This window comes from Cupressus sempervirens, chromosome 6 (assembly GCF_028749045.1).
Source record: "Cupressus sempervirens isolate cs-2001-9-10 chromosome 6, ASM2874904v1, whole genome shotgun sequence".
Taxonomy (NCBI): Eukaryota; Viridiplantae; Streptophyta; class Pinopsida; order Cupressales; family Cupressaceae; genus Cupressus; species Cupressus sempervirens.
This window is the reverse complement of record NC_143123.1, coordinates 736,310-808,398: the sequence shown is the minus strand read 5'-3', so window position 1 is coordinate 808,398 and position 72,089 is coordinate 736,310. Positions and strand designations below refer to the sequence as shown.

Sequence of the window (72,089 nt, the reverse complement as noted above, 5' to 3'; positions counted from 1 at the left end):
GGCATATTAGGATCAATTGAGGATGAATATAGAGCATGTATCAAAGACTCAAATATCTCCTCTAAAGAGAACGTGACCTCCTCCAACTGTCGTATCAAAGGATCTACAATCATGTCAACTTCAAAAGATTGATCAAGTAGAGAATGAAGATGAGAGTCAGAGTGTTCCCTCGCAACAAATAAAGAAAGACCATCTTCACAAAAGAGAAGATGAATGTCATCAATAGTGCCTCCCAAATTTGCAATGTAGGAACTCTACAAACAAACTGAAAATGTCTGTCAAGTAGTCATGCCATGAAATATGAGTCTGGAATTGTCAAGTAGTCATGCCTTGGAATATGAGTCTGGAAGAAAATGAATATCCTACTACATTGAATCACTTGAATCCATGGCTATGTGAATACAACTATCATCAGGAACAACCGTAGATGGAATATTAGTAGGAGGAGGAGCAATGGATGGCTCATGAACTTGATCACATGTGAGAACACCCAAGTCCAAGTAGCCAAGGTTCTCCTCAAAATCTGAATCAACAAGAAAAGTGTGATCAAAATCTGCTGAAGAATTTGCTGAAAAATTACTATCATCATCATGACCAAAGTCTGAGAAGTAGTATAGCCGAGATGCATGATCAACCACGCCTGTAGAAATGATCTGTCTAGTCTCCAAGTCTCTGATAAAAACTAAATCAATGTGTGAATTCCACAGACCTTCTATCTCCATGAGTGAGCTGATAGATGGAAAGAAGATTATGATTTAGGTGAGGTATGCACAACACATCTTTGAAGTCTCCCTCCCCTTTATCAATAGTGCCTTTCCCAACAACATTCATATAAGTATGATTTCCCATCAAGATAGGTGGAGTATGACAAGAATAAAATGATGAAAACATAGACTGTGAAGATGTCATATGATGAGAAGCCCCTGAATCTAGAAGCAATCTCCTTGAATCTTGACTTGAAGTAGCTACTAAGGCTTGACCTTTGCCCATGTGATCCTTTCCTTTATCAAAATTTGAATGTGATGAATATGATGAAGTAATCATTCTTGATGGTAGACTAATTTGATTCTTCTTAAGAAGATTCTTGAGTTCATCTATCTCCTTCTTATAACAATGATGTTCTTCATGTTTATTATTCTTGCAACATGCACAAGTAAGAAACTCCTTCTTGGATGATTTTCCCTTATTGTTGTTGTTTTCTTGTGGTGAGGAGGTTGAGTGTTCTTTCTCTTCTTGTGAATTTTTTTGTCATGATTTTTGCTTCTTGTGAGACCCTTTTCCTTGATTCCCTTTACTAGCCACCAAAGCTTTGGACATTGAAGACTTGAGAATCCCCATGCTCATCAAATTTGATTATTCTACCATCAACATCTTTGTGAAGGAATCAAATGAAGGCATGGTGTAGGAAGAACCTAAGGTCAACTTGAGTGGTGAAGCTCAAAACAAATGATGCATACTTTGGAGGAAGTTTTCTCATCAAAATATAGATCAATTTTTCATTCTCTATGGTAATTCCACAATCCTTAACCATTGACCTTAGCTCATGTACCTTGGTGATATAGTCTTGAATTGTGTCAAACTCCTTTGGATCTAATGACATGAGATTTTCATCAAGTGCAAAACCCCTAGCTTTGTCTACTTTTGCATACAAGCTAGAAAATCTATCCCATGCTTCCTTTACTATTTTATAATTATCAATATCGAAGATAAGATCTCCATTTACATACTTCCTCAAAGTACCAATAGCAATCTTATTGTTATGATTCCATTCATCAGGATGAGATGGTACAACCATGCTTCTGCCAACATAATCAATTAAACCTTTTTCCATCATTTTACTCCATGCTCTAATTTTTCATGTAGCATAATTATGTGGAGTTAAAAGTGGAAACCTAGGAGAACCCATGATGCAAAATGAAAGAACACAAGAGAAAGAAAAGCACAAACACAAGACACCCCCCCAAATCACTCAATCAAAAAACCCCCCAAAATGGATGATTTTGGCACTTTATACTTATCAAAATGAACCAAAGTGGATTTCTGATATTGATGGTTACAACAACAAATATGAAGCTATATTAGACTCAACAAGATAAGACACAACACCTCTCAAGGATCTAATTAATTACAAATGCCAAAATAGGCCAAAATAACCAAATTTTGAAGGTACTATGTCTACTCACAAGTACTCCAAACTGATACCAAATCTGGAAAGTAGGCGAAAAATTATGCACTTTCAAAAAAATAGCACCTAAATATGTGTCCATATGAGCCCAAATGAAGCCTTTGAAGTTGCAAAAAATGAGATTTGCGATTTTTCAAAAAATTCAGAAATAGGGATTGCAAACAACCTCTGTACTTATTTTTTTGAATTGCCGTCGCCGAACTTCTGAAAATTAAATGACTCTAGATTTCACCTTAGATGTCCGATTTTGATGAAACAAAATCGATTTAGGGGTTTTTTGACCTTCTGAATGTGATGCCAACATCTAATTGTACAGCAAGCTCCAATGTTGACCTACAAAAAAAACTCTCAAATGGCTATGTAATGAAACTCCTATGAATCTGATGCCATGTAAGAATTTGGTATAGCTCTGATACCATGAAAGAATTTTCCTAAGACAAGAATGAAATGCCAAGATCTAGAAACTCAAGAGATATTACAAGAGAGACAAGACATGATCAAATGAGAATGGATTAATCAGATAATTGGATGAATACATCATAGAAGTGCCTTGTATATAAAGGCAACTAATATCTCTAGGAGTCATACAAGAGATAAGCATAACAACTAAGCACGTGTCCACCAAGAGTGGATTATCCTCCATTGTGCATGAATGTACGTGCAACAATGAGAGGACAAGAATACAAAAGTGTCTCTCATAAAGAGATGTAGTAGACAACATGTGCTCAATTGGAGTGCAAACTACTATGTTGTCATCATGACAACTCGTATGAATATGCAAACTCGTAGGTGTCTACATGACAACTAATATGAATATGCATTAAACTAAGTAAATTTAAGTGTAAATAGTAAATACTTATTTACACCAACAATAATATATTATATTATTATATAATAATATATTATATATATGGTTATTTATGTTACTATTATATTAATCGGTTAACTAGTGATGATTAACCCGTAGAGACATGTCCCTACATGGGAAATGTCTCCTCCTCTCATATTTATAAGCCCTCATTTGCATTTAGAACACAATCAATACAATGGCAATTCTTAGTACATTTGCAACGATCCTAGAAAACAACAAAATCCACATCAGCAAATCCAACTCCATATCAATAGCAACACCCATATCATCAATATGTAAATCATCAACCGTAGCAGCAATATGTGAATGCAAAACCATATTCACATTAGTAGCAATATGGAAATCCAAATCAACCATCTCAACAGTAACTTGTACATCCTCCATTATTTTAGCAGCAATATATGAATTCAGATCTGTTAGGAATAAGGTGTCTCAACCTTGGATAATTCCTATTCTTATTATTTGTTTTGTAAATGTATTTTTTGCATATAATGTAATTAAGTGTGAGTGTACATGTCTAATTGGCATGTTTGATGTGTCACTACACTTGCATGTGTCAACATCTTGAATTGTGTGTAAGGAGATCATGACTGTAATGGTTATGATGGATTCCTATGACGTGTAAGAGCTATCTTTGGAAGATATGATGATGGGTGAAGACGTGAAGACATGTGGCAATTGATCATCGAGTATTGTACACTCAAGTCTCCATTTAGCACGCGGGGTTCGGGGCATCACCCTGAAAATTTTATTTGGGTTCCTACTTTTCCAAGAAATGGTAAAACCCTAATACGGTTTTTCTTTGGAAGTTTCTCTAAAATGAAAAGTGTACGATAGAAGCGACTTTAGGGTTGCAGATAGGTGAGAGTGAAAGTGTATTGTTGGTTGCTATTGGATTAGTCTTCCATATCCTGAAAGCACTTGCATTGCAAGTGTGTTATAACGTTTGTGTTGAAGATAATACATTGTGCAGGTTTTGGAGGGGTGAGGTTGTTTTACCAAAAGGTTTTTTCCCACCGGCATATCTTTGTGTTTGTGATTTCTTTATCTATCTATTTTCTGCATTCATGGTTGACTGCAATATTGTTATTTACATAATATCGAATCTGAAATTGTAAAGATTTAAATAGAATTTGCACAATACTTAAGGGATTAGTGTAGGAAGTTGTTTCCGCACCTGAGTTTCCTTACAAGATCTTCATCAACAACCATATGTGAATCCTCATCCATATGTAAATTCTCATAATCAACAATATCATCATCCACAATAAGATGCTTTGCAATTTCCATGTCAAACACAACCAACTGATCATGAAAACAAATCTCCTTTCCAATTTGTTAGGAACCCTTTCAACAAACTCAAGTATCTCAGCAACGACCACAAGTTGCTCTGTAGGTTTCATATCAGACTCCACAAACTGATCAACATAACTGTTGTTTTTCTGAAGATCGTTGCAAATGTAATAGCATTGTTGTTGTTAGGTATGTATGTTCCAAATGCAACATCCTCATAGATTTATATATAGAGAATAGGCCATGAATAGACATGTCCTATGAAGGGACGTGTCTATTCATTAATCAGATTATTAATATAATAACATATTTAATCATATATATATATATATATATATATATATATATATATATATATATATATATATATATATATATATATAATTTTCTCATATAATAATAACCTTATATCTCAAATAGAAGGAACACGTATATAATAGGTTTATCGGACTAAAGCTATCAAACATTAACACTCCATCTTAGCTTAGGGAGGATAAACACATAAGAATAAATATTATTTCAATGTAATATTACAAATAACAATTTTAGGATATCTCATTTGATATCTCGGAAAATTTTTACCATTTGATATTGCATTCGATATCACGAGTATTGGTCTTCCAGAATATCAGCTCATGATATTCAAGTACTCAAAATAAGGTTTGATATCACATCTAATAAAGAGTATTGGCCTCCCAGAATACTCAATTTGTTTGATCTCATAATACAAGTAACTATAAGATTGTCACCTTACAGTAACTTCTACAAATACAAGTGACATCATTTGGAAGTCATTACTTCCTCATGATGTACACAGGGGGTTGGCCCATTAAAATCAAATAGTAACGAGGTATATTCATGAATCATGGTCCTCTTGACTGCTACAATTTATTGATCAGTGGAGAATCCATCTCAACATGGTCTACTCCCTCTGAGTCAATATGACTAAGATCACCAAAGGTTGACTGAACTATATCCTTTATTTGCTCCCTCTCTTTCAAGATTGCCTCTAATGAAATGTCAAACTCCCACTCCCTCTTCCTGCAAAAACATTCTCAAAGTAACAGATCAAGGCAAATAGCTTTTATTAAAAATAAAAGAATGACAAGAGAGATGATAATTTTACATTGTGCTAAAAGATCATTCCACTGTAATATAGAGAAATATCTAAAATATATACTTTGAACATATATGTATATATTCCATTTTCTATATATAGTTTAATCTTTTATATATATATAAAATCAAATAACTAACCATGATTATGAAATTCTTATTCAAATTTTGAATAAGGAAACATTAGAAACATAGTTATATATAATTGAATAATAAACTATTCACCATAATGATAATAGAACTAAATGATTGTTCATTATCAAAATAATAATGTAGAGGTTTCATTCTATTTCTTTAATAGTTGATATTTATTACAAACAACTATATCTTTACTTCTTATTACATACATACATACATACATACATACATACATACATACATACATACATACATACATACATACATACATACATACATATATATATATATATATATATATATATATATATATACACGAATATAATAAAGTATAACCAAGTACTAATATTACCATTAATACCCACTTGGTTGGAGGTAGGACGTATACTTATCTCATTCAAGAAGTCGATCCCAACATGCACATTCTTCATTTTATAATACCCATTCTTGTCAGACTCTGACATGCTCTTTATTAAGCACGGTGACTTGTCCTCCTTATTCAATCACGTGATTGGTCCTTCATGTATTATGTCTGCTTTGACCTATCCACCTAGTTCTCTTTTAATCTCTTTCTTTCCTGTCTTTGTACTCTATGTCATCTGTGGTGACAAGGTAGGCACTCCTTTGAATATATTTCATATCTCTTTCAATGATATGGTTTTTATATGTTAAATATCTTTTACGAGTTCCAATCTCCAAAGGCCTTCCCATTTACTGCATTTTCTTTCATAGTGGGACCCTCTAACCCTTGTGGTGGTTGTACCCGTAAGAATAACAAATTAGAATTGGCTAAAATTCTCTTCTCAAACCAAATCAAACCAAAAAAAATTGATCGCATCAAATAATGATTTAATTTCTAAAGACATCACATCGATTATCTTCATGTTGTGTTAAACTTGATACATGTTACTATCGCAACAAAGTATTGTTCACATATCTCGTTTTTAACCAAAATCTATTATCGTGATTTAACAGTCCCAAATCCACCTATCGTGATTTTTTGAAGACCTTAAAGAAAGGTTTCAGTGAATACTGAAGTAGCGAATATTAACACACGCGACATTCTATATGAAGATATTACGTAGTCAATATTAAAGACGTTAAGAATATATGATTCCACAAACCTATACTCCCTCGAGTTTTCATGAAATATATATATAGGAAAATTTTAAAATATGTTACATCTCAATTTTTGACCTAATTTGAAATATAGCCGTTGAGGTTCACATAAAGTCAGTTGATAGTTAAATTGATTATAATCCTGTGAAATGGTAAGATGGTTAGTCGTTATAATTTCAAATCAAGATAACAAGCTAGTTGATCATTTATCACAAATTCATGGAGTTGAGAAGATGGTTAACCATTATGATTAATTATGATTAAATAATTTATTATGAAAATATAATTTAACTGCAGAGAATTTCCTTGTAGGAAACACATTGAAGGGGTGAAAGTATTGTCAAAAAAGAATTAGGAAGGAGCATCACCATCACTGGGCAAATGGGTTGAGGACCTAGTGACTTGGAACAAGATACATTTGTGGGACACACATGAGCTATTAAATAAATAATTTAATTAAAATAATATAGTTAAAATATAGAACATCCCTCAAAAGATTTTTTCTTTCATCATATTATTTTAATAAATATTTACATACGTGTTTATAAATATAAAAATTATTTGGCACCATTATAATTTAATAATTTAATAAAGTGATGTTTACATGTACATAAATAAATATAAGATTATAATAATAACATTTGAATTATAATATTCGAATTATAATCTTCCAACTCTATTCTTTCCATTTTAATATTCTTGCTTTTAACCGATTAACACTTGGCATGATAAATCGATTTAATATTTGGCAATTTGAATTGTCTTATAATCTTTCCAACTTCTCTTCCAACCTTTTTTTTTAATTTTCTTTTCCCTCTCTTTTTCCAATCGATTTAATACTTGGAATTTGAATTGGCACATTTTATAACCTGCGGAAGCCAAGAAGGCACGACCTTCCTTTTATTTTACCTGTGAATGAACTCCAACATTTTTGTTTTATATATGTATACATATATATATATATATATATATGTACATATATATATATATGTATATACATATATATATATATATATATATACATATATATATATATATATACATACATACATAGATATATATATATATATATATATATATATATGTATACATACATTTATATATATACATATATATATATATATATGTATATATATATATATATGTATACATATATATATATATATATATACATACATACATTTATATATATATATATATATATATATATATATGATGCTCGATTGCCTTACGAGGAGGCTCATTCTTTGATAGTATTTCTACATATCAAAATTTTCTTCTTTTTGCGTTTCTTTTTCCATATTACCACCTCCAGCACCTGTGTTAAGGCAACCCAGACAAAATCGATAGAAGGTAAGTATGCGATCGTAGATACACAAAGTTGTTCGGCTCCAGCCCTCAGCAACGCAAGTTGTAAAGGAAATCTACGCTAAGATTAAACGCCATGAAGTAGAATCGTTAGAAGATCTTATAGCAGAGAATTGCATGTAAGATGCCCTCGTATTTTCCCAACCTTTCATGGCAGGAAGGTAATTTTCTATCCTTAATATATTAAAATAACTTCAGTCTCATGGGAAGTGAACCTAATGAGCTGGGTTTTGATCATATAGTGGACTTCACGTCTTATGTATGCAATTAGTATTATGAAATTTTACTTTAGGGCTTTGAAGAATTTATTCATGTTGACGTTTCATGAAATATACTATCCAATGATATTTTCCAAATGGCCTCAAGAACATAAATTTTCTGGTCACAGTAGTGGTAAGCATACTAAGCAGCGAATCTTTGCGTAGAGCAGATTTCAGTAAGTTTCAATATTATCATGATGATATTTTGTTTGAATTTATAGATTGAACATCTTTAAATTAGCCTTGTTCATGGTAGATAACCAAGTAACCATAGTATGGATCCTTATGCCAATGGATATTAAAATAAACAATCAATTCTGGAATCTTTAAAGAACATAATCATGTAATCACAGATTGTGAAATGTTAGATGCATGTAATCTTCTTGTATAATTGACGAAGTCGATTATTCTGAGAATTCCAAACACTTGAGACTCACCCGGCTATAAAGCCAAGGAAATAGATGATGAGTTGAGAGAAAGGAATCTGCAATAACATGAAATAGTATCAGTTATGACATATCAATGTTTATCATTTTTAATAAAAATTATTTAATAGCTCATGCAAGATCTTGTTTAATGTATCTCCTACGGTCAAGTCGAGAGGTGTGGTTAGATACTAGGATGCTAAGAGGATGACAAGATAATCCCTGTCTATTCCAGGTAGGGAGGACCTTTCTCGTTAGAGATTGTGTGGGGATAAAGTTATGGTCTGAGGTCGGGTAGGTAAGCCTTTGACAAATTTTCACCTCTCCCCAAGTTGTCGCATGTACAACAGACAAAGATAAGCTATACATTGAATTTTTTGTCGGAAACAGGTATTATCTCTTTTATGATGTATATGCAAGAAGGTAAGATTAAATGAGTTATTTTATCATTACAATTATTTTACACCTAGATGCAAGAGATAGATTTATGGATTGTTTTTCATTTATATGAATATCGAATATGAGCATAGCTTCTAATTTTGAGTTATTGCCACAGTTAAGAAATCGGAATTTAAGGAATAATACAGTGGTATCTGAAGCCTTAATTGGCACAGTGGTATCCGATCCCCTAAATGATTCAATGGTAATTGAAGCCCTAAGTGATACAGTAGTATCTGAAGCCCTAAGTGATACAGTAGTATCTGAAGCCCTAAATGATCCAATGGTAATCAATGCCCTAATTAATACCATGGTATGTGATGTCCTAATTTTTATATAGTGGTATTTAATGATAATCGTCATTTGATTTTGATTTAGTAGTATTGGATGGAAGTTGTTATATGATATTGTTATAGAGGTATTTGTAGAATAATCTGGATGATTATAGAAGCATCCCTACAATCTTTCTTGGTTAAAATTTCATGGTATGTGAATTTTAGTTTCTATGGTAAATTCATTAATGGTATTTTAAGTTCTTAGTTAAGAAATTGTGTCTAACTGATTTTAACAATAAATCTCATTCACATGAACATGACTGTTATAACTGTCTTCCTATGAAATTGAAATAATAACTGTATTTCATTGAGTATGTTGGTTGTTAAATTAGACCCGAAAAATCTGGTTGTTACAAAATATACACTGAAATTTGCAAATATACACGTTATTCATATGAAACTAAGCACAAAGCATGCCATTTAAACATTATAGAACCTTAACATACACCATTTTAATGCCATCTAGGAAATAATAACCGATTTCAGTACTTAATTGTTAATATGCATATCAATATGTGAACAAAAATATTTAAATATAAGTTTAGCAGTGAAAAATATCATAAAAATCTAGAAATCTAAATATGCCCAAAGGCTAGAGGGCTGCCGTAAAGTTTAATCATGTTCAAGTTCAACATAGAAAACAAAATATCGAAAAATGAAGCAAATTGTTGCTCCTATTCTGCCTCTACCACCACGGTAAACTTTGAGAAACCTTCCTTTAAAAAAAGATATAAAATATTGGCGAATCTTTCATTATTTTGAAAAACCAAATTATTTCTATTGGCGATTATTTTGGAATCATAATTATTGTATACAAAATATTGGCGAATCTGATAGCTTTTGTTTCTGTCATGGCCTTGAGTGTTAGGTAAGTATCCAACTTATGAATCCATGCCCTGGCTGAAGTTTTATTGCTGCCATCAAAAGTGGGAAGGGTTAATTTGTTCATAGCATGTTTAAGATCCCTGTTTTGCATCTTGAGCCTCCTAGCTTGTTGAAGTCTCTCAGCTTCACTCTTTTGGTTCATATATTGAACAAAAGTCAAATTTTGTTTGACTGGATTCGGAAATAAATCCCACTCATCATATATTGCCATAACATTATCAGGTAACAAAGCTGGGGCAGCAGGTTGAGCCACTTCTTCTTCAACATTATTTCTCACAAAAACGGGCATCAAAGGGTCTATCTATATTCCGAGTAGGGGCTCTTGCTACACGGGGTGATCCTGCTATGCTACCACCCCCACTATGGTTATAAAGTGAGATGGAGATTACTAGATACATATTGTAGTACATTTGTTGAAGCCTAAACAAGCACTTCACTAAGAAACAAATGACATGGAAATGACCAAATACGTATTATACTATGTCATAGTGCAAAATATTATAGCTTTTACATGCAAGTTGTGAACTCTCATTCACAGTAAACATAAGCTTATACATCATCACTATATTCTTGTAGGGGTTGTCATTTTGTAATCATTAGTTCATCAATAAAGAAGGCGTCATCTCCCAATATCCACTACAAGATGAATGTCAAGTGGCGTGGAATTATTCTCAAATACAAACAAAAAATGACATGAGTAATGGTGCTTTATGGTCTTAGCTGCCAAGGTTCATGTACCATTATCATACCATTGTCCAAGAATCTCTATGTTGTCATGTCTTATAATCCATTCGAGTGAAAAGGTTGGATATGTTACCACGAGGTTTATTATGGATAAAAGTGTTTCATCTTCAATAATTATTGAGTCCATATGAAAATCAATCCATCTATCAAGTCACATGGGTACCCAGTCGTTGTGCTCACCAATTCTCTAGAAATGTTTTTTAGATACATGGTTCATCAATAAAGAAAAATATATTTTAGAGTGTCGGATAATACCAATAATGCACTTCTTACAATAGATTGGTACAATACTCACTTGAGAGATATTTGATTCCACAATCTTCTACTACATGACCACATCTTGACAACAACTTAGCCTTCACATTTAGATAAACACATCCACTTACTGTCAATCCATACACTTGCTTCCCAAATAAGAAATACATCTCATACAATCTTCATTGTGTGATACCAAAAACAAACTTTAACATACCATCTCCCAACTGTTTTCTATACCTAGACACTCAACTCCAATAAAAACCACAGATTTAACAGCTAACATAAAGCCCAAACTACTCAATAAGTTTTTAAGAACTACACAAACAACAGTATCTTGCTTACTATGATATTCAACACTTTTCTAATCTTTCTTCAGCTTGGCAGTAAAAAATACTTGCTCGCACAAAATAACCTGCATAAAAGAAAAATCCCACAAATAAATTCTACCATAGCCTGTGAATCATAGACGCCCTGATACCATGTTAAGAAATGAAACTCAACAAAGTAAATCTATGGCAGAAGCATAAACAAAAAAATATTATATTGATCTGGCTGCTTCAACTAATGCATTACAATGTCTCTACATATATAGAGGATTGATAAGAAGCTTCTACATTAAATTACAACTACCTTGCATCTACGTGGGAAAAGGCAAGTCATTGTGGAAGGAGTCTACCTTGTTGCTTTTGACAGCACTGCAGTTCTATAAAACTGATGGCTGGAGAATAGGGAATGGGAGTCAATTGCTAAACAGAACAGCAGATTTGGTGCAACAAACTAGTGACGTGGAGACCGGGGTCTTAATTATTCCAACACATTCGTCTTGATATTCTCCGATGTGGGTATTCCCATTTATTCTGCATCCCATTCACTGGGCTGCTCTTCCTAGATTCAGTACATAAAAAAGAAACCAGGACAGTTACAAATGCATCATAGTGGAATTTGAAACATATGCAAAGTGGAGAATATGTAATGGATGGAAGTGCAAAGACGTGCACTCCACTCTTAACTGCCTCTTAGTTACCCAACTCTGTCTGGATGAAATTATCCAGAACAAAAAAAATGGTGAATGGGTAGGGTCAATCTTACAATCACTACCTGATGATATGATAGAGATGATATTACCCTTCCTTCTATCACAGATGCACTCAAAGTCACACTTCTCTGTAAGCAGTTGCATTGTTTAATCACTTCCGGTGCCAATCAAATAGCATTCGCCAACGCCTTTGACAAATGCAAAGCTTAGTTATGTTCTTTGGGCAACAACAAAAGATGAGGTTCAGAGATTGATCAGGTGGCCAGAGCAGATGTATCTGTCTATGACAGTTAAGGGTTATTGTCAAAGCTTTGCCGAGAGCCAGCCAATGAGTTCCTCTGACCTGCACAAAATCTCATGGGTGCTCTTAAAAACAAACCTGCTGTCATTATGAACTTCATGAATAGTAACTATGATGGACATATGTATTTTGATTCATATACCAACAGTGTATCCTTTGATGATTCTTACATGCCATGGATATGTAATGCCAAATCCCCTAGCATTGAGTCAGCGTAGTAGCAATTCACCGGCTTTAGTCAGTCTGATTTTGCAATAACTGGTTTCTGTGAGGACATACAACATTGTACACTTGAGGAGAAAACCTTCAAGATGGTGAGTTGAAGTCGGAGATAGAGTTGCTGTAGGATCTTCTGTCTATGGAGCCTTACAATTGGTTATTTCAGTTGCTATTTTGAAGGAAGAATGAACATCTGATCCTTTTTCTCTGCTTTTCGTTCATCTGAAAGTGCTGAGTATATTTCCTTAGAGTTTTAGAAGTACTTCAATTATGCTTAGAGTTAACCATAAGTTTTATACTAACTGAACACACAAATGAGATTCATAGTTCTAAACTGCTTGCCTGTCATTAATTCCATTCTGCATGTCGCCTACTTCGGGTTTCTGCGGCTTAGGATTTAGATCACTTCCCTGACTCTTGTTTAAAATTCTGCTTGGAAGGTGCCATGAGACTGGGAGGCAAGGGCATAGAACCTACCTTGGAAAGGTATAATTTTTTTAAATGATGAATCCGTTCTTGTTGAATTGAGTGTATTCATGCAACACATGCAATTATATTCTGCTGGCTATTATAAAACATACTTCAGCATATGCATATTCATTATTTTCTTTTTGTGGATCAGACATCAGTATACAATTGCATTCAATTGGAAAATAGAATGTTAATAATAAGATAATAAAACAATAAGATCATTGATTAGTAATTAATGTGTGGATATGAAGCAATTACTGCTTTCTTTCAGCAATTGGAGTCTTGAAAGTACAATGCATATGTTATTATCTAAGTCTCCTGTAGATAGAAATACCGCTAATTTTTCCTATAGCTGTTAAAAATTTGTCTACTTTTTTCTACCTGTTTATCTGTGATCCACTTTCTTTCAATTTTTCTCTGTAATCAACCTTGTTTTATACTCTTTAATCAAATACAAAAATAGAAGTGACAAATCACACCCCACAGTTATGAGCATCACTGGGAACAATTTGAATTGAGGCATAAATATACCATTTGTATTTTGAATTGATCGGGATTTTTAGTACGCAAGTCTGATGAATTTATGCAGGATATGACTGATAACACTAAAAATCTAGAACGTGCTCAAAGAGAAAAAGAGAAGCTCTAAAGCAGCTCAGGAAAGTCATAACTTAAATTTAGAATTGGAACTTGACCACTTGTAGTTTCAATAGAGGCAGATGATATCACAGTGAAATGATAGAACAACTGAATTAATTGCCAGAGAGGACATTTCTGTCACAACCCATTTCTTCTCCAACCAAATAAATTGGTATTGCACTGTAGCGTAGATTGGTTGAGCCCATTTATTTTTGCACATAAATAAAATTTGATAAGGAAATATAAATTAATCAAATTAGTGGGGACATCGGTTACAATTCAGAGAGAGGGAGTGAAAGAATATCAGTAAGCGATAAGCAGTTTTGGGGGGCATTGTTTTGTTTGCTGGCCTTCTTATACTTGTGTTCCGGCAGTAGCTGTAGAAGCAGCAGATGCATAAGATGATGGAGGAAAAATATAGCCAGGAGGAAGAAGGGAACTCAGCGGGGTCATCAGTGTGAATAACCCAACCTCATGTTGATGTTTCGTTACTGGTTTTAGAGCTCCTGACAGTTTGGTCATCATGATATGAACATCTTGATATACTGATAACTGATTTACAGTCTCTTTGGCATATTAGTGTCAGCCAACTGGATGGTTCCGGCGGTGTTTCTATAGTTGACGGAATGATTGTCATCGGTGTTTTGTAGCTGATGAGTAATAGTTTGTAGCGGATGTAATGTTTGTGGCCGATGGACTCCTTCGGGAAGGTTCAGCGGATAGAATTTATATCCCGTCTAGGATCATTGTAATATAATAATCATCTACTATTGCGAATATTATGAAGCCTAATGTATGTTCTGGCATATGCGAATATAATTTTGCTATTCTGTTCCATTGTCTGTATGCGTTGATTTCTTTACTAGTACAGTAAACAATTAGGTTCATAAATCTTGATAAATTGCTTGTTTTCTTTCTTCATACTTGTGGGTGTGTGTGTATATATATATATATATTTATTTATTTATTTATTTTTTTAGAAATATATAAAATATTTCTTTTAAATTTATTAGAAATTATAATTATTGAGTGGTTAATGACCTTGACTCTTGTAGACTTTCTGCATTTTATGGATATTGCTGATGTGACACTTGTTTTGTTGGTGCAATCCTTACAATTTCTCTTTCACATTTACTTGTAGACGATTTCACAATATTTCAAACATTTATATCAAGATATCTCATAAACTCTCAAATACTGGATGCCTACTAAGAAAACATTGCAAACTATGTTACAAAAACATGACTTGGATACCACTTCAATGTTTTAGTGGCCAAAGCAGTATTTTGTTTCTAACAAGCACTTTATTTTTAGGATTCCTTTTCGCTTTTTAGTAGTGGGTTGGGGTCCAATAATCATTCACTTTTCGCCATAGTGACTCACCAAGAACCAATAATTCTATAACCTAGTAGACACTTAATTTACCCAAAGGATATTTGTTTGACCCCAATACATGTTCATTCATGAATAAGTAGTTGATCACAAAAAACAAAAAAAATGAACCACTATTAGTCCTCATGTAATAAACATACAATCCTAGTTGCAAAAATAAAATCAATTAATCATTTTTTTTAAACATACATGCTTACAAAAATCACTTTATGCAAGTGGTTTAAAAGTACAAATGCACTCAAATTATAATTACATGTGATCAGTTATTTGTCCCTCAAATGATAATATGAAAAACAAATACAAACTTTAATTTGCTATCATATTCACTTCCTCCCAAACTTTTTTTGCACTTTATAAGCATCAACTCCATTTGCGAAAAATACCTGCATTTTCAATAGCTGGTGTAGGTCTCACCAATAGACACAAAAACAAACAATACAAGTAATTATAAACCCAAATACACTTATATCAGAATTTAATTGGATATGCAAGTACGGAATGACCGATTGTCTGCAAGCAATAAAAATTGCACCTTGCAAATTAAGTATGAAATGACTGAATATTTTTCACCAAGAATCAAATTTGAAATTCAACTACCCCAAACGAATGCATTCATGTTGCACATTCAAATGAATTTATGAAGATAATTTCTAGGTTCGTTTTCATTGCTAACTATTATATCTTTGTTTTGTTTGAATATTCTCTGCATAATTTAGAGCTGAAGAAAGAATTTTTTTGCACATTCCTAATCAAAGAAACCTTGTTTAGGTTGATACATTATTTTGAATGATTTTCATATTATGTTATGATATATTGTTTTCAGTTAAAGTAAGCACATAAATTTTACAATTTTGAATCAAGTTTATGTATTCTTAGGGTCTCAAACATAAATACTCATATACTATTTTTGATATATGAAAAACGTTGTTGTTTGATGGACAATCATTCTCTTGTATACTCTGTTATGTGTGTTTTAAGTCAGTCAAAGTTAGTATTAACACATTACCTCATGAACAAGGAGAAAGTGTCTACTGCTCGTGTTATCAGATGACTTCTTTATGACTTCGTGTGGTGAGTGTTTAGATCTGTTATATCTTATTTATGTTTCATTCATTTTAGATCTGTTATATCTTATTTATGTTTCATTCATTAAGAGTGGTTTAGTGTGATTCATGTCAATTTGTAGTTATCATCATTTTATTGTTATATGAGGGGTTTTAGAATCAAAAGCAACCTATTTTGTGATGAATGTTTGATTTAGATCTTTGCTTGATTTTATGGTTGCGTATGTTTCAATTTTAGGTTTGAGGGAAAAAAATCCTTTGGCTTATAAGTCATCTTATGTCTAATCACTTATTGAGTGTAAGCATATTCCTCGATTCTATTATCCTTCACAATAGTAAATAGGAACATTTGCTCCTAGATTCTGGAACTTTTGTTTACTCTTTATTTACCAGTTTGTAAGAAGAACGTACCGTTCCACTTCTTATCACAATTGTGACAGGAAGCGAAACCACTTTTAAATAAAGAGAGTGAAAATTTTAGAATTAGAAATCAATATACCAAGTATAAATCAATAGGAAATATAATCAGTGTGAACAATCTAAGTTGTGAATTAGTTTAGAACGTGTCTTAAAAATAGGATTTCATTCATTTGTGTTCTTCAATTTGAACCTTAGAATAGAGAGTGTGTTTCAACTCAGTTCTTAGACTAAAGCATGTGTTTTAAGGGGTGTTTCAATTGTTATATACAATCATCACTCATTATCTTCATCCTTTGATTAGATAGCCACTATACCTTTCATTAGTCAATGATCTTGAATTGATAACTTTAGGTACAAATTGAGGGAGTCCACATTAATCCACTTTGAGCTTGGATAAAGAGTTTATCTAAATCATAGTTTTACCAAACATTTTTGGTGTCATTATTGGGGAGAGATAATTGAAGGCGTGAAGCCATAATGAGTTAAGACAGGACCGGTGCACCTCTGAGAAAATATGAGCAATTGTCGACCTTCCTTAGGTAAGTATCTCTAGTTTGTGCTATGATAGTTCATTAAGGTGCACAAATATAGTTTGAGATAGTAAAGTAATATTTATAAAGAAAAAAAATTAAGAAGTATCTCAAATCCACAAAAAGCACAAAAAGAGAAAACTCCATTGATTGTGGAAGTAAAAACTAAGCCAAGCCAATCTAAGTTGGGAAAGGGTAACATCAACATAGATATTATAGCTCCATCCAATACACCGACTATCACTAGTTCTCCAGAATTTGCCAAACAATTTGCTGATTCTTTTGAGTCTTAGTGTAGTTAGCTCCATGAAAAACCATTCTCAGTCTCCTATAGTCCCTGGGCATTAGAAATCATTCGTGAAATAGTATCTGTGGGAGATAATAATGGAGGTAACCATGGTGAAGGAAACCTTAGGGAGGAAACTTAGGGCACAATGGACCTAGGCAAGATAAGCCTTGGTACAACATCGTAACCCTATAACTCACCCTGTAGATCACAACCCCATGAAAAACATACTACACTTTGCTTTATTATTTTTAGAGGTTTGACTATTGAGGATCCTAACATGTTCTTGTTTGAATTTGATGTTCTCAATCACAATTATGACTACCAAAGTGACACATATAAGCTAAAGTTGTTTCCAGTTACCTAAAAAGATGTTGCTATACGACAATTCATGAGTTTACGAGACATTAGATCATGGGAAAAAATGGAGGAAGCATTCTTGACAAAATATCATGAATATTGTAAGATGAAGGAAATCTTGGACAAGATTTTTCATATGACCCAAAAAGAAGATGAATCCATTGAGGATTTCATGGAATGCTTTGCATTCAGCCTCCAAAGATCTCAGTGACTTGATTTAACCCTCAATACTATTTAGATGTTATTTCTTAGGGAATTAGATATAAAACAATGGATGCTTTGAATTTGATTGATAAAGGTGACATCTCTAAATTAAGCTTTGATGAAATTTGTTATATTTGCAGGAACTATTCAAGGTTTTAATGTTCATTAATATGTCCCTCAAGTGAGTTTCTCTCTTTAGGCAGTGTATTAGGTATCACAAACGAGAACTAGGTATGTTGGAAGATTTGAAAATTGATTTATTAAGTCGTGCTGGTAAGAAATTGATACTTTATGTACAAGTAAGCAAGATGAAGCCAAAAAGGCCCTGGCTATAAATTATCCCATTTATAGGAAGCAATAGACTAGTGACGAACGTCTTTAGAGCAAAACCAAGATCTCTTCAATAGAAGAATCTGGTAGAGAAGCTACTCTGAAGCCTTTTCTTGTAGACATGATTGAAGTATGATACACTTATATTTCTGTTTACTCCCTAGCCCCTAGGAAACCATGGTAGCCGGGGGGGGGGGGGGCATCCAGTAGACCATCACATGCCTGCAAACTGAAATCCTTTACCTCAACAATACAATGCTTCCCAAATCAAGCTAGATATTATGGAGGGTGGCAACAACACTTCCATAGTATACTCAATAGTCTCAAGAAAACATACATACACCTCAACAATGGAAAATGTGGTGAGCACCACCACCTCCACCCTATTCACCACAGTATTCCATGTATCAACCATCTTTACCTTTTCCACAACAATATCCACCACCCCCACAATAAGTCTATATCAACCAATACAACAATTACTACCATTTGTTCCCCCATCTTCTAATCAACCATCTAGTTCTTAACCACCTAAGGTGACACCTATGCTAGCTCAGTTGACACCTAATCCTAATAATAAGGTGAATCAACTTGTTTATAATAATGAAGTGGTCGAATACCCCACTTACCCTTTAAATGCTCTAGAAGTCAAGCGATTTCAACTTAGACTTGGGAAAGGTATGGTCCCTAAATGATTCATCAGAAAACCTAATGAGCTAGTAGGTGAAGAGCTTCCCTTTCCAGATAGACTTCAAGAACAACCACAAAAGCCTGCAAAACCCCAATCTGCATGTGATTTATGGAAGAATTAAGAAATTTTAATAACATCCATTATTGCAGACGACCCAAGATGTTCCAGTTTATACTAAATCTATTAAGGAGCTTTATGGTTGGAAACAGAAGAAGAAAGACCCCAAGACAATTTAACTTATTGGACAACTTGTAGACTTGGTGTTAGAAAAAATCTCCAATCCTAAGTATGCGGATCTAGACAGTTCAATGATTAAGGTAAGAATTGACAATTTAATTATTCCAAACAGACTTACTGATCTTGGAGAAGTTATAAATGTAATGACTAATGAAACGAAGGAGAGGTTGACCCTGCAAGGACTTGGACCTACTCCAATTGTCTAGTAAATAGATGATCACTCCCTTGTAAAACCAGAAGGTTTGATTGATGATGTTATTATGCCTATTGAGTCTTTGGAGTATCCAACTTATTTTACGATTTGCAACCAAAAATTAAGTTGGGGGGATACCCTTTAATTCTAGGAAGACCGTGGTTAGATGCTACTAATGCCTACATTAAATGCAGATCTTGAAACATGGTGATTTCAAATGGGGGGCACATAAAAGATTTGACATTGTAACTTGAGCACAACCTTTATCAAACATGGAGATTCCTTTGTGGATTTATACTGATTCTAAGGATTCTTTACCTATTGTGACAATAGAACAAGATAGCGATTTTGACATAAGTTCAATTGATACTATTACTAAGCATTTTTTGCAAAATCCTTATTTGGTTGGTAATATTCTTGAAACAATGATTTTTCCTATTAGCATAAGTGACAATTGTCCATTTGGAAATTTTCTATTAGTTAGCAACTCGTATTCTGTTAACATTTTATTACACTGCATCAATTATTGTAACATGTTTGTATATATAGTCCAATTTTTATATCAAGAAATTGTCAATCGTCTTCATCCAATTCACAAATCCTTGTTCTAGATACTCATATTAGTCCCAAGCCACTAAAATTTTGCCTGGTAAGACACTCAACATTGATCCCAATCAAAAGAATTGATTGACGTGTTGTGCATGTACAAGGAAGGTTTCACTTCGGATTACCAAGATATAGGAGGTATTCATCTTGCTACATGTACACATCACATTTATACAGAAGAGGGGAGTATACCTATGCAATAACCCCAAATAAGATTAAACCCAATGCTACGAGAAATAGCTAAGGATTAGCTTCAATAACTGCTTAAGGATTCATTTATCCTATCTCAGTAGCCAATAGATGTCTCCACGTGGTAGTACCTAAAAAGAATGAGAAATGAGGGATATTTCAGTTATAGGGCACTTGACTACCAAGAAAGACCATTTCCCACTGTACCATCTTAAAATGGATGCACTTGTCTTCTAAGACCATTTAGCACCTATTTCAGAGTGACTTCCTGGACCATGGATGGATCTATGTTTGATGCCCTCTGTCACCTATTTTCTCCCTCCTCTTCCCGAGTCTTTTTGCATTCCTCCTGAGCTTTTTATGGCATGTTTGCTCCCCTCTTTGGGAACAGGTCGACCCAAGTCGATCTCTTCCACAGTGATTGCGGGGCTCAAGGCCCAAAAGGTCTCAGAGTTCCAAATTGTTAACTCTCACTCTCTAGTTGGCTTGTATAGTTTTCCCGCCCAAAAACTAGTATATAAGGGGACTTTGAGGCTTTATTTTTCATATGTCACATACATGCAATCAAGGCATTCAAGCATTCAAGTAGTGATTCACACATAAATCCATCTTATGAGAATAAATGCAACACTTAGCACTCACTGGATCTGGATGATGCTCACAAAGATCAAGCACCGGGACTTCCAGGAGGTCACCCATCCCAATATTGCTCCAACTCGAGTGTGCTTAACTACAAAGTTTCGTCCATGGTTAAACCCACTCTACTAGCAACCCCATTTGCAAAACCTTCACCAAGTGTTGTGCCTTATGAACCATTCACTAGAAAGCCCCTTAAGCTCATCATTAATAAGTAGGAGATATTTCCATAGTAAGTCAAATTGTGATATTGCTATCAGGATTTAACTGTTTAGTTTTTAGTCAGACTCATTGACCCATGTTTCATGAGTAGTGATTCACACACGAATCCATCTCTCATGAGAATAAATAGAACACTTAGCACTCATTGGATATAGGTGATGCTCACAAAGGTGAAGCACCAAGACTTCCTGGGAGGTCACCCATCCCAGTACTACTCCAGCATAATCCATCAATTACATGTGTTATTCTCACCCACTTCTGGGTAGCCAAGTCTCGCACTTTCCTTTGGATTTTATTTGCCACCACCTATAGCCATTGCATTGTCATTAACTAAGCAGGTGTAACCATATAATCTAGCATTAATCAAGTAGGTAAAACTCCACCTATTTTGTGTAGTTAGGAGTTACCAATGCCTTAATTTGCAATATATACAGCACTCACCGCTCATCTCGGCTAGTTCAACAATTCAAGTAGTCCGAGGCCGCATGCTGATTTTATTCATTTTTAGATTTCCCCTCTCGATTTCCTTCGATCATTTTGATTTTGGGTGATTTAAATAGCCATATCTAATGATTCTTCTATGACAGTAGCATTTTGGGAATCAACATGCGGTTGTTTGTCTAGTGCACAAGCTCTTGTTCCACACATTGTTTTCTCTTCTCAAAGACTAACTAGCTTGAGGAGATAGACATATGAAAGCAAATACAAGTTGATTGTCCATGCATGTACATCTCAAGGGCATAGTTTTTTCTAAGCCTGCACACTGTGGGTGGTTACATCCAATTTTTGTTTTGAGACATCTTTCATGACGTGTTGATAAAGCATAATAATTGTCAACTTGTTTATTTGTTGAATGCTGGCATCTACCATTTATTTGTTCAAATCTTGTATTAGCAGTTAAAACAATTGCTTTGGGAGGTGCACGTTCTCAAGATTAACAATAAGTTTTCTCTTGGAAGATGTACCAGAGAAAGATGCCACGTCTTAGTGAATCCACAAATATGCAGCACTTTTTGAGAGCAGAGGAGTTGAAACTAGATATTAACACAGAATTTGAGCATCAACAAACAAGGTGTTGAAAGGGCAGTTTGTGCATACATTGGCTTTAAGGAGAAGCCCCTCAACAGTGGATTGAACTAGCCCATGGTGATTATTGATCGCTAAAGGATTCAAATACAAAGAATCTTACATTTGTACTATAACTACCTAATTTTTTTGAAACATTTTTGAACAATTGTATATATATTGTGACATTTATGATGCTAATTTTTTCAGACATCTTTTTGTGTTTGTTGTTGTGTACTCTACATGTGTGATAAGTAGTAATTTATTTGACTTGTTACCATTACTTTATCAAAAGGGGAGGAAGTATTGGTGTTCTTTGTCTTTTGCATTATCGCTTGATTTTTGTTAGTCATGGCACATTAGATTTAATCATTTAGTGTTGTATTGAACTAGACCAAAATTTCGGATCCTGAAAGCTCTAAATATTGAAATGGGTTAAAAGAAAGGAAGAAATCAAAGTGGGGGCCTTTATATTTCTCTGAAGAACCTAATTGCTTCTAAATGTTTTGAAGATTGTAAACTCTAATTTGGGTAATATGAAAATATATAAAGGGGCAGTTTAAAGCCTATGTATAAAAAGTCAGCCCACTCTCATCTCATAAAAGGTGAGGATGATGTGAAGGTGGTTTTTTAGGTCCTAACCTAGCTAGTATTCTAACTCAGTCTATGATGAAATCCCCTTTAAGGGAAAAATGTGAGCTTGCCACCTTACTTTGAGCAAACCTTGTGCCTCGTGCACAACCACAGCTTCCCTATCTTACTGGAATGAACTTGGAAGATCCTATTGCCTTTCAGAATACAGAGATTAGTCTCAACTTTGCACAGGAGATCCTTATGCCATGCTTCCAACAATGTTGAAGATAATCAAGAGAGAGGATAGAGAAAATGATTTGTAATCTTCTCAGCAACTACGATTTTGTGAGACCAAAAGCCTTCCCTTCAAGAAGATATGAGCTGAAATGGATCAGTAGTGTTCCAAGATAAATGTGAAAACTGACTATAATTCTCAGATACACAAGAGAAACAACCATGGCTAGGTTCCATTAGAGCAAACAAGACATGTCTGATATATAGGGATTCAAAGTCAATGTTTGAATCTTGAAGAAGCATAGATGATCATGAAGAAGACATCAAAAACAAGTCTAGAAATTGTTTGATCAAATTGCTCATAACAGGTATTTTGACAACCCTATGCTTGAACGGCCCTTCCAGGCAGAGTAGCTTGATTTCCAACTGGAACATTCTTGAGAACATTACAAGAAGTTCTCATGGGAAGGGGAACATAGTAGTCAAGGAAGACCAAGCATCCAGCAACTGAAGCAAGTTGCCAACACACACACACACACCCAAAAAAACTTGATGTGCTGAGGTTATATATACTCTTGCAAACCTCTATGCAAGGGCTGTTCTGCAACTTCCAAGAAAGCTTTGAGCGGCTCAGGTTTATGCTTATCAAGGAAAACAGGGACATATTGCAAGAGAGCTGTCCCATTAGACACTGCACTGATCATTTCTAAAGCAAGAATAGAGTTGTCTTTCCTTGTGATGGAATTTTCCAACTTCCGCAGATTTTTCTCCATTTTAATCAGGCCAAGCAAAGAATGGTTTGTTCTTTGTTTATGTTCTTTGAGCTTTCCATTTTCAGTCATTCTAATAAATGGAAGTATGTTCGATTGAGACCCTATCTATTCATTTCCGGTGGACTCAATTTGTTTGCTCCATAAGTTACCATATAACCCATACAATTTGTGGGCCTGACAATTTCTTATGTATAAAGGATGTCTATTTTTATAGTAACAGATTTATAGCCATATGCAATCTCAAAAATGATCCAACTCTAGGTAAACACTTTTGATCCGGAGCTATGAACTAGTGAGGTCACAAATAGGAGACCTAATCCCCAATTAAACATTTGTTGTCGGTAAATTCTATTTTGTAGCCGACGGGTAGAATTGTATCCGAAAGGGTGCGTGACGGTTGAGTCACCACTTTGGGAAGGTATATGTAAATCATCCGAAGGGACTATTGGATCATCATAATTGTCATTGTAAGCATTATACTTGGAGTCTATATTGCGTATATGAATAAAGCATCTGTTTTGTGTTATATCTTACTGTACTACATGCGATAAGTATTTGTTTACCCTATACAGTAAACATTTGGCGTCGTTGCCAGTTGACTCTGGAACAAGGAAGTGTTATGAAGATTAATGTCGAATCTACTTAATAAAGATAGGAATAAGATAAAAGATAAAGATGAGATACACATAGGACGGGAAGTTTTGATTTTAGCACAAAAGGCGGAGCACAGACAAAAGTTTCAACAGTTCATTGATGGACATCAAGGGGGTAAAGGAGCACAGATGGAGAGAGTACATTCACCTAGTAGACTAAGCAATGCCGAGGAATTGCTCAAAGAAACTTGACAACGATTGAATTTGGTGGAAGAGACAAGGGAGGAGTTTCTTAACTTGTATACGCCGAGGGTAGAGAATCCGAACGGAAGGGAAGTAGCACGGCTCAAAGTGCCGAAGGAGCATGAGCGTGGAGTGAACTCTTCGTTTCTGATACACTCAACAAACGGATACAAGCAGAGAATCAAACAACTTCACTTGAAGAAGAACCCTTCACACCAGGTAACGAGATTGTCCACAGTAAGGTGCTTGTCCGCAACAGCACGGTTGTGCAAAACAATGCAGGTACTTAGAACAGCGCGGGTGTGCAGAACGACGTGGGTGCTTAGAACAGCGCAGGTGTGCAAAACAACGTAGGTGCTCAGAACAATGCGGTTGTGCAGAACAACGCAGATGCTTAAAACAATGCGGGTACACAACAAGTACCATAGAATCATAAAAAAGTAACAATGGCAGGACCGAAGGAGAAATTGTTGAAGTTTAATGGTGATGGGACAACAGATCCAATCAGACACTGTAAGACATGTGAAACAATATGGACGGCAAACGGTGTAACAGACCAGAATGATTGGATTTGATAGTTTCCAACGACCCTACGGGATGTAGCAATTGATTAGTTTTTGGATGTCAATCCACAGAAATTAACTACATGGGCAGAAGTCAGGAAGGAGTTCATAGCAGAGTTCCGACTGCTAAGGGACGACAACGAAATTGTAGCAGAGATATACAGTACGAAACAAGGAAAGAATGAAACGATCCGTGTATAAAGGCTGAAAGAGTTGGTAGGGAAGATGGAAAGCCAACCGGTTAACGGATTGAAAAAATGTTGGTTTGTAAAAGGACTAAGACCAGCGCTGAAAAATAAAATGAAAAGCGTACCTCCAACATCGTAGATAGATGCATATAATCGGGCAATGGATCTGGAGAGCAAGCAGAAAACAAGCAAGAAGAAGAAAAACAAATCGTCAGACTCAGAAGATTCGTCTTCCGGAAGTAGTAGCAGCGACGAAGAGTCAAGCAAGAAAGTACGAGCATTGTAGAAGGATATGCTACAAATGATGAAGGAGTTTTAAAAGCCGAAAAGGAATCTGGACTCAATGAAAGGGGAATTGTGGTGTACGAAGTGTAAGAAGGAAGGCCACACGAAGGGCTCCTGCCCGAAGAAGCAATTTTGCGATATCTACCAAATTGAGAGACATTCCACCAAGGAATCTTCGTTCGACATGAAAATGAAGGGACATCGGCAAATATTACTAACACAAGAAATGTCCACCGAAGAAGCAGGAACGAAGACGAACAACGACACAACCTCAGGAGGATATCGTAACAATAACCGGTGCGGACAAGGTGGTAATAATAATAACAACAATAATGGGGGCCGAAGTCGGATACAATACAACACTAGTGGATGGCCAATGATACAATGTCGTGCATGCAACCTCTGCGGGCACTTCGCCAGAGACTACACCATGAAGGAAATGCCACAGTTGTTATGTAGATGGCGTGATCCGAGAGACCACGAGAATTTGAAATGCCCTAAGCAAGGGGTGAACTTACTAAGCATTGAAACGTGTTATGATGAGATGTTAGCCATCACTCGCGAGCAAGCAAAGAAGGCAATATATCCAAATGCAGAGGAAGAAAAGAAGAGGTTGCAGCAAGCATGAACAGAATTGGAAAAACAAATGGAAGCTGAAAAAGTACAAACAAAAGACACTACCGGCACCTCGAAGAGGAACCTGGCAGAACAAAATATTATAAGGCAGGCAATGCAAATGGAAGTTTCGATGAAATTAAATGACCTTCTTACAATGCCTCAATTGAAAACGGTGATACTAAACATGACACCACTCCCGAAAGCAACATAAGTGACAAGAAAGGATGGCAGCAAAGCGACTACAATAGACCAAATGCTACTAGCACTCACTACGGAAGACATCTGGAAGTAGTAGAGATGGGTATTTTGGGAACCATACTCACGGACACAATTGTCAACGAAGGGTCAGGAGTAAACGTACTACTAGAGGATGTATGGAAAAAGTTGGGACAACCTACGTTGTAACCACCTACATTTCAACTACTTACTGTCAATCAACACAGAATCAAGCCCTTAGGGACCTTGATGGCGAAGCCTATAACCATCAGAACGCAGCCATTCTTATTGGATTTCGTTGTCATACTATTAAAAAGAAGGGTACGACGCCATTCTCGAATGAGGCTAGCTTGTATAGGCGAAGGTGAAACATGAATGGAAACGGAATACCCTATCCATGGAAGGCGAAGGCCAAAGATTTATAATCGACCTGCACACACAGATGGTAGGTGAGGAGGCAGCATCATCAGATTCCAAAGGTGAAGGCGGCAGTGACGACAAGGAGAAGAAGAGAATGGAACCTAAAGGAGGAGTATTGAGATTAGAAGGAGGGTTGAATGATGACGACCTAGACTCGGTGAATGGCTTACTCCATTCGCAGATGGAGGACTACAAGCTCTTTTCGAGCTGCAACATGTTAGGAGTCGAAGAGGGAAAAGAAGGGAATGAGTTTTTGAAGGAGTATAGCAAAGTAAAGGAGGGAGAAGTGTAGATGGATGAAACACTTGCGCATGCGTTTAGTGAAGACAAACCCATAAAGTACAAAGAGCCTACTGTAAAGACGATGAACTTAGGAGACGAAGCCAATCTAAAAAATATCTTTGTGGGAGATGACTGGAACCCAGTCCTAAAAGCCGCACCATTCAAAATATTTATGGAGTATAAGGATGTATTCGTGTGGATGTGCATGGATTTAAAAGGAGTATCGTCGTAGTTATGTGTCCATTGGATACCTCTGGTAGAAGGTGCAGTACCTGTACAGAAGCGGTCGTACAAGATGAACAAAAACTATGCTACACGGGTCACAGATGAAATCAATTGAATGTTGGAAGCAGGAATTATTATTCGGGTGCAGATGAGTGAGTGGTTATCTCCGATTGTAATATCTCTGAAGGACACCACTCAGATAAGAATATGTGTAGATTTTTGGTGTCTGAATGCAGTAACAATCAAGGATCCATTCCCAATACTATTCACTAATAGTATTTTGGAGGAGGTCGCGAGGCACGAAATCTATTCATTTATGGCTGGATTCTTTGGATACAACTAGATATCCATCGTCGAAGAAGATAGACTGAAAACAACGTTCATCATGGAAGACGGAGTATATGCCTATAACAGAATGTCGTTCGGATTGTGTAATGCCCCCACCACATTTTAGAGAATTATCTTGCACATATTTGATAAGATGTCAATCGAGAACTTTAAGGCATTTCTCGATGACTCGTCAATATTCAGCTTGGAAGACAAGCATATAATAGCACTCAGGGAATGCATGGAGAGATGCAAATGAGGGAGACTGGCACTAAATTCGAAGAAATGCAAATTCATGGTGCCGCAAGGGAAGCTATTAGGACAAATTGTATGCAAAGCAGTATTAAAAATGGATCCTAACAAAGTCCACGTAATCCTGGATATGCCACCGTCGACCGATTTAACAAAGGTAAATTCATTCCTTGGACATATTGGATACTATTGAAGGTTCATCAAGAACTTTGCAAAAATGTCCTACCTACTAGACAAGCTCACCTGCAAAGGTGAACCTTACAAATGGGAAGCGGAGCAGAATGAAGCTTTCGATGGGCTAAAAACGAGATTAGCTACAACGCCTATCCTGGCTTATCCGGAATCGGATAAGGAGTTTCATGTCCATGTTGATGCGTTAAACTAAGCGATTGGAGCAACATTGGCCCAGACTGGTACCCATAGACTAGATAATCCAATATACTTTGCGCATAGACTGTTATCTAAGGCAGAAAAAAATTACAGTATGACAGAGCGAGAAGCACTCAGAATGGTGTACACAATACAAAAATTTAGACATTATTTACTGGTGACGCCATTTGTATTTTATGTAGACCATCAGGTACTGCTATATCTCGTAAACAAGCCGATCATCCAAGGAAGGAAAAGTAGATGGTTATTATTATTACAGGAATTTACATTCAAGATCATGGTACAGCCAGGAAAGAGTCATGTAAGTGTGGATCACTTGTTGAGGATAAAATCAAGAGAGTCATCGGAGGGGGTTGACGATGATTTTCCTGATGCGCAACTATTCCAAATTGTTGTACTACCATCCTGGTACACACGCATCAAGGAATATCTTTCGACGGGACAGTTCCCTAACGAAATGTCACTGAATGAGAGGAGGAAACCTGTGCTAAGGAGTCGAACATTTCAGTTAATCAACGGGTTACTATATAAGATGAGACCCGATCAAATATTAAGATGATGCGTGCTGGAAGAGGAGATTCCTACGGTGTTGAAGGAAGCACACAAGGAACCAGCAGGACACATGGGGCCAAACACAACTGCGTAGAAGATACTTCCAGCAAGGTTATGGTGACCAACTGTGCACAACAACGCCAGGGAGTGGGTCGTGGCATGCAATACATGTCAAAGAGCTGGGAAACCACTGAAGAGGGACTTCATGCCTCTCGATCCTTCACAAGCACAGGAATTATTTGAGAGATGGGGGTTGGACTTTGTCGGACCCCTTAAGGTAAGTAAAACTAGAAGATGTAGGTACATCGTGGTAGCGACGGAGTACCTTACCAAGTGGGTAGAGGCGCAGGCCCTACCTAACTCTGTCGTATGCACAACAAAATTTATCTATAAACAAATAATCACAAGGTATGGGATTTCGCTACAATTGACAAGCGTTCGTGGTGGACACTTTGTCAATCACGTCATCCAACTCCTCACTACTGAGTTCAAAATTTATCATTCATTGTCGAGCCCATACTACCCAAGAGCCAATGGACAAACATAAGCTACAAACAAGATCCTAGTCAAGGTGATTTATAAATCTTGCACAGTTGAAGGAGAAGATTGGGAAGGAAAACTACCATCAGCATTGTGGGTGTACCGCACTTCGTACAAAGTAACCGCGAGACCCACTCCATTTTAGTTGATGTATGGGTAGGAGGTCGTAGTACCAACAGAATTCATGGTACCAAGTTTAAGAATCGTGATTGAAAATAAGTTAGGAGATAAGGAAAGTTTGAGGGAGAGATTGTATAATTTAAATAAACTAGATGAGCGACGATTGCAGGCACAATAGGCCATGGAAGTTACACAGTACAGGCAGAAGGCATGGCATGATAAGCACTTGAAGTTGAATAAATTTCAACCAAGCCAATTAGTTTTGAAATACAATGGGTGCAACGAGATCACACCAGGAAAATTCAAGGAAAAATGGGCAAGACCATATAATATCTACGAAGTCGACGATAATGGAGCAATCAAATTATTGATGCTCAACGGGAAGGAAGTGCCCGACACAGTGAATGGGTTGAAGTTGAAAATCTATCACGAAAGAAATAGGGAGCCCCTATGGATGAACAACTGAGAGACAACATAAAAATAATAAATATTAATGTATATATGTAAAATAAGTGTAAAATAAAGAATTAAAATTTTTATAGTAAGCTGAAGACTATAAAAGAGATAAATACTATTACGAGGTAATTGGTAAATACTTGCTTGTTATTAACAGAGACCGAGAGGTCAATTTATACAAGAGAATGAGACGATGTTTCCTTAGGAAACGATCGTAAAGAATAGAAACATTCTATTCCAGAGAAAGCAAAAAACGAAAGCAAACTAAAGCTAAAGATATTTACAAGATAACTATTAACTAATAATAGACGTCTTATCTATTATTGTAATACCCTCCCTTAATGGTTAATCTATCTAACACACCAAGCTATCCTCTAAATTTGACAAACTTATCAGGACCAAGAGGCTTGGTGAGAATGTCTGCAGTTTGATCTGTGGTAGGAACATACTGCAGATCTATAGTCCTGTCTTCAACCAGCTGTCATATGTAATGACAATGAACATCCACATGCTTGGTTCGTTCATGGAAGACTGGATTCCGTGCTAACTTGATAATGCCTTCATTATCAACAAACAAAGTAGTCGGTCCTGCTGGTGACATCTGCATATCCCCAAGCATCCGACGAAGCCAGACAGCTTCACATCCTGCCTTAACAATCCCTCTGTATTCAGCCTCTGTAGAAGAGAGAGAAACTGCCTGCTGCTTCTTGCTGGTCCATGTGATTGCACCGGATCCCAAACTGAACACATATCCAGATGTTGACTTTTTATCATCAACAGAGCCTGCCCAATCTGAATCTGTGAACCCACTGAGTTTAGGATTAGAACTCCGAGAATACAGAAGTCCATAATCAGAAGTGCCCTTCACATAATGAAGCACACGCTTTGCTGCCATCCAATGATCAGCCTTAGGAGCTGTCATAAAGCGTGAAATATAGCTAACTACGAAGCTGATATCAGGCCTAGTAGCAGATAGGTAGATGAGGCTGCCTACTAGTTTCCTATACATAGTATCATCAACGGAAGGAGAATCAGACTTGACTGATAACTTGAGACCTTTCTCCATAGGTGTAGATGCAGATTTGCAATCCTGCATTCGGAATTTGTCTAACAAGGCCCTAGCATATTTGGACTGAGAGATGAATATACCAGAAGACTGTTGCCAAACTTCAACACCTAAGCAATAATGCATGAGCCCAAGGTCAGTCATATCAAAAGACTGGCATAAGTGTTGTTTGATTCCCTGAATCAAAGATGCCGAACTGCCAGTGATGATCAGATCATCCACGTAGATAACCAGAAGAATGATGTCACTGTCAGTAGTCTTGATGTATAGATTTGAGTCTGAAGAACTCCTCTTGAAGCCTTGATCACTGAGGTACGTATCAATCTTGATGTACCATGCCCGAGGGGCCTGCTTCAAACCATAGAGAGCTTTTACCAATCTGAGAACCTGATGGTCTTTACCAGCAACCTTGAAAACAGGAGGCTACGTCATGTAGACCTCTTCATGGAGATCACCATTCAGGAAAGCACTCTTTACATCCATCTGATGGACCTTCCAGCCAAACTGTGCTGCCATGGCTAGGACTAATCTGATGGTGCTCATCTTTGCAGTAGGAGCAAAGGTCTCCTCATAATCAATGCCCTGATGCCGAGAAAAGCCCTTTGCCACTAAACGAGCTTTGTACTTATCCAAAGTACCATCTGATTTGTATTTGATTTTGTAGACCCATTTGCAGCTAATGGGTTTCTTCCCTGGGGGAAGATCAGAAAGGACCCAAGTGTTGTTCTTCAGCAGGCTCTCGTGTTCAGATTGCATGGCCTGTTCCCACTCTGGAATTTCTTTAGCCTCGGAATATGTTTGAGGTTCAAACACACTGTGAATGTTGGCCATAAGAGCAAAGTTAACAGAATTTGTAGTTTTGCTCTTTTTCCGAGCAGTTCTCCCATCAATGAGCTCATCATCATGAAGATCAGCAAGTGTCTTAGCCCACCACTTAGGCCAGAGAGGAGAATGACCAACAGTAGTACTAGGAGATGCTTGATCAGCAGGATCCTGATCAGAAGAATCTGGATCAAACTCAGGTGAAGCATCTTCAAAACGAGGTGATCCTGTAGGAGAAGCCGGAGGTGTCTGTACAGGTATCACTGGCAGGACTGGAGCTGGAGGAGCTACTGGAGCCCTCCCATCAGGTGGACCTAATGGAAGCCGAACTCCCAAATCATGAACCTACATAGGCTGGTCTGCTAGATCAGGAACAGGAGAAACAGGCATGAATGGTCCTCACTGCTCATCAAAGACTACATCGCGGCTGTATATGAGACAAGATGTCTCAACATCAATAAGGCGGTAGGCTTTGTGAAGACTGCTATATCCAGCAAGCATCAGTTTCTGACTTTTGGCATCCAACTTGGTGCATGAAGCATCAGGGATCCAAACAAAAGCAAGAGAGCCAAAAACCTTTAGGTGACTGATTCTGGGCTTGCGACCTGACCAGGCCTCTTCCGGAGTTTTACCTTTGACCGCCACTGTGGGTGACCGGTTCAACAGATAAACTGCAGTGTTAACTGCTTCTGCCCAAAAACGCTTCGGAACATGTCTGTGTTCGAGCATGGAACGAGCCATCTCGGTGATTGTCCTATTCCGACGTTCAACTACACTGTTCTGTTGTGGCGTGTGGGGTGTGGTGAACTGGCGTTGGATGCCATGTGTATCCAAGAAGCTGGAGAAAACATTAGAACAAAATTCCCCCCCATTGTCTGATCTAAGAGTAATAATAGATTTCCCATACTCTTTTTCAACTAAGGGTTTAAACTTCTGAAATACAGTAAATGCATCGGATTTCTTTTTAAGGAAATACACCCACATTTTCTACTGAAATCATCTACAAACAATAGAAAATACCTGTACCCAAGAACAGAAGGAGTGGCCATAGGGCCGCAGATATCAGCATGAACAAGCTGAAGGACTTGAGAAGCTCGCCAAGAATCACCACTGGGGAAAGGTGTGCGATGTTGCTTCCCAGCCTGACATGCGTCACAAACTCCAAGGTGTTGGGTTTGAATCTCTGGCAAACCAAGAACAAGCTCATCCCGAGCAAGTTGTGAGAGATAATGCACATTTAAGTGCCCATATCGCTGATGCCAAAGTGTGCTGATGGAAGATCGCCGAGCAGCCATAGCTAAGTCCTGAGAATCACCAAAATCAGTAAGTCTAAAAAGACCATGATCCTCAAGACCAACTGCAACAGTAGACTTAGTCGCCCGATCAGTGATGGTGCCCTAATGTGAACTGAAGGTGACTGCCAAGTGTGGAGAATGTCGTAGCAACTGACTGACCGAGAGTAGATTTAGTTCCATCCCTGGAACGTAGTACACATCAAGGAATATGAGCTTCCTCCCAACAGACTGAATTTGAATGTTGCCTTTACCAACAACCGTGTACTCTTCCCCACCACCAAAGATAACAGAATCTGAATAAGGCTGGTAGTCAGTAAACCAGTCTCTGCGGTGAGTGAAATGTCGAGAGGCACCTGAATCAATGTACCAGGTAGATGACTGCATATGATCTGTGGGTCTTTTAGCCATGAAGGCGTAAAAGGCAGATTCCGCCTGCTCAGTGTGCTCTTCACTGTTCGCTTTGGGTTGCTAACCTATTTGCTTAGATTGGGCAGCTAAGCGTTTCTGACATGCAACCTTCATGTGACCATACTTGTGGCAATAGTTGCATTGAATGTTCTTCTTTTTGGTACCATCGGATGCTGGAGCAGAAGACTTCTGCTGAGATGGTTGCTGAAACTTGCCTTTATCCTTTTGAAAGGATTTCGCAGCAAAGGCTTGCTCAGTGGAGGTGGAACTGGAGCTGCTATCGAACTGTTGTTTCCACCGATCTTGCTGAAGTAGCAAGGTGCAGAGATCAATGAACTTTAGATCAACACCAGTAGATGTGATGTTGAGAGTCTCGATAAAATGCTCATAGGAATTTGGTAAACTCCGAAGAGTGATTACCACAATATCCTCTTCCTCCATCTTGCGACCGATGGCAAATAACTGATCACGGATTTCCTGAATCCAATTCAGGTGTGCCTGGAGCGAGGTGCGCTCATCCATGACAATAGAAAACAGAGTTTTTTTCAGAAAGAAGGCTCTGCTCTTGTCGGAAGTCTCATGAAGACCTTTGAGATGTGTCCAGATTTCGGCCGCTGTCTTGCCGGATGGAATCTGAGAAAGCTGGTCATCAGCTACGGAGAGTTTGAGAAGCATTACTGCCTCTCTATTGTTCAGATCCCATGTATCTTGATCAGGACCCGGAGAAGTCGGACGCTGCTTAACACCCAAAACAAGTTGATCGGTGTTTCGATATTCGAAGATTGCAATGATGCGCTGCTTCCAGGTTCCATAATTGCGACCATTGAATTTGGAATTATGCTCGAGCAGAATATTTGTCAGAGATGCCATGGCACGTTTTTCAATGAAAAACTGTGAAAATCTGTGAAGGCACGTTCTTCGAGGCAAAAATACGAAAGACCCAAAAGAATCAGAGAATGACCCAGAAGAGAGCTCAAAAAACCCAGAAGGAATCTGCTGTCGTTTTTTGAATCCGCTGGCTCGAAAATCGAGGCACAAAAATTGAAGCACCCAAAAAAAACGGACAACCCAGTTGAGCTCTCGAAAAACCCACCAAGAATCTGCAAACAAAATATTTTTCCGACCCCAAAAATTAGGGTTTCGAAAAAAAGGCCCTAGCTGAAAAAAGCTTGAAAAAACTTCAAATTTCTTGATAAAAAATGGTTGAATCTGCTTCCCAGAGCACGATGACAGACTGAGACGACTAAGAGCATGAAGATTTGATACAGAAACATGCAGATTTTCACCCCAAAAACGCGAGTCTGCTAGTCGCGCGGCTGTTAGAAACGATCCCTGCAACTACAACATAAGCCTCCAAATCGCGCGGGTGCAGGCTGAAGACGCGAAAATGGAGTGTAAAAAAAATGCGATGATAGGCAAAAGAAATCGCGATTTTCAAATACCAGCTGAGAATGGTACAAAATGACCACGATTTTCATGCAATTTGTAGACCCGAGTTCAGAATTTCTCTAGACAGAAAAACCTAGGCGGGTTTTTGGAGAAAATAGCTGAAATAATTTTGGAAAAATTTAAACAAATAATTTCAAGAAGAAATTATAAATTTTAACAAAAAAATTAAGCATTTAGCTTTGATACCATATTACAAGGTAATTGGTAAATACTTGCTTGTTATTAACATAGACCGAGAGGTCAATTTATACAAAAGAATGAGACGATGTTTCCTTAGGAAACGATCGTAAAGAATAGAAACATTCTATTCCAGAGAAAGCAAAAAACGAAAGCAAACTAAAGCTAAAGATATTTACAAGATAACCATTAAATAATAATAGACGTCTTATCTATTATTGTAATAAATACTAATATACGTAAAAAGGAAATATTATAGTAGGACAAGCATACTGTACCGTATCAAGAGCAAAGGAAAGCATTCAACACCTAATAACATACAGTATCAAGAGCAGTAGAGGAAAGCATCAAGACAAAATAGCGTACGGTATCAAGAAAACAGAAGGAAGTATGGATTCATAGCGTACGATCTTGAACAGGAAACATGAGAACATTTCAAGTTGAATACCGTACGACTACCAAGAAGCAGAGACCGTACGGCCAGCATCAAAAGAGCATATAAGCTCACCGTGCGGCAACAGAAGGTCATTGCAAGGTACTTGTACGGCTGGGTGAATACCGTACGATAAAGTAAAAAGGACGGAGAAACCATCATACAGTCAAAACATTCGGAGAGAGCTCACTATACAGAAGAACAGTGAAGGAGATTACCGTACAGAACGAGAGCATCAGACATTGACATCATACAACCATCAGAAAGCAGAAGGTCGTTGTACGAAAACACTTGGAAGGGAGATATTATCATACACCATACGGTACACAGGGAGAGTTTGCAAGGAACTATAGATACCGTACAGACAAGAGGAAAGTATCGTATGGTAAAAATGAAGCATAAAAGGAAAGAGGAAAGTACCGTACAGTAACAAAGAAGCATAAAAGGAACAGAAGCATCACCTTACAGTCAAGGGCATAGGTTAAGATATAGTGCACAGAAGTTGAACCGTACGGTCACAAGAAAGAGTTCTTAGTGTCCTTCAACACCATATGGCCAGCTCAGGAAAGAGTTAGGGGAACTCCGCACATGAGACATACCATATGGCCAGCTAGAAGGTGATTGTGATTGAAAGGTGGTCGTACGGCCGTATAGCAAAAAGGGTGGACTAAGAGCAAGAGGCATAAGAAAGCACAAGTACGGTAGTCTATTACACCTAAAAAAATGATTGAGTCGTTCCAAGGGAAAGAGTGAATACTATATGGTCTTGGAGGACACCATACATAGCAAGGAGAAGGCATTGGACGAGCAACCAAAAGATTAGACATGGTTGAAAGGGAATGAAAAGAGATAACCATACGGCATTAAAGACACATAGAGTAAACAAGCTATACCATACGGTGATAGGAAGTAGGAATTAGTGGGAGGTCGTGTTAATGTCTGGTAGCTTCTGTCGAATAACTCTATGGTTATTAACTTATTCATATAATTATATATGAGATATATTATTATTTGAGATATATATATATATATATATATATATATATAAAATTAAGTTTGTATTATTAATTATTTGTTTATTGAATAGACATGTCTATTCATTCACCCATGCTCAGTATAAATGAGAGGATGTTACATATAGAAAACATATACCTCAACAGGCAATGCCATCACATTTGCAGCAGATCCTTCAAACTTAACATGGTATCAAAGCCTAACTGCAAATGTATGAATGAATGATAAAAAGACTGAATATATTAAGGAATAGATGTAAGAGGTTAAATATACATTGCAGTCTATATAGAGAGAGGACAGTCCATATAAAGGAGGATATTGTTGTGCAAATACAATATCGCATAACCCATCAGGTTCACAACAGAGACAGTGATAACGAATTCCAAATCTGTTAATTATGATCCCGTACATATGTTACAACACTCTCATACAAGTGAGTGAAACATTAAGAGACATGATAGAAAGCGAAAACTTCTACAGAGGGAGAATTGTGTTTGGGAATTTGTAAAGTTAATTTGTTTACTCCACCGCCATGATATAACAACGTACGACCCTATTAGGGAATCATAGCAGATTTCATTCCTGAGACCTGTGTAGTGCTTCTTGAAACATTATGGTACAAGATCGCAAGACCGTTAGCTTTGTTGCTACCCTCTCTTGTGGTGATAGGTTTTGTGAGATATGGAAGTACACTTGGTTTTGGATGAAGACACTTCTCTCCATATTTGATTGCTATACTTTGACTATATCTCCTCATTGTATGGATTTCAAAATTTTATTATTCTTGCTAGTTGTAGCCTTGGCGAAATCTACACATTAATTAGATAACAAGAATTTGAAGAAAGCATTATATAAATTGAAGTCTACCTCTATTGGCGACATGGGTAAAATATGAGATGCATAAATGGGCGATAGCTGGTGAGCTCATGTGTAGTGTCAGTAGAAGCATCAATGGCCAAAATTTAAAAAATTATCAAGGTCATCTTTGTTCTTTAGCAGGATATCAGTTGAAACATAAGCGAGTATGGGGGCTATTGAAGTAGACAAAAATATTGGATTGGTCCCTCAAAGTCATGCAAATATAAGACCCTTTAGGATCGAATTGGGACCTATGCAAATGACATAGTCAACGTCGAACACAACATGCGGAACGTCTCACTAAGCGAGCATACAAAACAACTAGTTCGCATTAGACCAACCCAAATTGGCATCACAGCAAAATGACCAGCGCAAATTATGTGGCAAGGCCTCCAACCGATGTCCCCTTGCATAACAGGTTGAATGATGGTTTGCACGATTAGAAGGAAGAGTCAATGTTGCAGAAGGCACCTTTGACCAATCACTGACTCCAAAGCAAGAATTTTGACAACAAAGGAAAATTGATTTAGTTTTATGACTCGGGTCATTGATTCCCTTAAGGTAAGTACATGTGATATGTTTTTTTATTATTATTATAATAAACAATAAATTTATGGTAGGTATTTGAATAATGTTGATTATATGAATATATATTTTCAAAGTATAGATATTTGTCTATATTATATTCATATGATGTATTAACAATTTTTTTATTATTATGAATGGTGAACATTCAAATATCTATGATCTGTGGTTATATTGGAGAGTTATTGAGAATATTAATTAATTATCATTACAATGTCAAATGCAATGAAATAAAAGGACAATGATGTGCAAATGAATATTTATTATTCTTGAGTATGTTATTTATTTAATAAATGTAGTCTCTCTCTTAATTTTATTTACAAGAGCTATTTGCCTTGATCTTTTCCTCCGAGAGTGTTCTTGCAGGAAATAGAGCGAGATTAAGATTTAGAGGGAGAAGACTGAGGATGCTATTTGGTTAACCTTCAGTGAACCTGATCTTATTGATTAAGAGGGAGTAGACCATGCTAAGATGTTTTCTCTAATGTTTAATAAGTTGTCACAGTCAAGAGGACTGTGACCATGTGACATTTATATGGGCCTATCCCCTGTGTATATCATGAGGAAGTGACGACTTCCAAATGATCATCACTTGTATTTGGAGAAGTTTTTGTAAGGTGATGATCTTACAATAAACTTGTATTATGAGATGAAATAAATTGAGTAAATGTGAATGTCTTGTATCTCAACATTCTAAGAGGCCATTACTCTTAGAGTACTTGGTGAATATTATTGATGTTCTGGGGGGCCAATACTCTTGATATCAAATGTGATCTCTAAATGTTTTGAGTAAGTGGTGAATATCATTGATATTTTGGAAGGCCAATACTCTTGATATCAAATGTGATATCTAAACGTTTTAAGTGGTGAATATCATTAATATTCTGGGAGGCCAATACTCTTGATATCAAATGTGATATCAAACTTTTTTTTGAGTACTTGATGAATATCGGATGTCAATATTCTGGTAGATCAAGACTCTTGATATCAAATGTGATATCATACCCTAGTTTGAGTAATTGATGAATATCATATGTTGATATTTTGGAGATCAATACTCTTGATATCGTATGCAATATTGAATTGTATAAAACTTCTGAGATATCCTTAAATTCCTAATATTACCAATGGTGTAATATTTGTCTTGAATTTATCCTCCCTTGCTAAGAGGGAGTGTTAATGTCTGGTAGCTTCTGTCGGATAACTCTATGGTTATTCCTATAATTATATATGAGATATATATATATATATATATATATATATATATATATATATATATATATATATATATATATATATATATATATAACATAATTAAGTTTGTATTATTAATTATCTGTTTATTGAATAGACATGTCTATTCATTCACCCATGCTCAATATAAATGAGAGGATGTTGCATATGGAAAACATATACCTCAACAGGCAATGCATTACATTTGCAGTAGATCCTTCAAACTTAACAAGTCGTACATCCGTACAGCAAGCAGCAACTAATCCGTGTTGGAGACAAAATACAAAACGCAAGCAAGTAAAGAGCAAGGAAGGCCGTACATAGCACGGAAGCAGTAAACTTTGACAGCAAAAGAACCCTCGGGATAAGTGGTAACAAGGGGTGAGCAACTAACCTAACTATTTTTTTTCTTCTTTATACAAACCACAAAAGAGGTGACAATATGCATTTAGCTAGAAAGAGAGCGTGGAAGAAGAAACTGGAAGAGGATTCATCAAGCAACACAATAAACAAGAATGTGCAGTCTTTACCATCAGGTGTACGTATTGCATGTAGAATTTGATGATGAACAAATTCATAGATCCCTAGATATCCTGCATGCAAATAACCTGTTAAAAGGAAGAAAGAAAGGCAAAGAGAGAAGGATTTGCTCGATAAATAAGAGGATTGAATTTACTTGTGCAAAACAAAATGAATGAAATTACAACCGATCAATCCTTATGAAGGAGATCAAATCGCTAAAAAGGAAGCCCTAAGAGGTAAAAGCCATTTAATAATTACTAATTAATTATTAAATGTGAATGCAAAAAAGCATAAAGGAGAAATCTTAAGAAGGGAGAAAAGGTAATTTAATAAATGAAATTAAACTAACATTTTTCTCTAACAACCCCCCTTAAGATGAGCAACAATGCAGCTACAAATAATGCAGAAAGAGCAAGGAAACTACAATGCAATGCGGAAAGAAAACTTGGGTCTGGCAACAAGCCCTGATGGGGTACCCAATCACAATCAAATCTTTATGGAACGAAGAAATAGAAAAAACCCAATGGGAAAAACTCTACTCCAAAAAGAGATAGAAAAAGGATGCACAAATGAAACATCTCAAGAGAATCTCTCAAGACCATAAGTACAATGAAAGACCCCATGATAGAAGCTTGAGACTCCATAGTCCCCCCAAAATGGCAGAACTCGTGTGTCGATGAACATACCAATGTGGCTCCAATCTAAAGGAAACAAAGGCAGTGGACAAGGATGATAAAAGCCATGTATGTAAGGTACAACTAGAAGTCCTAATTGATGCTCAAAGGAGAAAAGCATGAGAATCCTTAAATCGAATCTCCAATGGAGGTGAGATAACAGGTGGGCTAAATTTGTCATCGGAGGGGAGATGTGGGTCCTCTAATATATCCTCAACAATTGTAGTAGGTGGCTTGATGATAGGATTTGCAATAGTAGGCAATGCTGAAGAGCGATCCTCTGCAAGAGATGGAATCTGAATAGAAGGTGGAGATGTAGAAGTCACAACATCCATCTTAGGAACAACATATAAGTTCAAGTGACCTGACTTCACCTCTGTAGACTCTAGTGAAAAAAGAGAGTGAGTCTCTGATCGTGGAGATGGTGGACCAAAATATGAGAAGGAATATAGACGAGACGCATGATCAACAATCCCTATAGCAATAATATTGCCTATCTCACTATCTTTGATATGCACTGAATCCTGTGAAAACTCAACTGTCATCCCTGTCCCATTGTGTGTAATCTGATAAATAGAGAGAAGGTTAGAGGACAAAGATGGAACACAAAGTACATCATGAAACATACCATCATCAATGTCAATAAAACCTTTCCCACATACAGTCATAACAGTGTTGTTCCCCATCAAAATGTGTGGAGTAGGAGAAGCCTCAAAAGAAGAGAACAACTCCTAAGAAGATGTCATATGGTGTGAAGCACCTTAATCCAGTAACCATCTAGAAGAATGGGGAATAGTACTTGCACATAGTGCATGACCCTTTCCTATATCTTTACCATCTGACGAAAATGATGATGATGAAGAAGGTCCGTGGGAAGTAGAAGGAATATCAATGTTGCTCTTCTGAAGGAGAGTTGTCAAATTTGAAACCTGTTTGGCATAGCCATCTAACTTCTCGTAGCAATGTGACTCATCATGATTAGGCTTATTACAATAAGCACATTTTGGTCTTTCTAGCTTTGATTACCCCCTTTAGGAGGAGGCGACCCTGATGAACTGTGAGTGTTGGAATCAATCTGAAACTCTATAGAATGAGACTTTTGAGTCTTCTACTTCGTCCCTAAAGATGGCCGAGCTACCAATGCATGACTCTATGAGCTTGTGAGAGAATCCAACTGAGAGAGCTTAGCTTGCTCTCGAGCCAACCAATCACAAAAAACCTCAAAGGATGGCATGGTAAATCTATTACCCAAAGCATCTTTGGTGGAATAAAAGGTAGAAGAAAAAATCTGAAAGTTTCCATGAAGCTGAGAGAGAATCAGGTAGATACACTCAGTATCAATCTTCATCTTCCCAGAACCCTGCAATAACGATCTCAATTGTTTGAATTTCATCAAGAAGTCCTCAATGGAGGGAAAAGAATTTGGTATAAGAGAGGTAAGCTCTACCTCAATCTAAAGTGCCCTGAACTCATTCACTGTACCAAACAAGCCTTCAAGCTTGGTCCACATAGATAGAGGGGTATTGCACCCATCAAGATGAAACTGTAGACTGTTAGAGACCTGTAAAGCAATCAATACTACTGCCTCATCCATCTTGTTCTTGTGTTGCATGACCTCAAAAGGCCTCTGTAAAACTGGTTGCACTGCATCTAAACAAGACCACAACCCTTCTGACCGGAGAAGCCGTGCCATCAAGGTCTTCCATGTGTGATAATTATGAGAGGTCAGAAGTTCTAGAAAAGAAGAGGTCTCGGCCATTGTTTTAGAGGGTGTTGCATTGTTTTTGAAAAAAGTCATGGTTTACTAATGTAAATAACAAAAATAATAATACAAAACACCCCCCACAATACAAAAACCGAACACTAGCTATAAGAAGAAATGCGTAAACAAGAAGAGAGAAAAAAAACTTTAGTTTAGAATAACATGTACCTTTGAGGAATACTGATGAAAAATAGAAGAGAATCTGAATAGGGCTCATGAAGAGCTTTCCGACGCTTTTTTTGGATTGAAAAATGGAGCTATAATAAAGGAAGTTATGCCCCTCGGAAGATAGAAGTCATCAACGGACTTAAAGTGTAAAACCAGGTACCAAACTGAAAAAAAATCCAAAATATACCTTCACCATCATCTCCGTCTCTGAATCAGCTTCTTGGCGCTTCTTTCGGATCCAAAAAACACCTCCATATGCTCTAATTAGAGCGAAAAACCAACAGGGTCTTTAGAACAAAACAAATCAAGCACATGACAACTTGAAGGCCGTCAAATTTCTGCCCAAAATTGATGATGTCAGAACCTGCTGACATCAGCATCTATGCAGGTCTGTTAGTACTTGCATACTTGCTGATGTAGACATACTTTGATGATGCAGCGTCACATGATTTTTGTTTTAAATAAGAAAGCTCTTTTCTTTTGTAATAAAGAAAGCACTTTTTTTAAAGTTTTAAAGCAACGCTCCTTTCTTTTTTAAAAAGGATTTTTTTCAATTTTTGATTTTTTTTTTAAATAAAAAATAAATCGTTGCTTAGGGAAGCATGCCCAAATCTGAGAGCAAATTTTTTGCCTTACCAGTCAACTGTGTCCAAATTGGACAAATTTCATATGAAAATATGGGTTTTGACGTCTTCTGAATCCAACACTGATGCTTGTTTGGACTCAAAGAGCTACGATTTTCAAAGACCCCCCTATTTGCACAAAAAAAATCGAAAAAAGCCAGAGGTGCTCTGATACCACCTCATTCTTCTTTTTCTTCAAACAAGAACAGGCAGTTGCAGGCAAGGCTCTGATACCATGTAGAATTTGATGATGAACAAATTCATAGATCCATAGATATCTTGCATGCAAATAACCTGTTACAAAGAAGAAAGAAAGGGCAGAGAGAGAAGGATTTACTTGATAAATAAGAAAATTGAATTTACTTGTGCAAAACTGAATGAATGAAATTACAACTGATCAATCCTTATGAAGGAGATCAAAACCCTAAAAGGGAAGCCCTAAGAGGTAAAAGCCATTTAATAATTACTAATTAATTATTAAATGTGAATGCAAAAAAGCATAAAGAAGAAATCTTAAGAAGGGAGGAAAGGTAATTTAATAAATTAAATTAAATTAACCTTTTTCTCTAACATTGCAGGCAATACAAGGAAAAAGAAAATAAGGACAAAGCCAGCTGCAACAACACATCTCACGCCTCAGAATGTGGCATTTGAGGGTTTGAATAGATTGGAGTGTACAACATGGTGGTAGGAGGCTCCACATGATCACTTTGCAAAGGACAGCATACGAAGGGCATAGGTGGAATGGGCATTGCGGATGCCAATATTCTGCATTCATGACTTCGAAGGGTTTCTTCGCACAATGCTAGAAACCTACGACAGGTTCTCACGAACATGCACATTTCCTTACCTAGGATAGGATTTAGTAAATCGTTTAAAGCGGCAGACTTCACCAGGGTATTTGGCATACCAAGTCACATGCAAGTAGGAAGGAAAATCAATAATAAACCAAAGAAACTCAATCGGAAAGCCAAGGAACAGCTAATAGAATTGGAATGAGGGAAACGAACAAAGGCAGAAAATGAAGCATTGATGGATTCTTCGAAGGCAAGAGAACTAAAGAAATCTAATGTACTAAAAGGACATTAGCACTGTCTAATGGATTTAGTGAAAAGCAAACTCACCGGTTCCAGTAGGGCATCAGACATTTCATTCTTGCAGGTGACCATGATGAACGGTATCATGAATGGCAGTATATGATTGGGCATCCTTGCTGGCTGAGCAAATGCAAGAGTTCATGACGCTCCAACACAAAACCTTTTACATGCCACACTACGCCATCAGCCTATTTCTTGATGCTACTACACAAACGATACCGAATGAGATGTTGGAAATCAAGCCAGGTTCGATAGAATTGGGGGAGCCACCGATTATGCAGCGGAGGCATCATGATTCTCCCGAAGGGCAGAAGACCATAAGACAGAAAAGAATGCGACAGGAGGTAGAAAGTTTTGAGAACCGGAATATAAATAGTGGTAGACATGACACATCTCCTGAGGAGTCTGACGACTCAAAGGAGGAAGTGGAGGACGAGGACGATGATGAGGAAGTCGAAGTTATTACAGCCCCACCACTGCTATTTCTGAGGACTCAGCTTCCTCACACTCGCACTTGGCCCCCGTAGGCATTCACAATCCTAGGTTCGAATAGTTTATGCAACCTGATTTGGACAATTTAGGCAACCTATTGTTTTGACGCCGGTCACCATAGCAAGCAAACTAGCAGCACGGCCACCAATGCCTCAACCATCAGTACAGCCAGCAGTACTAGCACCTTCAGGGAGTGTTGAGCCTTCAGTTGATACAGTACCTGATACAGTCGTACCAAAGGTAGCCATGGGGTTACCTAAAGGAGTTGTCGAAGAGATTTTGCCAACCATATCAAAGGATGGGGCTGAGGTACTTGTACCTGAGGAGGAAATGGACACTCAGGAAGGAGTAATGGAGATACCGACAAGCAAGGGCTTGAGGACGCTGGGTGTTCATTTCGACGTAGTGGGTTCAGATGTAATGGTTACGGTGGATACAACATTGTTACCATCACCTAAGGACAGAGAGCAAAACTTAAAGGTTAAGCACGTATCTAAGTACGAGGTTTCACCGTACACTAGCACCTCGAGCAACATACCTTCTCACACCTACGCGAGAAGTAGCTCCGCAGGAAGATCCTCTACAGACACAGGTGGAGGAGAGCCAACCGTGACAGACTGATAGGCTACCACATAGCATTGTTGAGCGGATGGCGGAAGCAGTAGAGATGGCGATGGGTGCTCAACAACAGCCTCCAATAGCGCCAAAAACAGTAATGAGGGAGGCATTCTTCACTGATATAGCGACTCTAGTGACGCGGGCTCACCAAGTAGTGGCCTCTACAGAGATACAGGCCTTGGATTTAGTAGTAAAGGAGCTGGTGAGTGTGATATCCTTCATGAGATTAGGATGTTCGGCGGCCTTTATAGTTTGTTTTGAGGAGCGAGGATGGGCAAGTGTGGAAACTGTAGAGATGCGCCAGAATTGGGCCGCTACAAGAGATTCAGGTATGGAGAGCCGAATAGAGGCTTTGACTCAGGAGATAGTTGAGATACATAGGGACGCGTATTATACTCTTTGGAGGAGCTAGGCAGACCAGGTAGCAACGGAGAGGGCTCGAGAGGAGTTAGCTACCAAGCTAGCCGTAGAGAGGGCAGCCTGGGAATCCGAGAGGGCAGCATTGTTAGCCCGGCAAAATCAGCTAGAGAAGGTGGTAGCAAAGAAAGAACAGTTGGCAGTAAAGAAGGAACAATTAGCAGCAGAGAAGGAGCAGGTGGCAAAGGAGAAAGAGAGAGAGCTTGGAGAAATTGCTGGAATGTTGCAATCAGCTTTGGAGCTTCAGATGGAGGCTGAAGCAAAATTGAAAGTACGGAATGAGCAAGTGTATAAACTACGAGCAGAGCTAAACAAGCTTAGGGCACGGATGGCTACTACTCTAGGGACGCATCCCTTGTCCTAGTGTATTGATGTAATTAGTTGTTTTGATTTGAGTTTTGTTGTTTTGTCGTCCAAAGACAACTTTACTTTTTGGGGGGAGGATGTTGTCAGTAAATTCTATATTGTAGCCAACGGGTAGAATTGTATTCAAAAGGGCGCGTGACGGTTGAGTCACCCCTTCAAGAAGGTATATGTACATCGTCTGAAGGGACTATTGGATCATCATAATTGTCGTTGTAAGCATTATACTTGGAGTGCATATTGCGTATATGAATAAAGCATCTGTTCTATGTTATATATTACTGTACTACATGCGATGAGTATCTGTTTACCCTATACGGTAAACAACATTCACTACTAGCACCACAATGGGGTTTAAAGGTAAGTGGTAATAACAACACCACAACTTAACCATCATGATATGCCAATGCCGGCAACTTCAAGAGATCTTTTAACATTCTTTTTCATCCGTCATTTCTCTGGAAATATTCAAAGATCTCTTGACAACATGCAATGCAGAATATTTCAGATCTTAGCCTCGACATCAAAGCAAGCAGGAATATAAATTTATTTATCAGTGTTGATTGACATTGGAAATAGCATTGCCAGTTCACATTGGAACTTTCCAAATTAATGTAAATCTATAGAAAAACAGAGGAACGTGTGGAATCTATTAATAAAAGCAATTCAATGCTCCTGTTTTTGGAGCTACCAAGTTTTATGTAGCAATTTGAATATTAACAAATGATTTCCAAAAAAAATAGAATTTTATGGAACAGATCCTTTCACAATCGATATTTCATTTCAAAGGACTGAACAGGAAGAAAACTCACATTCTCAGTGAATAAAATTTAAGCAATCCAGAGCGATGTCTCCCCATGCATTCTGCAGATCTGAGAAATCTTGAAAAAGGAAACAAGGATGAAACATCCCCTGCCAAAAAAAAAAATTATTCTCATTTCAAAAATGTCCCCGTGCTTCAGGAAATCTCTGCCATGTCCAACTGACACATCTTATGAAATTCGTTGTGCAGGGGACATCTCAGAGGCATTCAGATATCCCAGAAGTTATAGCAATGTCCCCATGTGTGTGTGTGTGTGAGAGAGAGAGAGAGAGATGTACGTTTACAAAAATTAGATCTATAAGTATTTTATTATTTCTTGCAAAAATTAGCCTTCTGAAATGGATTATGCAACAAGCTATACAGTTAACAGATACGCAGTATAGGTTGTTTTCTCACATTTTGAAGATACAGTGCATGCTTTGCTTTCTTGTTCCTTGCAGATAAAATTGTGATCATAACCCAGCTCTGTCACAAAAAGAGTTACATCCTCCACACCAATTTTACAGCTTTGGCTCTGCCCATGAGACTTCTAGTTCAATTCTGGGTCCTCCAATTTGCAGTAAGACCAAACCCCAGAGGTGCTATTGTTTGGACTGGTTTGGAAATCCCAACAATTTATATCTGGATTCATGACCACGAGGTTTCATTTTCTTTTGTGCTCATAATTCCTGAAATGTTTCTAGCAGATAAATAGACTGAGAATAATCAAGCTGATTCCAGGACTTGCATGTTTATGGTAATCTCAATTACATGTTTACAGCACAGTCGGATCAACCACTTTTCACTGTGAATCACAGTTCAGTATTGCCAACCCCTCAAACGTTGAATTCTCTTAATCTTATCATTTCTGCGTGCATCCTTAAGTTTACGTAAAATACTGTAGGCCACCTCAACTTTCCGAGCTCTTACTAACTTGTGAATGAGCTTGGAACATATGATTCGCCCTGGACAAAATCCTTTGCTTATTGCTTCTCCCATAAAATAAGCAGCTTCGTCTAACTTTCTTCCATTGCAAAACCCATTTACAATATAAGTGTAGACTTCGACATCAGAAGTCCACCCACTTTCCTCCATCTCATGCCAAAGTTCCATTATTTGATCCCAAAGACCAAATCTTCCCAGCCTCATAAGCAGCAATTTATAGGTTTTCAAGTTAGGATCGCAACCCACTAGCTTCATTTGTTTGTAGAATTGCATGGCAGCATCAGGAGGACCAAATTTGCACAAAGGTTCAATAAAGGAATTAACTGTTCCAACTTCGGGTATAGAACCACCTTCCAACATAATAGTGAAAATTTCAAGGGACTCGGCAACTCTACGAGCCTTTATTAAAAACACGATCAACAAACTGTAAGTTGTATTATTAGGCTTACAACCCTTGGCTAACATTTCATCGTAGTAGGTAAGCCCCTCACTGAGGCTTCCTCCTAAGCATAAATGTTTAATCACTGTATTATAGATAATTGTGGTTGGAGAGCAACCTTTTACAGGCATATTTCTCAGAAGCTTGATAGCAGCATTATTTCTTTTAGCCCTGAACAAACCCTCAAGAACATAATTGTAGGTTATACAGTCGGGCTTAAGGTCCTCTTCGCTCATATCATTCAAAGTCCTATAAACCTCTTTCATTCTTCCCTGTTTCGCCCAACCACCTATAATTATGCTGTAAGTGATATTATTTGGAGTGATTTTTTTTCTCATTTTGTAGAGTAAGCAATGTGCGGACCTAGTATGGTTTTCCTGGCAAAGCCTATGCAGTAACGTGTTTAAGACTGCGGTATCGACCATCAAACCGAATTCCTCCATTCTGTCAAAAGTTTTAACTGCTTCAGCAATTCGATTTCCCTTGATATACCTAGTCATTACAATGTCTATTGTTTTGAATGTAGGTGAGGGACCCTGTGTATTCATTTGTTGCAGCAATTCCTCCATTTGATCGAAGTACTTCCTTCTTCCTAAGCCACTGAGCATGGCATCGTATGAATCCAAGTTGTGCTGGCAATTGAGCTGCTTACCAGCCCATGTAAAGAAAGCGAGGAGAGCCTGCCCACTTAAACTCGCCCTTTTCACCACTCGCTCAATCATTTCAAGAGTTAATATCACGCCGGTCTGCGCTAAAGCAGCTTCCAAAGCAGCTTTGCCTTTGAGCTTCTGAAGAAACACCCCGCAAATTTTTTCATAATCGGTAAGATGGTCATCTATCCCCATTGTTCTTCTGGCCGGAACAGTAGAACCATGCCTTAATAACAATTCGTCAAATTGATTTTGCTTTTTGGGGCGTGAATTCATTTCTCTTTGTTGGAATGAAATTAAGTTTTCCTCCTCCTCAGCAACAATTGATTGATTAATATCTGAATCACCAGCAATGCCTTCTTTGACAGTGCTGAAGCTGGCAATAGATTGTGGGCAGCGGTGATAATGTGATTTCAAAGTGAAGCATTCAGAATTCAGTCGCCTCGTCCAATCAACACGGATATCCATAACCCACAAAATCTTACCTCTGCCAGCCATCGCTTGCAATCTTTTGCCCATTCCGAGGGGTTTTAGCATAAATTATTATGAAATACAGTGATATATGCAGCTCAAGACTCGGTAACTTGAATTTGGCCAAATAAAAATATTAAATCCTAACCATTGTGGGTGTATGCGATCTGAATTTGTCAAGGACTTGATCTTACCTCTGATTTAGTGAAGGCGAAAAAAATGGTGGCGCTCATCAGTACTACTCGGAGAACTCTCGTCCTTCCTCGAGACGTCCTGGAGATCCATACCCTCTGATTTAGCAAGGAGAAATTTAATTATAATCAAAATACGTATATTTGTAATTTGAGAGGTATAGCTCTTGAGCTGAAATAACTAATAACTAATATTCACGAGGATAAGTAGAAGAATGAGTTGTAGCGTTAAGTCTCCATTTTGCTATTTAGTTTAAATTGTCCTAAAAAAATTAGTATTATGGTAATCAGTGCAAATTTAATTAGTTATTGGAGCAATTAGAATGTTGTAAATTTTTATTTTTATTTTTTTCAAAATCTTTGAGAAGGCTGTCTAATTATTAATTCAATAAGAATTAAAGAAATTTGTCAACAATCTTGAGAATTTATATAAGAGATAATTTAATAATGGAATAAAAAATATTTTTAAAATATTAGAGGATTTGAAATAATTAAAAAGGATTATATTGATAAGGAGGAGATAATTTCCACGACAACTTAAATCGTGATATTGCTATCAGGATTTAATTGTGTAGTTTTTGAGTCAAATTCATTGACCCATATTTCATGAGTAGTGATTCAACATGAATCCATCTCTCGTGATAATAACTGGGACACTTAGCACTCATTGGATCTAGGTGATGGTCACAAAGGTGAAACACCAAGACTTCCCGAGAGGTCACTCATCCCAGTACTACTCCAGCTTGAGTGCGCTTAACTACAGAGTTTCCTCCATGGTTAAACCCACTCTCCTTGCAACCCCATTTGCAAAACCTTCACCAAGTGGTGTGCCTTATGAAACATTCATTAGAAAGCCCCTTAAGCCCATTAATTGATAAGTAGGAGATAATTTCCATGACAAGTCAAATTGTGATATTGCTATCAGACCCATATTTCATGAATGTGATTCAACATGAATCCATCTCTCGTGATAATAAATGGAACACTTAGCATTCATTGGATCTAGGTGATGCTCATAGAGGTGAAGCATCGGGACTTTCGAGGAGATCACTCATCCTAGTACTAATCCAGCATGAGCGCGCTTAACTACAAAGTTTCCTCCGTGGTTAAACCCACTCTGCTTCTAACCCCATTTTAAATTAGTATTATGGTAATTAATTAAAATTTAATTAGATATTCAAATAATTATTCTAAGCGAATGAGTGACAATATGGTGTAATAGTCGAGCAAGCAGCAATACGAAGAGGCTTTTCACAAACATGGGGGTTTTTAGTATGGGGATGGCTTTAGAGCACGATGGTCGATTAATAAAAGAAGGGATGGAGTCAAGCAGGACTGTTCCTGAAGAGAGTTTGATAGGGCTCGAGAAAAAAGGTGGGCTAGTCTTTCGGGTACAGATAAAATTGGGAACAATAGGGACAGAAAGGTGTAAGGTGGCTTGATGACTGTATAACGTGGAAACCAATGAATCTCAGAGGGCAGGTTGACTTCAAGAGTATCAAAGGGAAGTTTTGGCACCCAAAGTAGGTTCAAATGAATGAAAGACATGTGCATGTAACTTCCAACATAAAGCACAAAAATGTGGTATCTTTGTTAATTAATGGAGTGAAGTGGAATGAATCTGTAACTTTCTTGAAAGCTCATTCCTTTTTTAATAAAATGTAGGTGGGGATTGGTGCTATATTAGCAACCCATGTAGAGTGATGTATCGGGTATATTATATGGGTCATCAGCATTTTCTCTACCTCCTTGAAAATCGCGTATGTCACCTTCGAATTATAATTCCTGAGCTTTTATCCAAATCGAGTTGCTTTGGGTTTTAGTGGAATTTGGTTTTTGAATTGTCCTTGCCTAAAATCCTTCAAGTCTTCATATGACCATGCAAACACATCTCCAAACTCTTTCAATAATTTATTAAATCTCATCATTTCAACTTAGCTACAACATGTTCCCAAATTGACCATTTTTTAATTATCTTCGGTGCCTATATTCACCTTTTCACATTCACCAAACTCTCCTTTTCTTCTGAGGTTTTTCCAACATAGTGATCTCTTCTATCAACAAGTATTTTTAATGCTACCAATCTCTTCAGGATGCAATTGCCCTTCAATTGGATAATCCCATCATTAGATTTATTCATGGATTTTGGACAAGAACCTTGACACTCTGATTTTAAACCTTCATAGAACAGGTCTTCGAAGTGCTCGATTATGTGTAAAAATGCATGTATATATGCATTATTGTTGAATACTTGCTAAGAACTAAAGTTATTTGTACATTGGGCCAATGGATTAGTTATGTGGTGCATAGGTCCTCTTCGAAGTCAAGGTGAGGTATCATCAAAGATGTTGACTCTGATAAAGCATTTGTCTTGGCGTTAATCTCTCTAGGCACTACTTTGATAGAAAAGGAATCAAAACATCAAAACCTTCCAATTCGTCCCAAACTCTATTTTTGTAATGCTTTAATCTATCATTTTTCACAACAAAGATGTTTCTGACCTGTTTGACCACTAGTTTTGCGTCACCTTGGGCCCTCAAGAGTTTAACCCCCCTCCTTTTAGCTTCTTCAATTCCCTATAAAAAGGCTTCATATTCAAAAGCTAGCTTGAACGCAAAAGGGATCATCTTTCCTGAGGGTGGTATTAACACAAACCCAAGCCCTAATCCAATTGAGGAGTAGCTACCATCGAATTCCAAATCCCAAACGGTCTCATCTCGTTTTTCATATGTACCTGCTACATCTTCTTCATGCAAGATTATATAATTAATGAAGTCAATTTCATGGTATAGAATGTTAGATTTGGGATCTTTTAAGGGGAAGACTATATATTTGGACTTTATCTTAGGGCATAGGATGATTGTTAGTTTTTTTCAAAAGCTAGCTTGAATGCACAAGAGATCATCTTTCTTAAGGGTATAGAATGTGAGATTTAGGATCTTCTAAAGGGTAGACTGCATATTTGGACTTTAACTCAAGGTGTGGGATGACTTGCTTATTACCAATTGGTATGGTAGCTAAGACCAGACTAATTTAATCTCTCCTCCTAAGTCTTTACAAAAAAAATCCTACTTACAACATTCCATAGCTAGCTGTGATATCAACTACTAGGATGGTCAACTTGACTCTTTTATCTAGAAACTCAACCAGAGAGACCTGTTCATATTTTATTTGACCGATCAAAGGGAGTTTTTTTTAATCCATGTAGCACTTGTTGAATGTATTGGTCATGGGTAAATCTAGGGCTTTGGCAACTAAGGGTGGCATGATGTTATCAAAAGCTTTAAAGCATATGATATAATTGCTCACCTTATGACCATGAATAAATAATGAGACATAAAAATGATTTGGTTTTTCAATTCCAAGGGAGCCCTTGGAATATGTATTGATGTCTCTTCTGACTAGGGAATTGACTTCTAGTTCAAGGGTAGGCTCAAGGGAGGATACAAAATTTACTTGTTGAGTCATATTGGATGGGGAAAAGCCTCTGACATATTCAATCAATCCATCCAATTCACTAGGATTAGATCTAAAATAATTAGAAGAGGAAATTTGGATTTTTGTGAACTTACAAAATTTGACAAAATTTAAAGTAGGTTTGAGGTCAAGCTTCTTCAAGATCCTCACCTTTGGTGTCAGACTCCTTTTAAGCTTTGATCTTTCATTGAATCAGTTCATTAGTCCTTTTGCTCTGCCAATTGGAGTAGTAGAAGAAGAGTGAGTAGGGGACTTACCCTCACATTGATTCCTAGTAAGTATTAAGCAGGGAGGTTCCTCAAGAGTAAAAAGTGTATCACCACCACGCTTTGAGTCACACTCATATTCAAGGTAGTAGCTAATAGAGTTGCGAGGTCCTCTTGAGGTTCCTTTATCAACAAAAATTTATTTTATTATTTCTTTGTTTACTTCCATTTCTCTACACTACACCATCTCCAAACAGGGAGCACCATCATGATCATTTGGTAAATGGAAAGTGCACATGTTTCCTTTACTAGAAGAAGGGCCTTCAATCGAAAAAAATTGTGTACCAAGTATCATATTAGGTTATTTCTCAAATGTCCCTCCTCCCCAATTAGGGTACTTCCTAGGAATATCTTGGTATGGTGTGGTTGCTTTAAGTAATTGCATTTAAACCATGATTATGTCATTGACCAATCTGTGTACCAAAGGATCGGTTGAACCAGATGTGGATGCCTACAAATTAGAGAGTTGCACCTCTCCCCTCCATTTCCCTATGGATATCAGGTCATCTTCTAACTCAATTGCTAACCTTTGAGCAATATCAACATCTGCCACTCTATTATGCCTCAAATAAAAACTAATGTTGTGTGGCATATCATTGACAAAGGCTCCTAAATCTTCATTAGAGGAACGTTCATTGAACTCCATGGTCCATGGTCCTTCTTTTGATTTATCAACTATGGATTTAGTATTTTTATCAGGTTGTATAACATAGTTTCCAAATTCACATTCTTGGTACAAAATTTGAGCCTTCAGGTCATTAGAGGAGGAAACCATGTACTTATTCTTCAGTTTGGATTCTAATTTAATCTTCTTCTTTCCAACAGGGATGATGGCATTAGACAATCCATTTTAATTTCACTACGCATATCTTTACAAAAAGTCTTGCTAAGCAACATTTTGTAGTTCATTGGGATGTCAACCACCAATATGGTCAACTACACCCTCTTATTAGGACGTGTTACAAGGACACCTTGGGCATCTTTCACTTGGTCCATAATAGGTACTTGTTTGTCGTCCATTGAATAACATCTCTGGAAGGTTATATTAATTTTCAAATCCAAGGCTTTAGCACCAAATGTTGGCATTATATTATCTAAAGCCCCAGAGTCTACTATACAATTACTAAGATTATGACCATTTAGCAATAAAGAAATGTAGAACATGTTGAACTTATAATTTTCTGCATTAGTCTCAGTTGCATAGGAGGGTTCAACATCTTCTTGTGGAACAAATAGATCTTCAGAGACAAACATAGGTGACCCCTAAGAATTTATTTTTCCTTCTAAAAAGTGGTTCCCTTGAACTATTGAACTAGAATCTCCTTTGACATATTAGACTAGCCTATCTAGTTTGTGATGATTAGATTTAAAATACTCAGTGGTTGATGTAGTTACAATTGAATTTTTACAAAATTCTACAATATCAAAATTGGAGGAACAAGGTGAACTTACAATATTCTTAGATATTTGTTTTACCTCCAATCCTTTCTAATTTGGAGATGAACCGACTATTTTCTCTTTTCCTTTGTATGTGGCATTAGGAGTGCTAGAACCAGATGAATACTTTGTAGTCATTTGATTATTTTCACTAGGTTCTAGCTAGCTACCCTCTTCCTCCTTAGTTCTCATTCTGAGGTCATTTTTTTTAAAGTTTATTTGGATAGCTCTCAACAATTCAAGTCATGTTTTTTCATCGCGATCAATCATTAACAAAAAAAAGTACATCACTTCTTTTCTAAGAGTAGGTTCAATCATCAGACGAGACTATGGATTTTCCAATTGGGGGAATTTCCTATATGGTTGATTGAACTGTCGGTGATTGACATTCTGATACAATGTTTGGTTTGAAGGGATGTTTTTATGTTGCTATCTCTTGAAAGCAAGAATATCATTTACTAACCTCTGTACAACATGGTCTATAGTAGAAGTAAAGGGTTGAGTACCTAAGGTTTGAACTTCCCTCCTCCATTTGCTAGTGGTGATCAAATCATCTTTGAGTTTGCTTTCTAGGCTCTATGCAGCAGCCAAATTAGAAACTTTGGCCCTTCTCAAGTTAAAGTTAATATCTGGAGGCATATAATTCAAGAAGAATCCTTTTTGGTTCTCATCATTGGATCTTGATGTAGTGGGAATCTTCAAGAAGATCTTATTGAACTTTGATATGAACTCCCTCATGGGTTCTTTTATTTCTCTCTTCAGTTGGGCCAACTGAAGCAACCAAGTATGTTCATCTCCAATAGTCTTGAATCTTCCCTCATGGGGGCCACCATCTCATTCCAAGTGGTTATAGATGCTCAAGAAAGATGATGGAACTAGTCAATTGTAGCATTAGTGAGGTTTGTACAAAAAGCTTGATAGTGAACAAATTATAAGGTACAACTCCCTTATTAGATTTTCAATGAACACCTAAACTAAAATGCATATGTATGCTTTTGACTCAAAAGTATAAAGGAAACACAAATTATTCTTGGATGAGAGGCCAATGATCTAATAACTTTAGAATTGATGAGAAAAACATGAAGATAACAAAACCCTTCAAGTATCTTTAGATTCATAACTTATTAGAAGATCAACTATAACACATGAACCAACTGAACTATCATTTTTAGAGATCAAAATAACATATGAAAATTTAAGGAGGAAACATTCATAAAGTAAAATTTCTCAATCTAATCACAGATAACAAAGATCCAGGTTATTGTCATAAAGCTAATTCACCTTGCTCTAATTCAAAGCCTAGAAACAAAATAACCTCTAAAATGTCAAATTTCCTTTGATTCATGTATCACCATCAAAAGGATAACATTAACTAACCACTAATAAAGATAAAAATTTGAAATTTCCTTCATTTTCCTCTATCTTCTAACCAATAAAAATGTATACCAATTCATAATTTATAGTTTGAATGCAAGAGGATCTTCCTAAAAACTTAACCCCCTTGATGGTTAACCAAAGTAGCTATAACAACAAAAAATATTGAAAAGGATATGTGTCCTCCAAGTTCAAATTATTGTATAGAAAAACAAAGGAAGATTCATTATATGGATGAACTATGACCTTCATCCTTAGTTTGTTCCTCATCACCAATCGTACCACGTGCCAATTTATTCCCAGGATAAACACCTATGAACTCTTGCACAATATTAGAGCTCGGGTTCCTCAAGTTTAAAAATTGCATTTTCCATGTTTCTTTATCCCATTTCATTATGGTGACTCACTCTATGTAATCATATAGGTGCTCCATTCAGAGGACTGATATAGCTTCAATCTACGCCACCTTTATGAGATTTATGGCCATAGGATCAGTCACCTCCTTGACTACATTCAAGTATCCTTCAAAAGATTTAACCAAAGGTTCAATGTCAATGTTCCCTTCATCACATTAGGCTAAATGGTTAGGGCTAATGATATGCATGTCTTTGATGTTCAACCAATGTACATGCCCTTGAAATCTAGTTTAATTCTCTATGCTTTAGTGATAGTTGACCTATAAATCAAACACCTTCAACTTATGTTTTTCTTGACCACGTATAGCACGCAAACATCTACTATTTTAAAGGGATTTTCTATCAAGAACTTTTCTACACTGTACTGCTCAACCTCAAAGATTCGTGTAACAATAGTAGACCGCTTATTTTCTTCTACTTCCTCGACTGACATATGTGTTTGAACCTCACTTAACAGGGCATCAACATCATTGAATAATGTAGGAAATTATTGAAAAAAATATTTTCCTTTATTAATTGCATCATCCACCTATTCATCCACGACTATTGTTATGGCCTTGATATGCTCAAATTGGTTCAACAAATTCTTATTTTCAGGTGAAGGGGATCAAAATTCTAAGGAGCCTGAATTGGGGGTACAACGCTACAACCACCTAAAGAGTCAATGTATTTGATCATCATATTAATAGTTTTCTTCAACCCCCTTTTCTCATTTCCATCTTTCTGAGATTGAACCAACATATATTGAGAAGATTGCACTAACTTGTGTTCTTTGGTTTCTAGGTTTAGTACACCTAGGTCCACTTTTGTGATCTTAAAGTCTCCAATGGTCAGGTTTGTAGAACCATCTTTGGGCTTATATGAGGCAACCTCAGTCATGACCTCCCTTGTCTTGGTGTTTTGTAACTAACCGAGTGGCATTCTTCATCCTTTTAGGCTTTGAGGTTTTAGCGGTGTATTTACTTAGTATGTCTTTCACATGTACAAAGACTGCTACTAGGCTCCTCTTCTTGCTTAAAAAGTTTGTGAGCCATTCTTGTACTAATGGAGAATATTCAACCTTTCCCATCTCCTTTATTGGTGTATTCAAGGAGTCTAGAACCTGTGAAATACTATCTAGGGTTGCATATACCTATTGTTCATCGTCCATTAAACCTGTGCTTTGTTCCTTTTCAATATCAAGATCTAGTTTAACCTAACCCTGAGATGCCATTTTGTTTTGTTTCTTGAAATTGGCCCTTGAACTTGTCCTCTATACAATAGGTTGGTTTTCAACTAGCTCAATAACTAATGCTTTTGAACTATTCTTATCACTTAAAAAACCAATTTGGAAAAGATAATGTTAGTATTAAGGGAGGAAGGAATTTCCTGAACTGTCTTCATATTGAACCCTAGGCATGCCCTCCTTTTTATGTTAGAGTCACATTTTGGTGCATTATATGGCATTTCCAATCCTCCATATTATGTCATCTTCTTTTGGTTAGATCAGTTAATGTGAGGTAGGGGTGTTTCTTATTGTTTCAATTATCTAGGTTCAATAACCTCCAAATTATCTCGTTGAACCCCTTTAGTGTTCAATTTCAACTGGAAAGCAGAGACTTGTGGTATTTATATTCTAGAGTTTTCTCTCCTTGGAACCTCTCATTCACTTAGGTAGGCTTCCCATTAGTCCTCAAGGTGAGGTAAATGTGTGAATTGATCTTCTACCTCCAAATATTTTATGGTGAATTATTTATTGTCGAACCCCTGTCTCCCATGAAAAAACTTGAAATTAAAACCACATAGGTCGCTCCCAACATTGATGGCATCTTCTAAACTCTTGCATGAAAGTTTACCAAGCTTTATAGGAAACAAGTTATCCCATTTATCTTCAGGTAGGAACTTCTTTGTTACAATGACAAGTTGACGACAATTCTTAGCCAATACAAAGTCATCAATGGAAAATCTGGGTAATGTTAGTGGCTCTTCATTGAAACCACCTATCTTAAGGTATTTGAGCCTAGTAAATTGAATGAAGAGACTACCATAGATTTGGCTCAATTGTAAGGCTTCCAATGAAGCTCTTCACTCTGTTATACCCACCAATTCAATAATTGTATATAAGAATATCATGATCCCAAGGTTCATTAGGTGGGAGAGAGAGATCATGAGTACAAGCTAGATAGTACATAAGATAAGAGGACATAAGGAAATCATTTTTGATGCTATGGGTTGGTTTCAGTTGTTTTCTTATTAAACTAGCTATGATCTTGGTCCATCCTAAGTACTTCTTTCCCTCTAATATAATTTCAGTAAAGAGAAACTTATAGTCTTCAAATAGAAACCCCTATGGCAAACCCTTGACTCTATGTAACAAAACTACCTGATCACGGATGTAAGATTTCATGTGATCTTTATTTAGATTCTTTGGGATTTGTGAACCTTCTTTATTTAACTTTTGGCTCCAGTGACAAGGTATAACAGAGCAGTGCTTGTTAGGGGTTTCATTAAATTTGGCATAGGATTGAGTTGGGGTGAAGTCAACAAACAACTCATTGGGTATTTTCAACACATGCATCATTGTGTCCTTGGTAATTGAGAGCAAAACCTTTTCATCATTCTTTATGATACATTGAGACTTGATATCATAATTGTTTATACATTCTTCAACAAATTTAGGGCTTATGATGACTTCGAGAAAGGCTGTGACTAGTAATATACCACTGTCTAGGATTTCACCCATAAATTCAAGCTCTATATTTTCTTGTATTAGACCAAAATGGTATCTACACCAACTTCCATTAAGTTTATATAAAATAGCAGGGGACCTCTGTAGTTCATACTGACACTATTTCCAAAAAAATGAAGGAAAGACTTCATACTTTCCAATCCCAAAAATAAATGACAACTCTAGACCAAGATCAAAGAGAAATTGTTGAGAATTGAAAATTGAACGAAAGAATTATCAAAAGTTTACCTTGCATTCACAGTAACAAGCCTATTGAACCTCTTGTTTGCATTCTTCATAGCTAACACTTAAAGCAAGAATGAATTTACTATTGTGACAAAGGTTTTTAAATACCAAACCCTACGAGTAAATGACGAGGGTAAGATTTGTAAAAAATTGCTCGTTTGTATATATCGTACAACAAGACTACTCAAGCGAATTTCCATAAATAGATATCTTTTCACTTTTCACTTCATACTTAATCATTACTATTATTACACGTGGTTACTTTCCTTAGATTTTTGTGCCTTGTGTCTTATACTTGTCTACTCACACTTAATATTTAATGATTTTGTACAAGCAACACTTTCTCATGATTACCTTATTCCTTATTTCTATATCACCTTTTTACTACTTATATCATCGAATGATGTGTTAAGGGCCCACCTCAATATTTTCCATGTCCAACTTTAGATGCTAACACCATGTGTTCCTTTCGGGTCCTACCACTTTTCTTACAAGAACTGCTTTCACAATATTAAACCAAGTTCAAAATGGTTTAGACAGTTTGAAAAGTTTCAAAAGTTCAAATAGGTTCTAGGGTACAAAGGTTCGAGACCTATCAAATTAATTGTCTTTGATCAACCAAAATTTGGCTACAGGCCAAGATTGACTTAGGGCAACTCTGCAGGATATACAATTGGATGATTTCACACTGAGGGATAGCCAAAACCAATGGATCAAAATTAAATTGGAAATCAAACTCATGGCGACTCTAAAAAAAATCAAACTAACATACAATATTTCCAAAATATTTTTTTTTACATCTTCAAAATTATACTTAATATTTTGATTGGTAGGCTGATATAACCAAGTGAACCTCCAAGGAAAAAAATTAAAATGTTATAAGCTCCAACGTGAAACTTACTAAAATTAGCAAAATTCTATATATAGTAACTTTGAAAAAAGGTGGTCCTTATTGAAAAATAGACAATTTTTTTTGGCTAATGCAAGATTGACATTACACCCAAGATGCTCCTCATTTCTTTGGTCCTTTTTAATTACTACCACATGTTGTTTAACTCCTAGTTTTTTGTCAGCATCTACCTTGTCCATTGTTATATTCTCTGGTTTGAATGGTCTCCCTTGATGTGTCTACAACCACTTTTCTTAGTTTATCATATTTTTAGTACCCATATAGACCAATAACTAAATTTTTCAATTTATATTCTTGAACTCCTTTGAACAATGGTTTGAAGTGGTTCAAAGCAGTTCAATAGTGGTTCAATTTTCGCAAGTATGGTCAGTGGTTCAATCTGCATTTCCCACATATTTTTTGGTTTGACGTGGCACAACAATTATGTTCAGATAATTGTTCCCAAAATATACAAGACCAATTCAAGGGCTTTAGTTGTCATGATTCAAAAGTGCATATTCAAGTACACTTAGTTTGTGAATGTTACTTGTGGCAGAAGATTAATTAAAGTCCAAATGCATGTCAAAATTGGAACCTTGGTTATGGTATTCTCCTCTAGCTAACAAAATTGATGAATCTCCTCAAATAAAGATAATTGATTATCTTGAAATGAGATCACTCTCATTATATTCTTTACTATCAAGAAGGCCTATATAACGGTGAAGATTTGAGTTAGAAATCACTTCGTCAAGATTACAAGTCCTCAGAAGTGTCGTGAATGGTAGGGTTTTAAGTGTACTTCATAGCCTTCAAATTATTTCAGCAATCATTTCCCTTATAATATAAATCAAATCTTCTAAACAGTAATGGTATGATTGGATAGTATACAGGCTTGTGGCAATTGGTTCATCAATAAAGGAAAGATAATGGTGATGATAAAAAGAACTCACACTGGGTGGGGAAGAGATGAATATAAATGACTCCCCAAGACCGCATTCATAAGGCTCTACTCATCTCAAGATGGCCCGCAAGTGCATAGAAAGTTTTAGGTTTAGTACATGTGGTAGCAACCAAGGCATGCACTCGAAGCCAACAATACTAGGACATTATAGAGTGACATGCAGAGCTCGACTCGTGCCTTAGTGTATCTAGGAGTAAAACATGTGAATATGATGCACCAAATCTTGATCATGTACAAAGGCATTGGGAAAACCAATAATTACCTTTATATTGGAAAGAGACCCGATGACGGGTGAAGGAGATCAATGTGTGAAAGTCGTGAACCAACCCAAAAGAGGCTCAAATAGGGTAATGACAGGTATCAGCAAACTATTTGACTGAATGCTTCTGGCAAGGAGACCTGTAACCTGCTATCAAATCAATCTTTCTTTTTAAGAAAGTCATGAATTACTAATGGAAAAGAAGGTATCATCTTGGTCCATATACATGGAAGGATCCTAGTAAATGGGAGTAGTATTTTCAAAGAGAACAAATAGTCTAAAGGTTTGCTAGTAATGAGGCCTAAGCATGTTACACGCCACAAGTAATTGGGATCTGCAAGTCTATAGTGAAGGATGATTACACATAGGATGACCAAAGAACTCGATTAGCATATATGAACAAAAGGGGGGCATAGGTATTCAAACAATTAAAGTCGCACCCATATCTCCATTCAAGAACTCATAAAGCACCGTGTGTGCAGCATAAGTAGAGGTCACCACATTGGAAGGGATATGTCATGCCCAACCCACCGATGATAGAGGCTCAGTATATAAGGATCCTTCCATTAAACTATCTGATCCATCAGTGATAATTTAATCTGTTCACATAATTGATGAGAAGTCTTTGGGTGCCTCTACGGGGGAAGATATGAATGAATACATGCAATGTGGTTTATAAATTCCCATGTGTCAACCTTGATGAAGCCCGAGCTGGAAAATCTCATGAGCTTTTTGACAGTTACATGAATCTCACTCGTAGTCAACTCCCGTTCGTGTCTCCAACATAATTTGTGGTATCATCCTAGAGACCCGAGCACATGGAAGGATGTGAAGGAAGTTGCGGAGTGTTTGGCAAAATGTGTAATGTTCACGACATATGTGTCAATTATTTGGCATAATGCCTGATTCCTGAATGGCATGCATAAGAACATCAAGGTAATTGCAAATAAAGAAAATTGATAGTGAAATGTGTTGTAATGGTATGATAATTGTCTGATAGAACATGTAAGCCACCTCCGAGTTGTTATAAAGTGAAAGATGGAGTTCTCACTTACCACATCATAGGCCACATGCCATCATATTTTATAAGTCTTGTGTTCACGCTATAAGAAATTACTTATGATGTTTAAAGAGAAAAGAGAAATGATAAAAAAATTCAAGATTCAGTTAGAGAAACGGTTATAGAAACCAAAAGGGGATTTTTCTAAAGTGTTATTTAATTGAGTAGACCAAACAAAAGAAGGGTTCCAAATTTTTTTGGGTGGGAAGGAGCAAACTTTGTGTTGTGAAAAGCGAGTTAGAAATAGAAAGCTAGTAGGAAGATTGTATTTTTCTATGGATTTTATGCTACAGAAGGATAGATAATTTTCTGAATAAATGAGTAGTGTGCATCAAGAGACAATTTTTTCTTTGTTCTGTTGCTTTTAGAGGAAGAGAGTTTTAGTATATTAGAACTTTGGTTTTGTGTATTAGCTTTCTGGTTAATGTTAATCTTTGAGTTACCTTGATTGTCTCTAAATATAGTTTTGATGCACACAATTATTGCCACGATTATTATTAAGACTCTAGGCTTTGTTATTCGTGTGTTTGGAGAGAACAATTCGTCTTTCTTTATGCATTTCTTCTTTAATGTAATGATTAGGTAAATGAGCTTTGTATCATTTGCTTATTATTTTCTTTTAATTAATCAGTTTCTTCACATCTATGTTGTGTTTACGAGTGGATGTTTGTTTGCCTTTTGTGCTTTCTAATTAAAAGCATCTGTATTTGTATTTTTGTGAGTTCATTGTAAATCATATATGGGGAGCTATACCTGGATAAATTCAGAGGGCACTCATGCTTTTCAATGGCGAAGTGACCCAACTATTAGTGTTGATTTAGTCTTCCTATCTAGGCATTTGGAGTTAATTTGTAGATATTTCTTCGAAGGACAATCTGTTCACTAATAGATTTTTGGTGACTCTGTTGGGAATTTGAATCAAAGATATAGTGCCTACCAATTATTTCCTTAGTTTTTTTATTATCTTTGTATGCAAGAGATTAGCGACTCTATGTAAAGACAATGCCAACTATAAAAGTCATGAGATGGTCAAGGCCAAGCCCTTCTCTCATGGAACTTTATCAAATGGATGATAAAGTGTTACACAAATTTGTGGACAGCTATAAAGAAAGTATCTCTCGAGCTATTAGGAACAACATAAGCATAGAAGAGGACTCCACATCTTGGCTATTGTGGAAAAGTCTCTATGTAAGGTTTCACAAATTGAAAGACTTACAAGAACTTGAGGAGATAGTGTCTTGGTTGAAGAAACATTTAGAGGTGGATGATAATGAAGCCCAGGTTATAGATTCACATTTCATCTTATAAAAATTTTCTATTCTGGGTGAGAAAGAAACCCAAATAGCCATATCTCATCCATAAGAAAACTAGACATGGGAGAATAAGAGCACTCAAACTAAGAGTGAGAATCCTGGCAACAGTGACAATAAAGAGAAGGAAAGCAATCTAGATACTAACTTCCAGCCTATGGATAACCTATTGAAAATGTTTAATATTGCCCTTCTTAATGAAGAAAAAGAAAGGTTCTGCAATCAAGACAATTCCTCTAAGTATGGTCGAGATATTGATCTAGATCCGGCTGAAAGTAAAGAGCTGAAAACTTTTCCACCATACATAGAAGATGAGAAAGGAGAAGATTCTCTCGCTATCTTTAAAAAGATAAAATCACCAGCTGAATATGAAAATGATAAGATTTAGCATGAAACCTTCATTCAAAGTGGTAAGACTGATGAAGAAAAGATAGATCTGCTCACATGTAAACAGGGTAGTTTTCAAGAAGATGACTAGCTTGCACGTTCAGAAGAAGAAGCCTGGTTTCAACCAGACACTGTGGCAGTGAGAGAGATTGAAGAGAAGTCTGAAAAGATGGGAGATAAGGTCGTCTAGAGTAAACCCAATCCACTATATTTACCAATGGTGTTTTGTGAAGATATTACTATCAGAGAGAACCCTTTATTTAAGCCTTGTAATCAACCATTAAGTGATGAAAATTTGTTCTCTCCTTTCATATAAGGAAATATTGAAACTCTAATGGAAAGAGGAAAGGTTGGAGTTATTTCCCAGCCGGTTGGCCACTCAATTGAGATATTGGGTGATACTCTCCTCTATAAGGAAGAAGAAGACATCATATGTAATTTTTTATCAACTCTTGGGCAAGGAGGTCCCTCTTGGGATAGTCAAGGTATGAATAAAAAGCAAATAGATTGCAAGAGTTTGTTTGGTGATTTATTTTATTCTTTCGGGTATGAATCTATTGAAGATAATGTTGTGAAATCTAAAGATGCACTGGGAGAAACAAAAAATCAAATGTTTTACATATTTGATGATGCCCCAATTCTTGATAGAGTTGGAGCAAATTTTCATGATAAATTTTATCCCATGATAGGTGAATTCTCTGTGTTTGATAATGTGAAACATGATTTTCACGATTATGGGAATGAGTAGGTCATTGTAGACAACAGTCAGGAGGCTAATGAAGAATTTCCTAAATATTGTTCTCTCGAATTCAAGACCTTTCTTGATTTGAAAAATGATGTAGAAAAACCATTTGAAGATGAAGAATGCTACAATGAGCTTTGGTTGTTTGGGACAGAATGTTAGGTTGCAAACTTTTGTATACTATGAGCTTGACCTTCAGCAGTGAAAATATCACCATGAGACAGTAGGGAGTTGCTTCATTAAGACACAGCCTGCTACTACATAAGGGCTCTTACTTCTCCTAGCTAGTAAATGGGTTCACGTGAGTTCTTCTTATTTTTGGCTCTCATGGTAGGCTCTCTCCCTACCTTTGTATATATTTTGTAAGTATTCTTTTGGTGTGTGTGTGTGTAGCATTAGTTTGAATAATGCGCAAGCTTCGTGCTTGTTGGTAGTTTAGTGTTTTGTTGGTTGGCTTTGCCCTACTCCCCTCTAACCTTACATAAGCAACTCCTATTCTTCCTTTTCTTGGTGACTCTATAGCCCGACGGATAAGGCACTTGTCTTTTGCTAGAGATTGCTGAAGTTCTCTATTTTTTAGTCAAAAAAAAGTCCCACAGTTAGAGCCCCTATTGGTACCCATATAGACCAGTAACTAAAATTTTCAATTTATGGTCTTGAACTCTTTTGAACAATAGTTCAAAGTGGTTCAAAGTAGTTCAAACTAGTTCAATACTGGTTCAATTTTCTCACGTATGGTCAGTGGTTCAATATGCATTTCCCACATGTTTATTGGTTTGACATGGCACAACAATTATGTTTAGATAATTGTTCCCAAAATATACAAGACCAATTCAAGGACTTTAGTTATCATGATTCAAAAGTGTAGATTCAAGTACACTTAGTTTGTGAATGTTAGTTGCAACAAAAGATTGATTAAAAGTCCAAATGCATGTCAAAAATGGAACCTTGGTTATGGTATATTCCTCTAACTAACAAAATTGATGAATCTCCTCAAATAAAGGTAATTGATTATCTTGCAATAACCTCACTATCATTATATTCTTTACTATCAAGAAGGCATACATGATGGTGAAGATTTGAGTTAGAAATCACTTCATCAAGATTATAAGTCTCTCCTCAAAAGTGTCGTGAATGGTAGGGTTTTGAGTGTACTTCATAGCCTTCAAATTATTTGTGTGTTTGGAGAGAACAATTCATCTTTCTTTCCACATTTCTTCTTTAATGTAATGGTCAGGTAAATGAGCTTTGTGTCATTTGCTTATTATTTTCTTTTAGTTAATTAATTTCTTTGCATCTATGTCGTGTTTACGAGCAGATGTTTGTCTGCCTTTTGTGCTTTTCGGTTGTTAAAAAGCATCTGTATTTGTATTTTTGTAAATTCATTATAAATAATATATGGTGAGTTATACCTGGATAAATTCAGAGGGCGCTTATGCTTTTCAATAGCGAAGTGACCCAATTTTTAGTGTTGACTTAGTCTTCCTATTTGGGCATTTGGAATTAATTTGTCGATATTTCTTTGGAGGACAATCTATTCACTAACATATTTTTGGTGACATTGTTGGGGATTTGAATCGAAGATTTAGTGCCTAACAATTATTTCCTCAATTTTCTAATTATCTCCATCTGCAGGAGATTGGCAACTATATGTAAAGACCATGCCAAATATAAAAGTCATGAGAAGGTCAAGGCCAAACCCTTCTCTCATGGAACTTTATCAAATGGATGATAAAGTGTTACACAAATTTGTGGACAGCTATAAAAAAAGTATCTCTCGAGCTATTAGGAACAACATAAGCATAGAAGAGGACTCCACATCTTGGCTATTATGGAAAAGTCTCTGTATAAGATTTCACAAGTTGAAGACTTACAAGAACTTGAGGAGAAAGTGTCTCAGTTGAAGAAATATTTAGAGATGGATGATGATGAAGCCCCAGTTAAGGATTCACATTTCATCTCATACAATTTTCAATTTTGGGTGAGAAAGAAACCCAAACAGCCATAGCTCATCCACAAGAAAACTAGACATGGGAGAACAAGAATACTCAAGCTGAGAGTGAGAATCCTAGCAGTAGTGAGAACAAAGAGAAGGAAAGCAATCTCGAAATTGAATCCTAGCAGTAGTGACACCAAAGAGAATGAAAGCAATCTCAAAACTAACTTCCAGCCTGTGGATAACCCATTGCAAATGTTTAATGTTTCCCTTCTTAATGAAGAAGAAGAAAGGTTACATAATCAAGACAATCCCTTTAATTATGGTCCAATTATCGATCTAGATGCAACTGAAATCTTTTCCACCATGCATAGAAGATGAGAAAGGAGAAGATTCTCTGAGTATCTTTGAAAAGACGGAATCATCAGTTGAATATGAAAGTTATAAGTTTCAACATAAAACCTTCATTCAAAGTGGTAAGACTGTTGAAGTAGAGATAGATCTACTCACCTCTAAACTAGGTAGTTTTCAAGAAGATGACTAGCTTGCACATTCAGAAGAATCACCTTGGTTTCAACCACACATTGTGGTAGCGAGAGAGACTAAAGAGAAGTCTGAAAAGCTGGGAGATAAGGTCGTAAACCCAATCAACTATATTTACCAATGGGGCTTTGTGAAGATATTACTATCAGAGAGAGACTAAAGAGAAGTCTAAAAAGCTAGGAGATAAGGTCATTTGGAGTAAACCCAATCCATTATATTTACCAATGGGGCTTTGTGAAGATATTACTATTAGAGAGAACCCTTTATTTCAACCTTATGACCCATCATTAAGTGATGAAAATATGTTCTCTCCTTTCATATTAGGAAATGCTGAAACTTTGATAAAAAGAGGAAAGGTTGGAGTTAGGTCACAACCAGTTGGCCACTCAGTTGAGACATTAGGTGATACACTCTACAAGGAAGAAGAAGACATCGTATGCAAATTTTTATCATCTCTTGGGCAAGGAGATCCCTCTTTAGACAATCAAGGTATGAATACAAAGCAAATAGATTGCAAGAGTTTGTTTGGTGATTTATTTTATTCTTTTAGGTATGAATCTATTGAAGATAATGTTGTGAAATATGAAGATGCACTGGGAGAAATGAAAAATCAAATGTGTTAGTGAAATAGGATCTGTAACTTGTAATAGCACTTGTGGATATTTGATGTGTTTTCCAAATTACTATTCCAATGAATATATATATGATATAAAGAGGCATGCCTCTTGAAGAGACATGTCTCTTTAATATATTAACTTACATTAGCTATAGTTATAACACAATTAATATACTCTCTCTCTCTCTCTCTCTCTCTCTCTCTCTCTCTCTCTCTCTCTCTCTTATATATATATATATATATATATATATATATATATATATCACTCTTAATAAGTTAATTATTTCATATATAACATTGATATATATTATATATCTCATATATATAAAATATAATTTATCCGACAGAATTATAATATTAACACTCCCTCTTAATGAAGAAGGATAAAACACATAGATATTACACCATAGGTAATATTTCAAAAATAATACATATAGGAAATCTTTGATCAAAAGATTTCTAGAATATGATATCATGTAAGTATTGGCCTATCAGAATATCAACATATGATATTCACCAATTACTATTTGATATCATATTTGGTAACATGAGCATTGGCCTATCAGAATATCAATCAAATGATATTCACCAAATACTTTGAGTAATGGCCTATCAGAACATCAACTAAATGATATCCACCAAGTACTCAATGTGGTAATGGCCTATCAGAATATCAAGGCAAGATATACACCAAGTACCAAAAATATATCTATACAAGCAACTTGTAGATAATCAAATTAATGATATCAACCGCCTAGTTGTTGATTTATAAGATAAAGTCTTTACATGAATCAATTTTGCAACAATGAATCATGCTACAAGTTATTGTAAGGATGTCACTTTATAAAAACTTCTCCTAATACAAGTGATAATCATTTAGAAGTCGTCACTTCTTCATGATGTACACAGGGGACAAACTCATACATGTATGACATCAAAAGTTTGCATGAAGTCTCCATGAATACTATCATGTGGTGTTGTCACAATATTCACCATAAAACATATTAGAGAATAAGGTTTCTCCCTCTTAGTTTGATATCAACTTTTTTGACCTCTTAGCACAAGGTTCTCTTCGATGAAGTATCGAACTTCCTCTAAATTTGTTATCATCCTTCTAACCTCTTGGTAGCAAGTCATGTCATGCTTCCCTAGTTCAATGGGTATCCTAATAGCATAAAGCCTTCCAGCCTACATACATGAGACTTTATCCCATGAATCATAGTCTTTTAGCTATTATAGTTTCTGACTAGTGTTGAATCCATCAACAAGGTCTACTCCTTCTGAACCAATATCATCAAAATTTTGGTTTAAGCAATTTTATTTTCTACTCCCTCTCTTTCTCCAAGGTTGCCTCTAATGAACTGTCAGACTCCCTCTCATAATTTCAATCATCAAGGATATTTGCTTCAAGAAACTCACGTTATCCAACCTACTCATTAGATGATTCATGAATCCTAAATCACAGCTTCTTTAAAGCTACTATCATAAGATTGAGTCTGCACAATATTTGGTAGCATGCCTAATGTACCAATCTTCTTTTCCTGCAAGAACATCCTCAGAGACAAAGGAAAAGATCAAGGCAAATAGCTCTTTATAGTAATTATAGAAATACAAAACAAGAGAGAGACTACAATGAGTAGATAAGTATAATACTGAAGGATAATAAATACATATCTATGCATCCTTGATACATGAAGGTCCATATCTGAAAATTTCTTCTTAGATTGTTTTAGAGACGTCTCCTCTTTTGAATCAGCTCCTCGCTAAGGATGGTTCAAGTGGGAATGAAATATTGTTTATTATTTCTCCCCTACAATGTAAAATTCCCACTTTTATATCATCAAACAATTTTGTATCATATTAAATATGGCACACTTAAGTTGCTCCAATGAAGGTCTAACCACCTTACAAAGTAATAATTTTCATGGACCGTGCAATAGTCATAAATCTTTAGGATCACTCTCCGATAAATTTACCATTTCCATACTTAACCATATGGATCCCTCTTTATTCCTCTAATCTTATCTACTAGCATTGCATGGTTAATTATGGTTGGCCCGCCCCGTACCTCTCCATATCCTCTCTTAATATGGGCATGTGTTCCGTTGATGGTAAGTGAGATATATATTGTAGTACACCCGACACATCGGTCTACCACCTTACTTATGCAAAGATACTGAGATAACCCTGTCTGTAGTGTAGAAAGCCTCCTCAACACCATCCTCGTGATGTATATCAATATCAATATAAAGCACTCGTTGATGCACCTACAAAAGCTCAAGAATGGCCAAGACAATATCATAGACATAGCATAACCTAGATGCCTCACACTTTTGGAGACCACCAGCCCAATTAATGGTTATATCTGCATCTCTATTATTTAGTTTAACTGCCACTCTGATGGAGCCCCCTACATAAGTCTGACAGAAGTTATACAACCTGTTAAACATGGGACAATCCTATCCCATAATAAATCTCTTTAGTTGCCTGTGCTACTCATGTTGGGTCTCGAGTGTAATAGATTGAAGAAATGAGATGTAATCATCTGCATAGAATACCCTGAGCTCCTTGCTCTGTAATAGATTTGGTTGGCAGATTTCCATATTCTCATGTAGCCCATAGTTCATAATTAGGTTGTGCACCATTATGATTCTATGAGGCTTCATGGGATGACCCTGGCTGTAATAATAGTTCCCAATGTTTGAATCATAAAAATACAAAACCTTTCTCTTATGTCCATCTGGACCAGATTTCAATGCATTTCCTGATTCATCCATCTCTATTCAAAAAGGAATACTTTAGAGCCTTTAAACTCTGAACTCAAATGGAAGAGCTACAATTTCAGCAAAACTATAGCACTCACTCAGCTAAATGCAAAAAAATACAACACCCACTTGGCAAAGTGTAGATTTTATAGCTCGTCTTCATAACCTCGAAGGCTAGGCTCAATTCGATTCGTATTCTCTTTTGACATTATTCGTTCGTTGTATTTGTTTACATCCTAAATTCAGGTGCATGTTTTGTTAAGTGGATTTTACAAGGAAAGACCCACATTTATTTGCCAATTAGTTGTCATCAGTATCAATCCTCCCATTGTTGCATGTATCTCCCTATTAATAGGAAATGTGTTCACTTCCTTTGTGACCACATTTAAACAGTAACAATCTGATTTTTCATTGATAATCAAGAGCCATGGATGCTCTTTGATGTTTTTGCTCCTCCAAGTGAGGAAATACTAAGAAAAAATAGGTTGTTCCATTCCTTGTGAACTCAATGGAACTTGGCAACAGATTCAAGTGAAAGTCACTTTAAAATGCTCTATGTTATGTCATAGTTTAACTTAGACATCAATGTACAATATCCAGTCATGACGATTGATCATTTCTTGCAGATTGGAACTTTCATCAAATTCAAATCTCAGCGCCATTGCATTGTAAGACTTTATATTAATCTTAATAACCATTCCTTGACCATCATGTTATTTTATTTGTATCAGATTGTATATTATACAGA

General features: G+C 36.5%; 1 protein-coding gene across 3 annotated transcripts; it reads right to left on the bottom strand.

Moving 5' to 3' along the window:
* Nucleotides 1-15,641: 15,641 nt before the first annotated feature.
* LOC149550666 (Pentatricopeptide repeat (PPR) superfamily protein) lies at nucleotides 15,642-50,112 on the bottom strand. 3 transcript variants are annotated; one of them, XR_016352551.1, is made up of 3 exons: nucleotides 49,954-50,109; nucleotides 47,265-47,364; nucleotides 15,642-15,891 (listed from the first exon to the last, which is right to left on the bottom strand). XR_016352551.1 is itself a non-coding variant. In XM_089786220.1 (3 exons), exon 1 carries the CDS (start codon nucleotides 49,823-49,825, stop codon nucleotides 48,074-48,076), a length of 1,752 nt encoding a protein of 583 aa, XP_089642346.1. In that variant the 5' UTR covers nucleotides 49,826-50,112; the 3' UTR covers nucleotides 15,642-15,891; nucleotides 47,265-47,364; nucleotides 47,672-48,073. The 3 variants fall into 3 exon arrangements, 2 of the variants coding, with proteins under 2 accessions (XP_089642346.1, XP_089642345.1); XM_089786220.1 differs by having other exon boundaries at nucleotides 47,672-50,112; XM_089786219.1 differs by lacking the exon at nucleotides 49,954-50,109 and adding an exon at nucleotides 47,672-49,947 and having other exon boundaries at nucleotides 15,642-15,876.
* Between the last annotated feature and the right edge of the window lie 21,977 nt (nucleotides 50,113-72,089).

What these genes read in the sequence shown, in the direction of transcription:
- LOC149550666 (XM_089786220.1), bottom strand. Translation starts at nt 49,825, where the DNA reads ATGCTAAAACCCCTCGGAATGGGCAAAAGATTGCAAGCGATGGCTGGC.